Here is a 66144-nt window from a genome sequence, read left to right on the forward strand (position 1 = left end):
CGCAGAAAATGTGGTGCCAAGGTTGGTTGCGTTCCTTAGCAATACTACTATTGGCTGCATTAAGCCTAGAGCCTTCACAAGCTCTTATAGGGAAAGAAAAATCTGCTGTGTTTTTGTCACCTGAGTTTGTCCTAGGACCAGGATCGGTAGTGGACAGTTACTACCAAGATATAGACTTTCCAAGGGGTCACATTGCTCTCAAGAGTTTCAATGCTGAAGTGGTTGATGAGACAGGGTTGCCTGTTCCCCTTCAGGAAATTTATCTCCACCACTGGGTTATTGAAAGGTACTATCAGCGTAAAGGTGTGGAGGCTCCTGGATCCAGTTCCATAAAGGAGACCCACAATCCAGATTTCATAACTGTAAGGAACAGTGGAATATGTCAAGATAATGTTCTTGCACAGTATTTTGGCCTTGGATCTGAAACGCGAAAAACAGCCACACATGTGCCAGACCCTTATGGAATAGAAATTGGTAATCCAGTGGAAATTCCTGATGGGTACGAGGAGAAATGGTTGCTTAATGTTCATGCAATTGACACTCGGGGTGTGGAAGACAGGTTGGGATGCGCTGAATGTAGGTGTGATCTTTATAATGTTACAGAGGATGGACACGGTTATCCTTTGAGTTCAGACTATAAGGGAGGCTTGAGATGCTGCTATGATAAGACACAATGCAGAGTAAAAGAAGGTTTTGAAGGCATCAGGAGAAGCCTCTATATGAAATATACAGTGAAGTGGGTAGATTGGGACAGCTCTGTTGTGCCAGTTAAAATTTATATATTTGATGTCACTGATAATTGGAAAAGTTCGAATGCTTCAACAGTTCATAGAGCAAGGCATAATTGCCGGGTAAGCTCAACTTCTCTCTGCATTTAAATGCATCAATTTATTTGTCTTATTTCAGAGACATAGTCATACCAAGCTAAGATAGAAATAAGCAATGAGTTTGTGTGTGTGCATTTGAGTGTGTGTTTGTGTGTATGTGCCTTCCACAAAAACAGAAGGAACCATTTCAATTTCCATAGGACTTTCAGATGCCCTGGTAGTGCAGTACTGGATTTGTCTTCATAAGATATATTAAAACCACAACTTTGGTGCTAATCTTTGACAGATGCCAAGGACTTTAGTATAAGCATATGTACCAATGGGGATGTGCTACTGGTATTATTTGTACTTGCAGCCCTGGAAATTTGACCCTAAAAAGATCCTCCTGGGTAGTAGGATCTGAAGACTCTGCATAACTTTTGTCCATGGATGTGGGTACTATCTGTGAGATGGTCTGTCCCATTCCATATACCACAAAAGGGAAATGCAACTTTGGTGTGTATTAGTATACTTAAAATAAATCTTTCAACATAAAGTGTTGTTTCATTTATGAGTAATATATCAGAGAAACAGGTGGTTACAACTAACAACGTATTGTTGTTAGACTAGTTTCATGAAAGGGCTGGGTGGAACTCAAACAAGAATGTTAAGTTTCCAAGTTCATAAGTTTCAGAAAGTAAAAGGTGGAAATTTATATAGTTTGTGTTGCACACCCTAAAATTCCATTAATCTATGTTTCTTTTTGGTTGTTGAGTTATTAGCACTTCTCTGGTTCAGGTGGAGTATGATGTAGGGTCTTGCAGCATCACTGGTGAAACTGAGGATGGTTGCGTTGATGTAAAAAGGACAAGTTTGACTATGCCAACTGGTGGTCATGTCATCTATGGTGTTTCCCATCAGCATTCAGGAGGGATTGGTTCTACTCTTTACGGAGAGGTGATTTTGAACATCTAATTTTTGTGTTTATCAGAACAAGTTACATGCTTTCTTCTTCTGTTCATTGTATGTTCTATTGTCTTTATCTGATTGGTCAGTAAGAAATTGATTTCTTGTGCCATTTTATATTATACCCTCCTATCTTCCCCTCTGGTGACCTTCTCAAGGTTTCTTAGTTTCGATAAGATGTACCACGAATTGACAACTCTTCTCAAGCTAATTTGGATTACATTTCTTCATGTTCTCATTGTAATAACATTCTTCTCGGTCCCTGAATAAGCCTGTGGCTTTTATCTCAAGTACTTCAAGTAAACCTGGGAAGGACCTTTGGAGGGTTACCTCTATTAAGCTTGCAGGTTTTCATGAAGTGGTGCTTGCTTTATGTATTGTCCAAAAGGTCCCCTTTTGCACCAGGATTTAGAAGAGGATTTTGTGCCAGTAACTAATGGTTCATAACTTTTACATGCACGTTCATATATTTATTTATTTTGAGAAAATTGGGCGCAGGGCTGCAACTTCTCTCCTTCCTCTTTCCACTGCTTTCATATAGTGTTTATGCTTCGTGGGTACTTGGTCCAAAGTATGGCATCATGGTCTTGTTCAAAGCTCCATTATTTCTTTCAAAATTCATTGTTCCTCAGGCTTTGTTTGGACTGGCTATCTTCATGTTCTCTTAACTGCTGCACTGATACTGTAATAATGTTAATAATCTTTATTTGATTAATGTACTGTGTGGAGTTGATGAACTTACTCTCTTATTTCAATGATCTGTTTGTTTGTGGTGAGTTCAGGATGGAAGAATTATTTGCTCTTCAATACCAACTTATGGGGAAGGGAAGGAAGCAGGAAATGAAGCTGGTTACATTGTTGGAATGTCTACCTGTTATCCTCAACCAGGCTCTGTCAAGATATCTGATGGAGAGACATTGATTCTGGAATCTAATTACAGTAGCACCCAGAAGCACACAGGAGTTATGGGGCTCTTCTACATTTTGGTTGCAGAGCCATCACCAAATCCATCGCTTCTCTTACATTCTCCATTTGATGTATGAGTTTTATTTCCTGGTATTCTCAGACTTTTTCTTTTTTGGAATATTGTGTTTAAGTGATCTTAGGGATGAAGATATCTTCTCTGGAATTCTGATTGATGAACAAACCAATAAATAACATGGATTGATAAAGTGGCAGTCTGATAACTATTTTGACTAAAGATAAATTAGTGGTCATTTGGGCTTGAGAGAGGGGATCGTGAAGGGGAGAGCATTATGCAAATATGTTTATTAGTATCGTTTCTATAAATAGAATCTATGCCTGATTCTTAAGCAATTGATTCCTAACTGCTAATTGTTGTTGGTTTTTGCAGATGCATGCAAACAGCAAAGTATATAATTCTGTTTCGGCAGTAGCTTTGCTGGGGTTGGCAATAGCTGCTGCTATTGTTGTGGTTTATCGTCGAAGGAAGGAAACAGAATATGGCTATGAAGCTCTTGTCGTGTGAAGTTGTTTCTAAATTTCTCTCAGTTTTTGTTATGTAATGTAGCTAAAATTTAGTACTGCTTACATGCTTGGTCCTATACCAACATAAATAATGTAATCATCTCCAGCAATAAATTTAAACCATTTATACTTTCTTTTTCTAAAGTTGTGTACTTTGTATCAAACCCACCTAAACAGTTGTAGCTGTTGCCGAGGATCATGGTCAAGGGATCAGTATGAGAGTTTTTCTGTACACAAGGCTTCCATGGATCCTGAATGGAAGCTAAAGTTGGATTTGTTGAGTTCTGTGCGCTTTTGTGGGTTGGATTATGTAAAAGTGGTTAGATTTGTGCTTGTTCTATGGCTTTGTAAACCATGTTTATGCTGAATTCGATTTAACAGTCAAATGGATCATTCTGAATCACGGACCCCTGATGCCAAATTAATAGCCTGAGCTCGAGATCTCGTCTATTGCTTGGTTGGTGAAGGCCCAAGTTCAAGCTAGACATTGCTTGGCTCAGGGCTCCACATAGTAGTCATGGTTGTAAGAGGGCGGTGATAGAATGTACAAGAGAAGGCCAAATGGTGTCAAAAAAAAAGAGAGAAAAAAATAGGGGCACAAATATCAAGCATGGGTGCATTATTTAGTATTTGAAAATAATAAGGTAACAAAATGCGGTTGAGTATGGCTGCAGTTTTCCCCTTTACGGCCTGGCTCCACTTGGTAGTCATAGTTGTAACAGGGTGGTAACAGAATGTACAAGAGAAGACCAAATGGTGTCAAAAAAAAAAAGAGAGAAAAAGAAAAATAGGCGCAAAAATATCAAGTCACGGATGCATTATTTAGGTGGCGTTTATTTTTTTGGCTTTTTACTGAAAGCAATTTGTTTTCAGAATTTAAGTTGTTTGTTTTTCTACTTTTTCATAACTTATTATAAACTTTTCACTAAATAGAAAAAACTAAAATATGTAGCCTTTTCTAAATAGAAAAAATAACATATTGGTTTTTCTTTACTTTTTAATACTTAATAGAAATAAAATACTATAAAAACAAACAACTTAATATTTAACGCTATTAATCATTAAGGTTCTATTTAAAATTAAGTAAAAAAACAAAAACCACCTTAGTATTTGAAAACAATAATTGAATAAAGTAACAAAATGTAGTTATGACTATGGCTATAGTTTTCCCCTTTATGGCTAGGCTCCACATGGTAGTCATGGTTGTAAGAGGGTGGTAATAGAATGTACAAGAAAAGGCCAAATGGTGTCAAAAAAAGAGAAAAAAACAAAAAATAGGGGCAAAAATATCAAGTTAGGTGCATTATTTAGTATTTGAAAATGAGGTAACAAAATGCAGTTATGACTGGATTGCAATTTTTCCCTTTGCGGTTGATGGGTAAATTTGTGGGTTGCCTAACCTAGTATGATATGATAGCGCACATTTCCATAAATAATTTCCTTTACTAGTCACAATATTAGATGCTGACATTCGAGTTTGTACAAAATTTAAGTATCCACATTAAACTAAGTAAATACTTTGGAGGAGAGAAAAGAAGATTGGGAAGATGAAGTAAGCAATGGTGTCAGCAAATGACCAGACTGCCTCTGTCTCTACCTTAAGGTTTCAAAGCCTCAGAACCAAGTAGCAAGTAGCAATAAAGGAGACTAGTTTCCATTTGTAGACTTTCAGAACCCCAAACCCCACATAACTCTTCTCTTCCTGTCTTTCCTCTTTCCTCTTTCCTCTTTCTTTTGCTCTTTTCATATATGTTGGCACTCCTTGATTCAACAAGAAGCAAGAACACGTTAATCTTATTACTAGTTATGTTTAGTATGTTTCATCCATCCTCCCTTTACTTGTTAACTGGCAGTAGACATGGTATTGATACCTGGTCAACTGAGAATGGATTCCTCTCCTAGACGTGGCAGAGAAAGCTCCCGCTCCGATACCAAAATCTGGGTTTTATGCTTCCTTGCACAAAGGTGTCCGGATGGGTTGTCCGAACACACCCTATAAAGCTCAAGTCAAACGTTATGAGGAATGTAAACCTTTAGAGAGAAAGAAAAAGAATGGGTAAGAGAATTCTCTGTCTCCCCTTTCTTGTGCTCTTCCAGTAGGGTATTTATAACTTCCCAAACACAGTGATGAGCTGACCTTTGTAGTGATGATTACGCAGGAGTAACATGACAATCATCACGTCTGCAGGTGGTTGAGGCGACGTTAGACGGTGCATCATGGTACATCTTGCCATCTCTTCAACCTTCATGATAACCTGAGACCGATCATGCCTATCTACTGAAGTAGACGTGAGGATGAGAAGAGTCTCATTAGCCGATCTGGAGTTAGCTAGCCATGATCCTGTATATCAGAGAAGATTTGAGGCTATCAAGGAGGTGTGGGTCGCTTCAGCAGCACAGATAGTTCGGGCAGGATATCTTCAGATGCCTTAAAGGTTATCTGGGTAACGATGAAGATCTGACATGTGGCTTGGTTGGGGTAATGCCATGTGGACAGGCACGTGGAGGTACTTGTGGGTGCACACGTGGAATAAGGCCCCCACAATGCCCCCTTCAGCATCTGCACTTGTGTTTGGGCAGGGGTGGACGGGCTAAAATTATCCCTTGGAGTCCCCTAGTGTAGGTGAGACACGTGTCAAATGTTTATAGGAAGGCTACTTCCACCAAGGTGTTTTGTTAGGCGGCGTGTCGTTTTAGGGTGTGTCCCCTGACGGCTGGCTTTTGGGATTCCTAGGGTTTTGGTCCCCTCTAAATATGGGATCCCAAACCTTTTGGGATTCATTTGGACGTTTCTTATCTCCATGGTTTTTATTCTCTCGCTATTATCTGCTTGCATTATGCAATTTCCAGTCACCGCCGTCGTGTTGCCTTATCGCTCATTTTCTCCAATGGTTCTTGCATTCTGCACCATTGTAACTTCGATGGTTGTCCATTTTTCTAGTGACCCTGCCAGTTTTCTCAGTTTTGGGCTTAGGAGGCCTTAGCTTCTACCAGTAGTGTTCCTTCTGAACTTTAGTAAGCCTTCATTCCCCATACCGGTTATGTACTTTTATTGCTTAATTGTTATTGGGGATTTATTGGAGTTTGGACTTGTTGCCTACTTGTGGTGTACAGAATGTAGGACACTTTAAGTTGTTTTCTGGGTAGGGCAATCATTGTCGGGGATAGGTCTGGTGAGGTCTTAACAGGACTAGGGCTTTTGTAGTTGGGTCAAGACCTTTGTAGGGTATGGTTAAAAGGGGGAGACCCTTGGATGGGGTTTGCCCTGTAGGTTGAGCTAGGGTTCTGTCTAGATATGGGCTTTGAGCCTCTATAGATTGGCTTTTGCACAGTTGAAGTATTGCTTACAAGCAGAAGGGTCGGGTGATTGCTTTCTAATATTCGGTCATCGTGTCATGCAGGTCTTACTCGACCCATCGCTTCAGTATGTCATCACAAGGGGGCGCTGATTCTACCAGTGAGGTTAGTAAAGACAAGAAAAACGTTTGACCAAGAAAAGGCTCCAAACAGATGAATGAGGAGAAGTCCATCGAACTCCTTACTGCATAGGATTTTAGGGAGTGTTTCCGCGTTCCGCTCAGGATTGCTATCCATTTGATGGAAGACAGTCCCGTGTCAATTAATGAGGAGTCTTTTAATGTTATTGTGTTCACCAAGGAGTGGTTTCATGCTGGGCTCCGCTTTCCTCTCCTTTTTCTCTTCAAGCAATTTTTCCATTTTACAAAGATTCCCTCAAGCTTCATTCATCCGAACGCGGTGAGGATACTGATGGGGTGTAGCATCTTGAATATGCTATACCACTTGGATCTCTCTTTGTTGGAGGTTCTATTTGTCTACACAATCAAAATGAATCAAAAAAAAATTTCAACTTGTTTGGTCATATTCCGTCACTACAGTTGGTGACCGAATTTCCAGACTCCACCAAGGGCGCGACAAAAGGACACGTTGTCATTTCGGGCACTTGGGTTGGTTCATATGAGCACCCGACTCATGCTTTTGAACCATGTCGCTCGTTGGGGATATCGAGTAGAGAACATTGTTGTCCTCTTGTCATTCCCTTTATAATTATTGAATTATTGATGATGTGCATCACTTGATGTATTTACAGGAAAGAGGATGAGAGGTCGGCTGGTGGAGTGGGTGGACAAAACCTCTTTTAACCAGCTGAACAAACTATTTGTGATCTCTGTTGCTGAGCGGGATCATGAGACACTACTAACTGATCAAAATTTGTTAACACTGTGCCGGGACTCAGAGCTGTACGCCGTCCCCACTGTTCCTCGTTTTGCACCTAGAGTACTGGTGACCGACAAACACTTCGTGTTGAAGGACCTCCCATTCTATGAGGAAGCTCGGGCAGTAGACGCGAAGGCAAGACAAGACCGTCTTGATAAAAGAGAGAAAAAACACCAAGAGAGAACGTTGAGGCAGGCTCCAGGTGTAGGTCATCCGGTCGCCAGCTCCACTGCCCATCCCCTATCAAAAAGAAGCATGTTCCCCCACTCGTTGAAAAGGCCTTGGACCTATCTTCGTCTCCTTCACTTTCTTCAGAGGTTGGCACCGGCTCGCCTTCCGTTGGGGATAACTCGGACTAGAAGCATGAGCCTGTTGTGCCTTACATTAATCTTGAGCCCGAAGGGGAAGAAGAAGAAGATATGGCCTCGAGACTGAAGGTTGGCTTCAAGGAGAGACATCGCAAGTGTTTATCTGAAGCACTTCCTACTACCCCCCTTCCTGCTAAGAAGAGTCATCCAAAGGCTCCTCGTGAGGAACTAGCTTTGGAAGCCCCTATTGTGGAGGTGCCCCACACTAATGCTGTTGGGTCTGGGCAAGAACTAGTTGTGATTTCCTCTGTTGAGGATGCTTGCCCGACAGAAGATGGGATTTCTACAGGCATTCTGTGTGGCAATGCCAACGAGGGGGACGCTCTGGACAATCCTTCGAGCTGGAAGGACATAGCGGCGCTGTTGAAGAGAGTGCCTTACTTTACTGCGCCCAAGCCTTCAACATCAGGTGTGCAGGCCTTCTTCCCTTACTTCCGTCGTCAAATTGTTAAGCTGCCTGGCGGCGTTTTCGACGTGGTTCGCCCCTCCTATGGTACTCGGGAGTTTGTACTTCAGTGTACTTATTCGATGTAGAAGTATACTTCTGAGGAGAAGACGGAAATGGTAAGGTTTTCACCTTATTTGCTTGAGCTTACCTAACGTCTGACTTTAACACATGTATTGATGTTATTTTAAGGGGTGACAGCTATCCACAACCTCATGCGACAACAAAGTTTGCTTCTCAAATGGTTGGAGGTCGCGGAGAGCATGCGGGTATTTCTTACCCAGCAAATAGACAATAGTGAAGAACTCTGTGCCCAACTCGTAGGGGTGGAGAATGAATTGACCACTGTCTGGAAAGCCATCGCGGACACGGAAAAGCTGCTAAAGGAGTTGAAGAAGGGGATGCAGGTGGCCAATGCTGAGGCTTGCCGGATGGGAGAAGAAAATGAGGCTGCAAAGGCCAAGTGCAAGGATGCTGAACAAGAAAGGGACCAACTGAAGAAGGAGCTTGAGGAACTTCGAGCAGCATTCGAGGCTAAAAAAAAAGAGCTTGAGGAGCTTCGAACTGGAATTGATGTTGGGAAGAAGGAATTGGAGGAAGATTACCAAAAGCAAGTTGATGAGATGTTCTTCTTTGGCTACCAATGTTGCATGAGGAAGAACGACATCACACATGATATTCCCTACTACCCTTCTGATGAAGAAGAAGACGCAATAGTTAGCGGCCCCGTTCAAGAAGACAAAGATCCAAACTTTCCTGGTCTCTCTAACGCGCAGTGACTTGTGTTTTTGTACTTTCCTCTTCTTCCATTCGACTTTGTTCGGATTTGTAATGAACTTTTACATATTAATGCATACACTTTTTATTATACTTGTGCTTTCTGATTGGGGTTTTTTTTTTATTTGCTCATTTTATTGATAGTACTGCTTCAAGTTAGATACATTCCATGGGCGGAGCATGGGTGTTCCGTCTAGGGTTTGTAGATGGTAAGCCCCTGATTTTCCAGCCTTAGATACAATATAGGGTCTTTACCAGTTTGCTTGGAGTTTTTCCGTTCTATTTTCTGTTGTATTTTCAAAGACTTTTTTGATGACTAGAGTCCCAATATTAAAGACACATGGCCAGACTTTCCCATTGTCGTGGGCAATAGCTCTTTGCTGATAGGAAGCCACTCAGATGGCTACACTTCCCCTTGCCTTGTTTGTCCAATCTAGGTGTCTTTCAAGTTCTAGATTCTCGTCCATCTGGCCTTGGACGGTAGTTCGGGCTGTGGGCATGTTTATTTTTGTTGGGATAATTGCATGCATCCCATAGGCGAGAGCAAAGAGAGTGTTTCATGTTGGTCGTTCGATAGGCCCACAGAATGCGGGGTAGTTCATCCACCCATCTTCCTTTGGCTTTTTCTAGCATTTTCTTCAGTGCAGAGAGCAGGATTTTGTTTGTTGCTTCCACCTGCCCATTGCTATGAGGGTATTGTGATGTGGAGAATAGATTTTTGATCGTTAGCTCCGAACAGAAGGTTTTGAACGCGATGCTATCAAATTGTGGTCCGTTATCAACCACAATTGCTTGTGGGATTCTGAATCGACAGACGATATTTTTCCAAACAAACGTGGAAACGTCTTTGTCTTTGATGTTGACATAAGCTTATGCCTCTACCCATTTGCTGAAGAAGTCTGTGGTTATGAGCATGAATTTTTTATGAGCGGCAACGATGGGCAGGGGGCCAACAATGTCCATCCCCCATTGCGCGAATGACCAAGGGCTCATAACCGGATTGAGGACTTCAGATGGCATGCGAGGAATGGGTGTGTGCCTTTGGCACTGGTCACACCTCTTGATGTAGTCTTCAACGTCTTGTTTCATGGTGGGCCAATAGTACTCTTGCGAATGAGCACGATGTGCTAGGATTCGTCCTCTTGTGTGATTTCCACATACACCCTCATGTAGTTTTGCCAATACATACTAAGCCTCTGTGTTGTCTAAGCACTTGAGGTATGGACTTCCAAATGATCGCCTATAGAGGCAGTCCCTGATCAGAGTGAAGCGGACAGCTTGTACCCAGATCTTATGCACTCGTTTGCTTTCTTCCGGTAGATTACCTATCAGAAGGTAGTTTTCGATCTCATGCACCCAACCAACACTTGTTTCATTGGTGTTGCATACATGTGTGACTGCAATTGATGAAGTAGTTTGAAGGTGGACAAGCAGTAATACTGCTTCCTTTATAGGGAGCGTAACATCTATTCCAGCTAAGGAGTCGACTTGTACGTTTTTTGTTCAAGGGATTCTTTTGATGACCCACTTGTTTAATCTATCCAGGATATTTCGTACCTTAGAAAGGTATTGAGCCATGCATCCGTCTTTGGCTTCGTACTCCTCTTGAATCTGCCCAACAACTAGTTGGGAGTCACTGCATATTTCAAGCTTAGGAATAACTCAACAGGGTGGACAGATGACTGTGAGCTAGCATTCGAGGAGATTAAACACTACCTCACACAACCACCCATTTTGAGCAATCCTCAACCTAGTAAGCAATTGTACATGTACCTAATAATATCTTATTGTGCTGTCAACATCGTTCTGTTTCGCTGCATGAAAGACAAAGAGCAAAGACTCGTTTACTATGTAAGTAAGTGATGGTTGACGCGGAAACCAGGTACTCAAAGATGGAGCAAACAACTTTGGCCTTAAGAAGTGTCGTGCGAAAGCTCCGCCCTTATTTTCAAGCCCATTAAGTGATTGTACTCACAAATCAACCACTCAGAAGCATTCTGCACAAACCTGACCTATCAGGGAGAATGATAAGATGGGTCATTAAACTTAGTGAGTATGGGATTAAATTTTAACCTAGATTGGCAATGAAGGAGCAGGTCATGGCTGACTTCATAGCTGAAACCCCTCAGAAACTTCAGCAGTCTATAGGCTCTCTCAAAAAGGGGTGGTGGATACTGCATGTCGATGAGGCCTCCCGGGTCTCGGGATCCGGAATGGGTCTAATTTTACAATCACCAACCCGAGAACAATTGGAACAGGTTATCCGGCTCGAGTTCCCAACCTCCAATAATGAAGTCGAGTATGAGGCAATCCTAACCGAACGAAACCTTGCTTTCACTTTGTTAGCTTCTAAGCTCGAAATATGTAGTGATTCCTAACTAGTTGTTGGTTAGATTCAAGGAGAATACGAAGCCAAGGACAAGCTGAAATTTTTTTTTCTGCTCATCTTAACAGTATAAATAAACACGACTTCTAGTAAAGAAAGATCCAAGTGGTATAGCATATTTAAAATGATACACCATATGAGTACCCTAATCGTGTTCGGATGGAGGAAGGCTAGGAGAATCTTTGTAAAGTGAAGAAACTGCTTGAAGAGGGAAGGAAGAGAAAAGCAGAGCCCAACATTGAATTGCTCATTGCTAAAAACAGTGGAATCGAAGGGCTCATTTTCGGTTGACATTGGGCCACCAACCATCAAGCAAATAGCAACCCCATATGGAACACGAAAGCGCTCCCTAAACTCCCATTCAGTAAGAAGTTCAATGGACTTCTCTGCATCCGTGCGTCCGACACCTTCTCTTGATCGGACACCTTTCTTGCCCTTATGAGTCGCGCTGGTAGAAACAACACCCCCTTGTGCTGATATACTAAAATGGTGGGCCGAGTAAGATCTGCATGACACAACGACCAAACATTAGAAATCAGTGACCCGACCTTCTTGCTCATGAACACACCTTAGTTGTGTAAAGACTAGCCTACATGGGCTTAAGGACCATAGCTAGGTGGAGCACTTGACCTAGCTTGTAGGGCGAACCCCATTCAAGGTACCTCCTATCCATGCCCTGCAAAGACCTAGAATCAAAAAGCCTAAACATTAGTCCTAAAAAGCCAACCCAAAGGGAAAGAGGCCCTAGTTCTAGCAAACATCATCGACGATGACTTTTTTTCACAAAAAGACACAGATTCTGCATCCTACTCTTAGCGATTCCCCCGTTGTAGCCTAGAAAGGCCACAAACAATCCCAAATAGCAATTAAGCGCAACATTGAAAGAAGAAAAACAAGGGATTAATGGCTTACCTAAAACCAAGGAAGCACCACTGCCAGAAACCAAGTTTCACCCCAAAGTAGAACTGTAATCGTCGAAGGGACCACTAGGAAGATGGACGACCACCGAAGTTGCAATAGAACTGATTGCAAGTGCCGCCAGAGAAGGTAGACGGTGAGGGGCAACGAGAGGACAATGGTTGGATATGCAAAATGCAAAGGGGATAATGGAAGGAGGAAAGAAAACTCTGAGGGTAGGAAACGTCCAAATGAATCCCAAATGACAGGCCGTCTAAAAACGCACCTCGAAGCAACATGCCACCTGACAAAACACCTTGATGGAAGTATCCGTCTTGTAAACAACTGAAACGTGTCTCACCCACACTGGGGGACTCCAAGAGACATTTTCAGCCCATCAACCTCTGCCCAGACACAACTATACGTGTTGAAGGGGGCATTGTGTGGGTCTAATCCCATGTGTCCACCCACGAGTACTTTCACATGTCTGTCTACATGGCATCGTCCTAGGTCACTTCTTTCATTACTGCTCGGACAACCTTCAAGGCATCCAAAAACATCCTATCCGGACCATTTGTGCCACTGAGTAGACCATATATCCCTAATAGTCCCAAATCCTCTTTGATATGCGAGACAATGGCTATCTGACACTGGAATGACTAATGGGATTCTTTCCATCCTTATGTCCACATCAGTGGACTGGCATGTCTAGTCCCAAACCGTCAACAGGATTAAAGGGACGACAAGCTGCATCATGACGTGTTGTCTGACGCAACCACCAGCTGCCTTTTAGTTGTAATGATTGCCCTATCACTATTGCGTAATCATCATTACGACATTGAGTCAAGGGTCGGGTCATCACTACTATGCCCTCCACCTTTGAACACTATAAAAACCTTATTCAAACATAGCACAGGGAGAGGCCAACATTGTGAGTTCTCTCACTTACTTTCTCTCTCTCTCTCTCTCAAGGGTTTCTATTCATTCCCAAAGTGTGACTTGAAAAAGCGAAAACCTAGATTCTGGCATTAGAACGAGAGCTTTCGCTGCCACGTCTAAAGGAGGAATCCATCCTCAATCGACCTGGTATCAACAATGACTACTTTCTATTGCTTCAACATATCCTGTGATGTGGAGCGAGCTATTCTCCCACCTTCCCAATCCTTCTCAATTTGCTACAAAATCCAAATAGTTGTTGGGGATTGAATCTTTCATGAACTCGTGAATTAACTAAGCAAGCTTATGGGAAAAAGTAAATAGAAAAATAGATAGAATTACAATTCTGGTAGGTTGGCACATGGTATGGGATTTGACACGTTGCTAGAATAGAAAGAGGAAAATGATTGAGGGGTGAATTGCAGAGGCACACATGGCTTTCGTATTCATGGTTGCCATTTCTCAATCTGTGGCTGTTGCCTCCACTTGCACGTGAATATCAAATGCACTGTACATAGCCCGTAAAAATATATGATACTATGTTGCTGTTTATATACCATGGCCCCTTCTCTGCTCTCTATCTCTCAATCTCTCCTCTATCCTGGAATCGCTCCACAACCGCGCTCTGGCAACCTTGATCGTCCACAGTTTCCTACTTGGGTGCTGCGATTTTTGGCTTTGCTGTTGGAAAGGGAACCGTGTCAAAAGTCTGCTATGAGAAGATGTGCGTGTTTGAACGTTCATAAAGATGAAAAGAGAAGAGTATGAATTGGGTTGATTTTGGTGTTGTTGATGGGTAAGTCTTATAATTAGATTTGAAATTGGACTCACTTTATTGACCTGTAAACTTGTATATGTATATATATTACGTGTGTATAGAGAGAGGGAAATGTGTATTTGGGTCAAAAATTCAATTTTTGTATTGATTTAGTCAGTTCAAATTTAGGGAAATTTATAAGCTGCAGGGTCTCTGTTTCCTTTGTTAATTACATTACTATTTCTTACCGTATCATAGCGAAGATTTTGGGGTGGGGAGGATGTCAGGGGCGGGGCAAGCCGTGGAGCGGGTGGGGTTTGGGAAGATGGAGAAGAGGCGTGCATCTTCAGACTCAGAGTCAGAAACAGGGTGCTGCAACCCAGTGAGAAAGGGAGGGCCTGTGGGTATGGACCATGTTCTTTTGGCACTGCAAGAATCCAAGGAAGAGAGGGATGTTCGAATTCGAAGCCTTTTCAATTTTTTTGACTCGGCCAATCTCGGATATTTGGACTATGCCCAGATCGAGGGTGGCCTCTCTGCCCTTCAAATTCCTCCTGAGTACAAGTACGCCAAGGATCTTTTAAAGGTATGCGATTCCAATAGCGATGGGCGTGTTGATTATCAAGAGTTCCGCCGCTATATGGATGATAAAGAACTCGAGCTTTACCGCATCTTCCAAGCTATTGATGTCAAACACAATGGCTGCATTTTGCCTGAAGAGCTGTGGGATGCCCTTCTCAAGGCTGGTACTTTCTTTTCTATAATGCCCTTTCTTTCGTCATCCAGTTATACTCCATAAGAGTTATTCCTAGTTTTGTGGTCAAAAGATGTTTCTTTTTTCATTTGAACCACTTGTACATGCTCCAAAAACTTGCTACAACAAAGTGTAAAAGCCATACATCTTTACTGGGTTGATTTTTCCTTTTTTTTTTATAATTTAATTGAGATTCAACTTTTTCATATTTGGTATGATAATTAGCATCAAAGGTTTTCTGCCACTTGGCCAAACAGTCCACCTTTTGGAATTTTATACTGTTGATGATCTAAACTATGTGGTAGTTGCTTAGACATATCTGGTCACCCTCATTTTGCCAATCTGAAATACCTAGGAGTGGGATTTCAGAACCATTAGATTGGAAGAATGTCAATCTAACAAAGCCCTCAACCTGATTAGTTATAGTCCATTCCACCATATCTAAAACCATTTTCAAATTGCAGCAACGTTTCAGCTTTGAAAATAATAACCATGTTTATCCCTTTCCTATGGAATTTATCTCAAGACTACAATATGCTTGATTCTGTTAGGTTAAACTAGGCTGTGGTCTATACTAATGTCTGTCATGTTGTCTTGGCATGCCTTCCTAGGAAAAGGTACTTCAAGCCTAATTCTTTTGGAAGGGATTTGATCCACATGAGTTCATTGTCTCCATGTGTTCCTGTCAAATGCATAATCTGCTCCATCAGCATTGGCTCATATTTTCCCTTTCATAAAATCATATGCTCATGTAGGATTCTTTTTTCTCTCAAGCAGATTTTGGATATCCTAAAACCATTTAAGCTGTCTCTGGGTCTTTCTCTCTGGGTTACTGCAGGAACAACTTGATTACGTCAGCTCCTATGTTAACTGCAGTAAGGATAAATATATCAACTATCTAGCAAGTGCTAATGTTCCCTTGGATGCTAGAGAGTTGCTCCACCATGGATTTTTCCGGGCACAGGCAATTATACTAGTCTCAAGTTCAAGAATATACTTCCATTGAGAAATAATTATTTCCCACTCCGACATTCCAGCTCCTTTACTGATTGCTTAGTTGATTTAAATCTTTAATCCAAAACTCATTACTTTCAGATCTACTCATATTCGTTTCCTATTGTTACCACCATGTCATCAATATCAATGTATTTAATAAGACTTCTAGTTTTACTTTTGGCTCCCTCTATATAGGTCATGTGTACTTTGGTGTATGGCTTCCTTCTTTATTTAGAATATTTTCTTGCTTGCTAATAAAAAAAAATACGACTTCTAGTTTTATCATCCCAGTTTGATGAAGAGTATATGATCAGTTATGCTGCATATGTCAGAACTTGATTAATCCCCACTGAACTTTTCAAACCTCTAGGAACTACTCTGAAAGTAATTTCTTTGCCTGCTCAATTTCCTTCCCTTTCCGTATCTTGAATTTAGGTGGTGATATCATATAAATTAACTGGAGACATTGATTGATCTTAGCAACAGGACCAATCACCTCTTGGTATTCCACCTCATATGGCTATATGAGGCAATGTGAATCTTGCTTTGTTCATCCATGAACCATTTTATATATGGTTTACAGTAGAAGCTTATTCACACGCTACTGGTTCTTTTCCTTACAGAATATAAAAAAGAAGTCTAAAGTTTTACTTTTGTTTCCAAGGCTTGAATCACCTCGAGTTCATTCAACTCATGCTAGGATAAGGCTTCAATACATGCATGGAGCACTAAAAATAGATAGCAAAGATGAAAATAAGAACCACTTTGATAGGAAGAAATAGCGGGCACAAAATTAGATACACGGTATTTCTAGATACTTGTATCCCTTCATGAATAACAATTGGAAAGTTATGATTGATACTAGCTGGGCCAAAAGCACTAAGATCTATATGACTAGAAGGGCAGTTATTTGAGTCATTGTCTGAAGTAGGATAAGTTTGGGTAGTGATCTCATTTTAGGGTGATTTTGACTATTAGTCCATGAATGGCTCTGTTTCTAAAATAGGCATCACTATAGTAGTAGGATTAGAGCTGGTACTGGTAGTGTTAGAAGGGAGTGGAACCAAGGGAAAAGGTATCTAGAAGCATCTCTTGTACTCAAAATGTTCTTCCCATGAGAAAAAGTATCTATTGGATGGACAAACTTGCTCAAAGAATGTGACACCATGGTGGTGAAGTAATTTTTTTCTGAAAGGATGAACCACTTGTAATCCATCTAAGTAGGTGAGTAACCAACAAAAGTATATCTAAGTGTTGTGAAGTTCAGCCAAACTGGATTCCATTGATGATACCAAGTTGGCTGCTTTGCCTTTTTTACCTCTAACAGAAAAAGAAGAGAAGAAATAGGACAGAGAAAGGGAGGGGGTGGGGTATGGTTTGTTGAAGGATAGAATGAACATCTGGCTTCTTAACATTACTAGCATTATTTCTATTGAACAAGAAATACCCAGACTAATGTCACTAATCTCAACTTTAATATGTTATGAATGGAATGATCAAAACTTCTGATTTTTCTTCCTGTGCAACCTTGTTTAGGATGATATATCTGTATCATATTGTAATGTACGTAGGGACTGCACTGGTTTTAAAAGATCCATATGGCACATATTCAATGAAGAGGGAACTTCTAGTGCTTTAAAGAATTTGTGTCTCTCCCCGTTTGTCGGGTATCCTTGGAGGCGCAGGTCCGGCAACAGTCATACCAGACAATACATCTCATATATATTCTTAAAATATGGGAAAACCATTGGCATTGTTTGATCATCTGCAATAGGGATAAGTAAAATAACTGCACCACTTAGGCCACATTAAGTTGAAGGTGCTTCAAAGATGTGGGAAAGCTAAAAGACAATATGGTTGAGATGTTGAGAATTGATAAAATACAATCCAACAGAGGTTATGGTTGTAGGTAGTCTATGTATCATTTCCTTTGATCTTTTTAGGTCCTGACTTCGCCTCGATGGTTATGCCATGATGCTTGAAAAACCTATATATGATGGATAGACTCCTGTTTATTTGTTACAGAATTGATCATAGATAAATTACTCTTTTATTTGGTTGTGTTCAATAGACCCATAATTCTAACCTTCATGTTACTCATCTCAAGAGAAATGTCAGAGCCAAGGCATAGCTAAAGTGAAAAAGAGGAATTTGTGTAACCAAACTCAAGTAGTCGGGGCTTGAGGCTCTGTTAGGTTGATTTTTGAGATGAGAAATCCTTTCTGGTGGTTGTCTGACTGCATTACAAAACATTTTATCTGAGCTGATAATCAATGAAGGTCCTAATAGTGAGATTTTTTCCTGGCCCTTCACCTTCTTTGTCTTCATTTTCTTTATCTGTTATATTTTTTTTATTTTTTTTATTTGAGATTTATTAGTGGATTGGCAACATGCTAAAGCAGTCCAGATATAATATTCTGTTATCCTAGTGTGCTTTGTGTGTGCGTAGCCTACAGATGATATCTTTGGAACCATTTTCTTCTTTTAGCGCTCTTTGTTTTTTTTTTTTTTTTTTTGGATTTCCATAGAGCTTTAGATACTACACCTGACTTATGGTATATGAAGTCTGGACTTTTTTTTTTTTTATGTGCTTTCACTTGCCCTTTGAAATTATTTTCTTTTGCATGTATTTACATTATATGTAGAAAGTAAACAAGATTTATATATGTAATACAGCCCATCAGGGTGCCCAACTGGTTGGGGCAAATGCCCAGATGTGTGGGCAAGGCGCACAATCTTGGGTTCGATTCCTGCCGTGCCGATTGAATGCCCTGGATTACCTAGTGCTGATTGTGGTGGGTGCAATCAACACCCCCCCCCGAGGTTTGGAATTCCCATGGAGAGTCCAAAGGGCTTAGCCATGGAAGGTTTTCTCAGTTATAAAAAAAAAAAACAAAAAAAATCTGTAATACGGGTTTTGAGACATGTTTATTTTTTTAGTATGTGTAGGAGGGATTTCCCAGTCAATGGTTTCCATTTTACAAGTTTTTTTCATCCTATAAGCAACAGCGGTGTCTCTTTTTTCAGGGATTGAAATTGACGATGAGGAGCTTGCCCGTTTTGTGGAAAATGTTGATAAGGATAACAATGGAATTATAACTTTTGAAGAATGGAGAGATTTTCTTCTGCTCTATCCCCATGAGGCAACCATAGAAAATATCTATCAGTACTGGGGAAGGGTATGCCTTGTAGATATTGGTGAACAGGCTGTTATTCCGGAAGGCATAAGCAAGCACGTACATGCAAGCAAATATTTGCTTGCTGGGGGAGTAGCAGGAGCTGCTTCTCGTACTGCAACTGCTCCTCTTGATCGCCTAAAGGTGGTTTTGCAAGTACAGACTACACATGCTCGCATTGTTCCAGCCATAAAGAACATATGGAAGGAAGGTGGTTTATTGGGGTTTTTCCGAGGTAATGGATTAAATGTTGTGAAAGTTGCACCAGAAAGTGCCATCAAGTTTTACACATATGAAATGTTTAAAAATGTCGTTAGAGATGCTAAAGGGGAAGCGAAGGATGATATAGGTGCTGCTGGCAGACTTTTTGCTGGTGGTATGGCAGGTGCTGTGGCACAAACTGCTATTTATCCATTAGATCTTGTGAAGACTCGGTTACAGACGTATACTTGTGAAGGTGGAAAGGTTCCTTATTTGAAAACACTGGCAAGGAATATATGGTTTCAGGAGGGACCTCAAGGCTTTTATAGAGGTCTTGTACCATCTGTTCTTGGGATCATACCTTATGCTGGAATTGACCTTGCTGCATATGAGACCTTGAAAGATATGTCAAAGACATATCTGCTTCATGATAGTGGTATGATCTTCTTTATGTTTGGCCTTAGCTTTTCGTTTTCTTCTCTTCCGGTTTTGTTTTTGCTTAATTATACACAAATATTTCATGAAAATGGCTTTCTGAAAATTTGCTTTTGCTCTAGAACCTGGACCTCTTGTACAACTGGGTTCTGGGACAATTTCAGGGGCTCTTGGAGCAACATGTGTTTATCCATTGCAGGTTATTAGAACAAGGTAAAATCTGGTGTTTGCATGACCTTGGCTACTTGTTTTCCAGTCTATCTGGAGTGGTTTTCTTCTGGTTTACCTGAACTAGTTTTGCATCATCTTTACATGTGCTTCTGTTGAGGATGACCCTATTGTTGCTTTTCAGAATGCAAGCTCAACGTACTAATACGGATGCTTCTTACAATGGAATGTCTGATGTATTTCGGAGAACCCTTCAACATGAAGGTTTTAGAGGTTTCTACAAGGGACTCTTTCCAAATCTTCTCAAAGTTGTGCCATCTGCAAGCATTACATATCTGGTTTATGAAACAATGAAAAAAAGTCTAGATCTTGATTAGGGAATGTAGTAAACGTGCCCAATGGCCACTAAGATGATTAAGCATTGGTATTACTGACGATGAAGATAACAAGGCATGAAGATATGAAGATACTAAAAATAAGATTACTAATCCAGTAGCTGATACACTGTTCAAATTACATGATAGGTGGTAATTACATGTGGGAGCACATGATTTTGTAGTGAAGAATGTTCTGGTTCCACATTTGGCTGAACTAATTGTTGAGAAACAAGATTACACTGTGAACTTCTGACTGCCAGGTCCTAGATGGTCCTTTCCCTTTTCATTGTCATTTACACTTTACCTCCAATGTCCAAATGAAACAAAAGATACTTGTTTGCCTCTTTACTTTAAAGCATGGTGAGGTTATATGAAAATCTTTAACTTATGTTCCTCATCTCCATTCTGGTAGAGGTACAGGAGGCAACACAAGTCTTTTATCTTTTGGATTTGTTATTAATGTGTGGATTTCATATCATTATTGAGGACAGCGAAATGACCTAACCTAAAAGGTCTGTAAAACTTTATATTATGTCCATGTACGTTAGATTTGTGTCAAAAAGATTGGTGTAGCTAACCCCAGGTATGGTTGGGATGAGGTTTTTGGGTTTTAACTTTTAACTTATCACATCCAAACACGAAGGAACCTCCTTTGAAGGACATGGAATGTATTTGATTAATGTTTTCATTGACCCTAGAACTTCATTTTTGATCTACGCACCAGTGCTCTTGCATTTTCATTCAACATTCTTTTGACTACCTTCCTTTTAGGACATGGATTTTCTTTACCTAATGCCTGCAAATGTCCCAGGACATACAGTTCCTTTTAAGCTGTGAAATATTTTAGAAATACCTTTGGTTAATGCTCTCTGATTACTTATTTTTATTTTTATTTTTAAGATTTGTGTTTCCTAAATTGTACTGATGCACATTGCAGCTGATGTATTGGAATGCTTTAGCCTTAAGAGTGATGGAAGGATCATTGTGGTGGTTCCATAATAACTGGGATTAAAATTCTTTCTAGGTTGAGCTCTATAAGATGCTCGGTTCTCGGCACTATCTTGTGATTCTTCCCTTTCAATTGAAGGGTTTTTCATTGATCTTTTCTGCTTAGTCTCTGCTCGTGCTTGCTGATTTTCCACATGCATCCAGTCTTACTTTTATTACTCATGGATTCCCTCTTGATGGGATGGAAAGGATTAGACTATACTTCTTAGCAGAAAACCTTGTGCCTTATTCCTTTTATGGGACTGGTAAAATAGTAAGAGTTTGACCTTATTGGAGTCCCAGAAAATTTCAGGAACAAATAATCATCAGGATATCAGAATGCAATCCTAATTGGCACCTCAACAAACAATAGTTTATTCATTTCTTCAAAACCGTTCAGCTGCCCCCATATATACAAACCTGTCTTGGAGACCAATAATTGAGCGGTTGAGATTCATGCACGGATACAAATAAAAAGGGCTATGGAGGTTTCAGTCCTGCAGGTGCATCACTAGGACAGCAGTACGGTGGATCTACTCTTCCACTAGAGTGAGGGAAGGGGTTCTAATCGACCATGATACAAACATGAAAACTGAGTAGGAAGAAAGACAACATACATGAAAAAGGAGTCAAAGAAAGCAAACACTGAAAATGGCTTGGCATAGACTAGTTAATATGGAGACAACCCAGTACATGAATTGCCTTTTTCTTCCCTTTGTCTGTTTTAGATTTTGTCTTTGAATCGACAGCCAGTTTAAGCCAAGGAAGGAACGCTAGAAGTAAGAAAACCGGAAGAAAGGCTTGGCCTCCCCTTAGCCTCGATGACTTGCCTGTTTCCCCTTCACACCCCTATCAGAAGAGGTAGAAGGCACCCGCATCCCCATGTGGAGAAATTGCCAGCATTATCACCATCTTCTTCTTCTTTTTCCTCCACATCTCTCCGGATGTCACAATGCTTCAGAACTTCAAGTAGAAACCGGTGAGGAGGACAGTGACAGTGTTGTTTGTTTCCTCCTATTTTCTCAAGTATATAAGGGCCTTCCAGCTTCCCCAACACATAGTTTTCAAAGAAAAAGAAAAACAGATCAACAGAGAGGATCACATTTGGAATGGTCCCCATATTCCATTATTCTCATATTGGGTCGTGTTTATCTCCACTAAGAATATTTTTATTCGTCTGCTTTACATAAATTACTCTGATCTCTACATCATTGCTATTTTTTTAAACTTGCGTTTTTTCCTTCTTTTGGAAGAGTGGAGGAGGGCCTAGTCATTCCCTGTGAAAAAAACAAAGCTAAAGAAAAAACGAATGAAAAAAAGTGATAACAGGTGGAGGGTGCCTTGTCTAAAGAAGTAAATGGAAGGATAAAGAATGGAAAGGCAGTTAAAAAGGCAGTTATACAACAAAATAGGGGCATTTTTAAGTGAGAATATTTAAGCAGATAAGCCTTTCTTTTTAAGGAGTAGAATCACTTTGCACCGTCCATTCTCAGTCTCTTACCCCTTTCAAATACTTGAGAGAATCCATGTATTTAAAGGCGCTGATCCACTTGAGGTGCTAAATGCAGAATGATGGCTCTTTCTATCAATAATATATGTGTATCGATAAGTGATAAAGAACAAACACTCTGGACATCCTTGGAATAACTTATCCCATATTTCCATTATAATAATTTTCTGCTCTTGGCAAATTCAGAGCCGAAGACCATCCGTCTTCCATCTAATGGTGGATTACCTGTGGGCTTGAAGATTTTTTCTGATCTATGAAGCTGCAGGCCCAGAAAATACAGAAATGTGGGAAAGTTAATTATAGATTCATGGGAACATAGATCTAATTGGTATGGAGTAGAGTGGAGATGATGGCAAATATGCAATGCCAATTGCCAAGAAGGTTAGCGATTTTTGTGTGTTTGGGCATGCAAAAGCATATATAGATGGAGGAGAAAGGAAGAAAGAGGAGATATTGGTATGACAGAAGATGAGAAAAGAGGATGGGAGTGATGGTAATACTATAGTCAACACAAGTGAGGCGATTACTGTGATAAGGCAATGCAAAAGCCTCAAACAACTCCACCAGGTTCATGCTCATACCATCACCACTGGCCTTTTATGGGGTTTACACCATTCTTCTCTGCTCCTAACCAACATCCTCACTGCCTTCACCGCTCTTCTCCCGACCACCAACGCCTCGCCAACTACTCCAGCAGCTCTTACAGGCTATGCCCTTTCAGTCTTCAATCGCATCCCAAACCCATCAACCTTTGGCTACAACACCATGATTCGAGCTCACACCCTCCTCTCCTCCCCTCTCGCTGCACTTGTCATCTTTGTCCGCATGCGCCGCCTCTCTGTCCCACCGGACACTCACACCTTTCCCTTCTGCCTCAAAGCTTGCTCCCTTCTCCCTGCGCTCTCCCTCGCGCAAACGCTTCATTCCCAAGCCTTCAAGTTTGGGTTTGGGGCCGATTTATTCGTCTGCAACACCCTTATTCATGTCTACTCTGTCAATAAGCATCTGCATCATGCATGCCAAGTGTTTAACGAGACTTCCCTGAAAGATGTCGTCTCATATAATGCATTGATTGGTGGCTTTATTAAGGTTGGCGACACTGACCGTGCACGTCGGCTCTTTGATAAAATGCCCATCCGAGATGCCGTGTCCTGGGGCACCCTCTTAGCTGGATATGCCCAGAGTGGGGACCTCTGCATGGACGCAATTCAACTCTTCAATAGAATGCTCATTTCTACCGTGCGTCCTGATAACATTGCACTGGTTTCTGCTCTCTCTGCTTGTGCACAGCTTGGGGAGTTAGAACAAGGCAAGTCTATACATGTCTACATTAAGCAGAATAGAATCCCAATCAATGCCTTCTTGTCCACGGGCTTGGTGGACTTGTATGCAAAGTGTGGATGTATTGAAACTGCTAGGGAGATATTCGAGTCAAGCCCGGACAAGAATTTGTTCACATGGAATGCCTTGCTGGTCGGGCTTGGCATGCATGGGCGTGGCCATCTATCACTGCATTACTTCTCCAGAATGATAGAGGCTGGAATCAAACCAGACGGTGTGAGCTTCTTGGGAATTCTTGTGGGGTGCGGCCATGCAGGTCTAGTCTGTGAAGCCCGAAATTTTTTTCAGGAGATGGAAGTTGTCTATAGAGTCCCTAGGGAGCTCAAGCATTATGGTTGCATGGCGGACTTGCTTGGGCGGGCTGGTTTGATCAGAGAGGCAATGGAGATGATTGAGCGCATGCCAATGGGGGGAGATGTGTTTGTGTGGGGTGGTGTGCTTGGCGGATGTAGGATACATGGGAATGTTGAGATTGCAGAGAAAGCGGCTGAGAATGTGATGGCTTTAAACCCTGAAGATGATGGAGTCTACTCGATCATGGCTGACATCTATGCCAACGCAGGGCGATGGGAGGATGTTGCAAGGATAAGGAGGTTGATGCATAGCAGACAGGTCAAGAAGAACCCCGGTTGTAGTTTGGTTCAATTGAACTAATGGCGTTTTCCATGGTTTTGTTGCAGGGAGCGCATCCTCTTCTTACATCCTTAATGGGATGGAGACGGAAAAAGGAATATCAATTTCAAGCATCATGGCATGTAACGCAAGTATATATGGTTCTGCACTTCTGTTGTTTTATCGTTTGGTATATGCTTTAACTTCATATATGTTTACTTTAAGAAAAACCATGTTTGGTGGGTAAAAAGAAATTGAGAAAAATAAAGAAATTAAAACGATTTTGCATTCTGCCGAACTTGAAACGTTAATAAATAGAGAACGGGATCCCACCCTAATGCAATTTGGCAACGACGGTCCCACTGAAATTTGATTGGATAAGATATACTCCCTATGGCTCCTTTCAGAATGTTCTAGCTGCTGGCGTCTGGAGCTCGCCCGATCCATTACCCGTAACCAGAGGCAGTTTTAATAATAATATTGTGAAGACATGACGTGCTGCTTCAAGAGGCTTCCACGAGGAGGTTATCTTATGAATCCATGACAAGTGTCCTTCAGCTGTTCCTGACGTGGCTCCAGAAGCCTCCTTTCCGGTTATATATATAGCAGGGAACCGAAAGGTTGCTTTAACATAGGCTTGGAATCGCTTCGCTTCAAAGTCTGATATTGATTTGCCGAATTGCCGTGCTAAGTTAGCACTCTCTCTGTATTGCAAGACGATGGGTTTCAGCGCTACTAGGGTGGGTTCCTTGTCTCTCTTCGTTGTCCTCCGTCTCTTGCTGTCTAGCAACAAAGTAGTTGTTATTATATATGTATGTATGTTGTAGGGTAACTTGAGATCCATGGTGAACCGCTTAAGAGGAAGCCATTACACGTTCGCCACATCAACCTCGCCAAAGATGCGGGCCTATGCTCCCACTGCCGACTTCAGCAACGTCCAACACAGTGAGCTAAGGTGATCAGCCTGCAATATTGACTGTTTAAGTGGGCATAGGATAGAGACAGCCTAGCTCTAAGTTGTTGAGGTGTTGATTAACTTTTAATTTGGGAATGGATTGAGCAGGGGAGTGAAAGGGGATTTTGTACCTGTATACGTGGCGATGGGGATGATAGCGATGTCAGTGACGCTTGGGCTTTGCACGGCGATGCACGAGCTGATGTATTCCCCGGCGGTGCACTTAAGGAAGAGCAGGAGGGAGACTCTGCCGGAGGTGGAGGACCCTGATACTGTAGTTGATGAGGGTGACAAGTTCGTCAAAAAATCCTTGCTTAGAAAGGTGGCCCACGTCCAGGAGCTTGAACTTGTCCCTCATCCCATCGAAGACCCTCTCACACGGTGACTACATTATCCATTTTCTTAATTAATTTCCTTGCTTTTTTTATTAGGCATTCTTTGTTTATTTATATTTACACAGAGGCAGGGTTAGCAAACAATATCTTGACCCTTCCTACTAATACTCTGAATTAATTGTGCAGGCCGCCACGCGCAGTGACACTCAAGTCAGTGGGCATAGATCCAAAAAGCCACTAAGTGCTCCTGGAGCAGGGGACTATTCATTTGGCTTGTAATACAATGTATGGCTCCTCATGACAACATATGACATGAGGATTCGTCTGCGTCTGTAAACTACTGTGATTATATCGGTAATAATAAGAGTGTTGCTTCTGTGCATACAACTATAGCATCGTCCTTGCAAAGAAAATCTTCTGGTTTGCATACATTTGTGTGCCCTGTAAGGTCTAGCCGCTTCACTGGATTAGTGTAACTCTCCAAAATCCTCCACACAACTACTCCCCTCAAGAGTCTGGGGCTGTGAAAGCATGTTTAGTACCAATCATACTTTCCAACTGTGGGAAGTGACAATAATATTTGTTGGGGGTTGAAATTTTGAGGGAGCGAAGATGAATCCCTTAAATGATATTGATATTCTTTGCAAATGAAGTGTATTCTTTCTTCGGCACTCCAGGGCAGAGCTGGATCTAAAGGCAACCTCAAAAAATGATATTAATCATAAAATATGACTTGAGAAAAGTAAATGAAAAAAGCAACCCTTGCAGTGCACAAGGTTTGTAAGGTTCAGTGTGCCCCCCATGGAGTTCTTGTCTTCTAGAATGGCAAGGTGCCACCTGGATTCACTACATTGACACATCAAACGAGGAAATGGAATTCATCCACCGTAGTTTTCAATTATAGTTGGCCATCTTTTTACTCCTTGGCATGATTCAATTCTGGTCACTGACTTGAGAAAATATATCCATAGCAATGCAACAGCAAATGGATCAGCATCAACAACTTCCATCCAGTAAGAACATCATAAGACCTGTCCGAATTAATTTTATTTTCATCACTGTTCTTGATGATCTAAGATACCTGGATCAAACCCTTTGGACTGAAGAGCCTTGTTGATGCTAATCATCGTCTCATATATGGCACCCATTTCAGGATGTGAACGATCTGCAACAAAAAGCTCATGAACAAGGCCATCTATTTCAACAAAAGAACAGCCCGGCTGCTTCTTGATTCTTTGAGTAGCCATATCTTTCCTCACCCTCTTCACATCACCCCACCTTGAGGCTGAAGCATAAACATTAGACAAAAGAACACGAGCACCGCACCTTCTTGGTTCCAATTCCTCAATTTGTTTGGCTGCAAACTCTGCCAGTTCTATATTCCCATGATTCCGACAGGCAAAAAGCAGGGATCGCCATATAACCACATCAGGTTGAATGGGTAGTGTCCGGATGAACTTCTCGGCCTCAACCAATAGGTTAGCGCGGCCAAGAAGGTCAACCATACAACCGTAGTGTTCAATACCGGGAGTGAGGTTGTAAATTTGAGTCATGGCATTAAAATAATAAAGGCCTTTATCCACAAATCCACCATGGTTACAAGCACACAACACGCCAAGGAAGGTGATCTCATTCGGCCTGATATCAGAAATCATTTCCATTTGTGAGAACAAGTGCAGTGCTTTATCAGATTCTCCATTCATGGCAAGGCCAGAAATCACTGCACTCCATGAAAATATATCTGGCTGAGTCAACCCATGAAAGATTTCAAGTGCTTTTTGGATATCTCCACACTTCGAATACATACCTATCAAAGCGTTCCTCGCGTTGAGGTCCATCTCAATGCTGTTTCTTTCACAGTATAAATGAATCCATCTCCCCTGAGCCAGAGCACCCCAATGACCGCATGCCGAAAGGACACAAGCAATTGTTGCTGCATCTGCTGCAAACCCACCAATCTGCATTTCCCTGAACAACTCAATTGCTTCCTTAAATAGATCCGATTGGGCATACCCAGCTATCATAGAAGTCCAACACACTGTATTTCTATGCGGAATTCTGTCGAAAACCTTTCGAGCGTCCTCTATCTGCCCACATTTAGAGTACATATCGATCAAAGAGGAGCCCACAAAAACGTCTAAAACGAATCCACTTCCCGTAAATAACCCATGAATTTTCTTACCCAAATCAAGTAATCCAAGCCTTCCACAAACAGAAAGAGCACTCACTAGAGTGACCTCGTCCGGACTTAGAGAACCATCGCCCAACAACTCCCAAAAAACCTTCAACGCTAGCTCGTAGCGATGGCTCTGCAGATATCCAGAGATCATACTATTCCAAGATACTACATCTCGAACTAAAGCCGGAAGCATATCAAACACGGCACGAGCTGCTTCAACCGCGCCACAAGAAGAAAACGCAGATATGAGCGCATTTTGCACGAAAACATCCAGATGGACCCCCAATTTAAGGGTGGAAGAATGAATTTCACGCCCTTTGTGGAGAAGGGAGAGTCGAGCGCAAGCTTTGAGGACGAAAGGGAAGGAATAGTTATCTGGTAGGGTGCCATTGCGCAGCATAAGATTGTAAAGAGCAATTGTTTCTGCGGGGAAGGAGCTGCGAGAGTAGGCTCTGAACATGAAATTCCAGGAGAAGACATTAGGCTTATGAATTTGAAAGAAGAGGGTGCGAGAGAAGGCGAAATCATGATCATGGGAGAGAGAGTAATAGAGGAGTTTACTGGACACCACGGGGTCTCTGAAGACGCCTGATGCTATGGCATGAGACAAAATTTGGTTGAAGGAGCGGGGATGTGACAAATTTTGCAAGAGAGATAGAGAAAAGTTGTGGTACGACTGTCTATAGCCCCATGCCCAGCCCCATGGTCTTCTCCTGGGAATGGAAATGGAAATGGACGGAAGGAGGAGCATTTACCCACTGCCTGAGGGCTGTGCTGAAGGCGTCGTCACCCTCCTCATTCACTCAAACCCTGCAAACCAAATGAACTTCAAACATGATTCTTATATGGGTTATAAATGGAGGCATGGTACCGAAGGAGGTATTGTAGACTTTTCCTTTAGAAAGAGATGGATTTCCATTAGTTTTTTTTCTCGAAAGCACTATTTTGCCCTTAAAACTTCCAAACATAAAGCACCAGTCCAACCCCAAAACCCGCCAGAGAGTAAGGCAAGTACAAAAAAAGACACATGGAATTCTGTTCACGGGATGGATCATGGATGATGATGGTCCCTTGCCTGGTGCCTAGTGGGTGTTGTGGGGTAGTTGGGTCATTTGGTGTTTCCATTGTACGTGGCCAACAATAGAGACGGGTGACACCTGCTGAATATTTGAAATTGGGAACCCTACCCTTTTTAATCAGGATTCTCTAGAGCCATTTGAGTCATAGTAAGGGTGGCCTCACATTGATTTTTCTTCTGGAATTGGACAGACAAGGATTCAACATCTACAATAGTTTGTAGATGGTTTTATCACAGAAGAACCACTGGGTTTGTGGTGGATGGTGTATCCGCAATTAAGGAAGAAAAAACGAAGGAGTGTTTGAAAGGGAGAGAGTGAGAGATGGGAACGGGGTCTGACTCAGAGTCGGAGGGTAACGGATGGGGCAGAGCAAGAGGAATTCTGGTGAAGGCGGCGGTGTTGATAGGAGGGGCTATTCTCCTTAAGAGACTCACCAAGTCTACCACTCGCTGGGATCATGCCCGCTTTGTTTCCCACTCCCTCTCCGGCGAAAAGGTTCCCCCACCCCCCACTTTTCTTTTCTTTTGTCGTTTTTCCCCGGTTCCATCATCTTCTTCTTCGTCTTATTGTTATTGTGGGTTCTCTTTTCTAGTTCTCAATGGAGCAGGCTTCCAGAGACCCTGACAACTACTTCAATTTCAGGTATTTCTTGGTGATTCTCCTTAGCTCCTTCGTTTCTGACGCCATTCAATTTATTTAGCCTCCATTTTTGCTTCAATCTTCTTCTGGGTTGAAAATTCAAAACTTTCTGTCCTTCCTTTATATGTGCAGAATGGTCACGTGCCCAGCAGCAGAGCTGGTGGATGGTTCCCGGGTCTTATATTTTGAGCAGGTTAGTTTAATTGCCTGCCTCTGCAATCTCAACTATTATTTTCAGTTGTTGCTTGCCATGAGGATGGATTGCTGATGACCCTCTTTCTTTTGGTAGGCATTTTGGAGAACTCCTTCCAAGCCCTTTCGGCAGGTATCCTAAGCACCTGGTCTTCTCTATAACCTGCTGCCTTTTGGTTACAATTTTGTCGATTAATGGCATTGTACACATGAACAAGATGGTGTTCTGTGCCAATGTATCCCCACTCTGATTGCTCTGTATTCTTTTTCTCTTATCTGTTTCCTTAATTCTATTCACTCTCCTTGTAGTCGACCTAGATGGATCTTCCATGGAAATCTTGTGCAATTTAGAGTAAACTTTCTTTTCAAAGTAGTACTAAAAAATGGGTGTGTCTGCTGTTATGATTTGCTAGTTTGTTAAAGTATTGTAGATCTCAGGTTTTGGTTTCTAAAAAATGGGTGTTTTGCTTGGATGCCAATTCTTTTTTTTCTTTTTCTTTTTTTCACAACATTAAATTAATTCTAATGGCTATCTGGTTGCACTTTTGCTTGGATGCCAATTTTTTTTTTCACAACATTAAATTAAATTCTAATGGCTATCTGGTTGCACTGCTGCAGAGATTTTATATGGTAAAGCCTTGTCCAAAAGAGATGAAATGTGATGTTGAGGTAGGATTCTAGTCTATCTTGGTTTTATGTTAAAGAGTGTGTGAATGTATTTCCCTTAATTTGAGCTTCCCTATTCTTGTGTTCCAGTTGGATTTTTCTTGTTCCCTTAGTTCCAGGGTAGATTATTGTTCATGCTAGGCAAATCCAACCTATTAGCCTTGCACAACCAAATTCCAAAATGTCACTTCTTGGTGGTGTTGTCACCAGCCTTGAAATATGATTGATTGATTGTTGGGCAATTATGGTCCATTTTTTACCATGAAAAATTAAGTTTTCCTTTTCCTGTAAATTTTGTTTTTTATTCCACTCTTTGGTTGAGCATAAGTGTTCACATTGTAATAAGTCGTTATCCTTCATGCAAGCATTTATTTTACTTTCTCCTTTTTCTTGTTCTTTGCCCAATTAGTTTGAGATTTCCTTTTTCTTTCCTTTTAATCAGCAATGATTCATATCTTGTCTTTGGAGCCAACTAATATCATAATAGTTCTAACTTGTTTTCAACTGGCAGCTAAGTTCATATGCCATTAGAGATGTGGAGGAGTACAAGAACTTCTGTGATCGCTCCAAGGCCCAGCGCCCACTTCCTGAGGAAGTTATAGGGGTAAACATCCATTCTAATAGAAGTTATGATTTTAGTTTATCAAAATGTTTATAATTGGATTCTTTGGATTTTATGTTGATCTTTGAACATATTGTGTATGATGAAATTTTCTGTATTTTCTGCTTGTGTGGGCAATTTTAACTATGGTCATAGATCTAACTTTCGAGGAAAAAGAAATTCAATTCTTTGATTGCTAATGAACACACTCACTTTGAAATGCCTGCTTATGATTAGATAGGCTATCACAAATTCAAGTCCTTAGATATCTAAAATCCACTGATTTGTGTACTTTGATTTTATTTTACTGATACTTGATCAACCTTCTTTCTTCTCAATTTATCAGCAGTAGATGAGTATCCTTTGTTCTTTTAAAATCCATCCCAGTGAGTATGAAGGAAAAGGATTAGGATTCACTTTGGAACTGTATGATGAATTCATGTTGTATATTGTGTTCTTTTTCATCTTCTTACCTTCCCATGGAGTTAGGATTTTCTTTTAAAGAAACATTGACACAAGGATTAATTATAGAGTGTAGAAAGGAGGTTATGTGGGTGGAAAAAGGGGGCAATTCTTAAAGGTAAATTCTTGACTTTGATCAAATGACCTATTCAGTCTTCTAATATACTGTTTGTCTCGTTTCAAGTTTTAGGTTTCTCTGAGCTTATTATCCTAGGTTGGAATAAGTTGATTCAAGGTGTCTTGGTGGACAAGTGAAAACTTGAAAATTTTCTATAGAATAACTTTGGGAGGAATTTTTTGGGGAAATGCAGTAGTAGCAGCCAGAAAATGATAGTGTTGGTATAATGAGGTGAGTGGAAGGTATGGTGTGGGGTTGTTGAAAGCTACAATGAGTATCGTTGATGAGTTTACAAAAAAGTATGAATTTTTCAAGGTGGTTTTAGGAAAGCGGTAGAGTTTTAGGACATAGGACATTATTTTTGGATGGGCAGAGTTGGAATAGGAATTCGACCTTTATGGGGGAATTTCACAACTGATTTGGCACTGCAATTAATAATGAGGTTTGGGTGAATGATTATGTTGTTTGGGTGAGGAGACTGTCAAAACCCTAGTTTTTCTAGGTATGGGATTTGGGGGAAGTTTTAGCTTTCTCTGAGAAGCTATAATCTGTATAGTAATCTAAATGCTAAGAATGTATTGTTGTGGAGAATTAACCCAAGTGGGATGTTTCTGGTTGAATCTTTTTTTGGCCTTTTAAGAAGGGATGGATAGGACTTCATTAAGGCTTGAACAGAGTCATGTTAAGTTTATCAAGAGTTCTACTTTTTTCCCCCTTTTTTTTTTCTTTTTATGTGGGCGTATGCATCTGTGCATGATCAGATGTGAGAAAGAAGTGCCTTTTCATTTGAGAAGCATGAAGAGGGTTGTCCCCAATAGGCTTTATTATGTAAGATGTATGTTACATCCAGATTTTGGTGATCTTCTTTTTCGTTGTTTCAGAATGGTTGGAAAGCTAGAATGCTTGGGAAGTGGCACCTCACTGTCTACTTTCATGTGTCTGGAAAGGGGGGAAAATCCCAGAATGCAGAGCTTTTCACATTTCACACATAATTCTCAAAAGTTATTCAAATGTCTAAAGCATCAAATTATCAGCTGATTTATTATCATTTTAGGAGTAAAATGAATAAAATCCAATAAAATCTATAAATTTAGGTCAACCACCATACCCAAAGTTGGGAACCACAAAAACATAGAGATTTTTTTTTTTTTTTTTTTTAAATGGAACTCTAATTAGATCTTTACTAATCAGAACGAGTGAGATTTTGTTATCTATGATATATAAAATGGGACTTATCACATGGGGGTTTCTCATCTCTTTCGTTTTCATGTTATCATGGCAAGATTTTATTTGGAACCTGACAAACTGCTGAGGACTGATTATATGCAAGTCATGCCCGGTAAATTTGGTACCCAACCAACTACTTAGGAAATGTTTCATTAAGGGAACCAATGGCCTCTTGTCTGGTTGGAAGATTTGACTACATAGTATTGAATTAATTATGGCAAATTGCTATTGATTTTGACCTGTATCTTGTAGTGATGTTGCTGCCCATATGATCAGACGCACAAGTTGCCAACTAAAATTGACTTATTTTTTTAAAATCATCCATCTAATTGGCTTTAAAGGATTATCTACATGCTGCAATTTTTTCTTCTGCTGCACTTGCATGCTATTTCATATTGCCGCATTTTTTCAATGTATTTTGTGCAGGACATTGCAGAGCATTTGACGACCATATATCTCAAACGCTGTGAACGTGGCAAACGCTGTTTATATGAAGGTTCAACTCCATCAGGGGGATTCCCTAATTCATGGGTATTTATAATTTTTTTCTTTTTTTTGTTTACTCTTCCTTTATTATTTCATATGTGCCATCCAAAACTGGTGTGGGCTGTTGAAACAATATGGTTTTTATATGCAGTTATAAATTCTATTGAATTACAATCATGTTATGCCTAGTCAAAAAATTTTATTTGCATCGTGATACATGATTTTTTTGTGACAGAGTGGTGCAACCTACTGTACTTCAGAACTTGCAGTCTTGAAGAATAATGAGATTCATATCTGGGATAGGGGCTATGATGATGAAGGAAATCAAGTAAGTTTGAAAGCCTTACTTGATTTCACTTAGCTAGATATTTTATTTAATTATCATGTTCTGTTTCAGCATAAATCAAGAGCCTCCTGTAAGTGTTTTATTTCATTCATCACAGGTTTGGGGAGTGAAGGAGGGTCCTTACGAGTTCAAGCCGGCACCTGCCTCAAGTTCCAATGACATGTTTTCTCCTTTAAATTTTGCCCCCCCTCTGCCCATGGAGAAAAGAATAGATGGTTCATTTGTTTTACAAGAATGATCACTACTTTATAACCATGACATGTAAATTTTCAACTTTCATGATTCTTAGATCTTACATATTGTGTTTTTGTCTATTCTATTTCCTCCGAATGAACTTGATGCATTGAACAATTAGCAATGTAAAATTGCACTCAATAGCTGAAGTGCAATAAAATGTATAGTGATGGTTGGGAGCTTGTGAATTTCCAGTTCATCATATATCCATATGTGATTCCTAGAACCTGTATACTAAGACAAGGCTTTAGTTTACACATTGATTCATGGAGATGGAGGAAATTCTTCTTTCTCTTTTTGTGATCAAATGAATCATTAATGAGTTCTCCCAAAAATAATTGCTGTCATGGTTATATGAATATCTGCATTCCCTCAGTTTTCATCATGGAAAGCTTAAATTTCAGCTTTGAGATCTTGTTGTAAATGGGAAAAAAAGAGATTTCTGCTCAGGAAATGGAGGCAATAGTATGATTGAAGTGGATAAAAGTTATACAAATAAAATGAAATCACATGAATGGGCTGTTAAGTACTCCGGATAAGCACAGGATAAGAGTTGCCTGTATGCGACCTAGACAGTGCTGTTGAGGTAAAAGTATAAACCAGCAAGTGCTGCAATTCCAACCACAATAGCAATAGGTAATGCTCGCCTGTTCCAGATTAAACACCATGTGAGAAGTTTGAATTCATGAAACAAAACGTTCGACAGAAGAAACCATTGCATGCTACATTCCTTTGATGACAAGAGTTAGGCTTACCCAATTGCTTCATCTTTCTGGATCTGTGTTTTCCGTGCCTTCCGAACATCCATGTCATTAGCATTTTTTGCCACAGCAGGCTGATATGGCCTAAATCTTCGCTTTGGAGCACCACAAACTGCAAAGCAATTTACACAATGGTCATCTACTGCATTATCCTTCTCCGCAACTCAAACTAGGTTGAGGAGATCCTTTACTCTCTCTTCACATTTTCCAGCAAACAGTTCATGAAAATTGCTAATTGCCCAAAACTCTACTTGATAAAACCATGAGGAACAACTGGAACTCACCAAGAGATGGTTCCTATGGAAGACAGCACTGATATTATGTGGAACACGAGAACAATCTGGACCTATCCCAATAAACTTCCCTCGTATGCCTAATTATTCAGTTGCTTGCTTGTCTCTCTTGGGCTGTGCTTGTTTCAAAACTTGCCCACTACTGTATGTTGCCTATTTGTCTTGGTTCAAGGTGCATGGTGCATTTGTTGCAAGGGAAATGAGCTGAGTTTGCCTATAAATTGAGGTATTAACAAACACGGTTGTGAGTTAGAAAAGGTTGGAGCATGTTGCCAGTCAGCATCACCTCGGTTTGTTTATGTATATGACAAGAACCCTCTCATATCTAAGCTGGAGTACTAGCATTGCACAGCCTAGACGACAATAATTCAATTGGGAATTTGGCCTTCAAGCAAACTGCTAGGCACAAAACATAGAGCAAGCCTTGATGAATTAGGAAGTCTTGGCGGCTAGAGAGGAGACCCCCTGAGAGGAGAGAACATGGCCCTGACAAACGAAATCTCTCTCTCTCTCTGTCTCATCATTTTTTTCTGGGTCCACTAGAACTAGCTCAAAGAATCAACAAGGGAAGTTACAAATATAGAAGAGTTGAAACAATGATAGATTCCCTGACATAAATTCCATAAAATTCTAAATATAAGAGGAACGAAAATCAAAAGAAAAGGATGGATACGAAAAGAATCAGTTTTGACTCCCATGGAATAACAGCAGTGTCAGATTCAGGTTCAAATGGATGTCATATGTCAATACCATACATGTACATATCTGAAAAATAGCATCCGGGAAAAAGGGGGAAAAAGGGGTCGAATTCATGGAATGATGGCGATTACCTGGACAGAAGTATCCATCAGGTAGTTTCTCAAATGGAGTTCTGTCGTTGTAAATATATCTGCATCCATAGAATTGCATTAATATTCAGCAGAAGAGTTGTTTAAACTTCTGGGTCTTGAACAACCAAGAGGGAAGAAGAAACAGACCCGCAGTCACGGCAGATATAGGCTTGCTTGGAGGCCACACGCATGGAGATTTTAGGCGCAGTAGAAGGGAGAGCACGGTGTTGATTAGGGGGCAACAAGAGGTGAATAGAGGGAGAAAAGAAGGAGGATCTCAAAGCAAAACGGTCCATAGGACGTCGCAGGCCAACATTGCCTGTGGGGGCTAATGGACAGGACTTGGTAGCCTCAAGCCTTGTGGGTGAAGGCAGGGCCATTCTCTCTCCTTTTTCTCTTCCTACTTCTCCGTACTGTGTCTGTGAGAAGGGGAAGAAGAGATGAGTAGATAAGAAAGTGGATGTAGAATATGGATACAGTGAAATTGTATTAGTATTAGAAATGTGTGGAAGCGTGGCTTTCATACTCCCCACACAAGCCCTGTCCATGTACCCACTTTTTATGTCTTCTCTTATCTTCTTACACAATTTCGCTCCTGTGTTTCTCAAAACCCCATCTTTGTTTTTACAAAGCTTCTAGATTGGTCTTTGTACAGTTGGACCATTTCTGGGATTTGAGTCTTTTTCTGAATTTTGACCCATGTCTAAATATGCCAGTAGAGGGTTAAAGTTGGTCATTATACTAATCCACCTCCTTAGTCGTACGTACTCTGTTTTGAGTTCTATTATTTAAACTAGATTATAGCTTTATCGTACCCTGCAGGTCCACCCAAATTGTTCGATACAATTGGATAATTTGGGAAATATTTGCTTTGTGTAAGTATCCATAAATTCCCTACCATATGGTCTATCTTTACAATCCTGCAGCCAAAGTGCCGGTCCTGACAAGCAATTGCTGGTCATCTTTAAGCATGAGTAACATTAGTATCATTCATTTGTTTGTATTATTGAGTGAAGTTGGGTGGGCACTAACCATTTGTTATATAAGCTGGGCTAACACAATCCTTTATCACACCCACCCTGCAGAAGCGTGTTTTGATGGGTGCAGGGGTTCATAAACCGGGTGGGTTATTGCCTGTCATCACAATGGGATCACTGTTGGAACAAAACAGCCTTTTTTATACGAATCAAAATACCAGCTTTCCAGCAGAGCCAGGACCATGTTAAGTCCAGTATTAGCAGAAGCTACTGATCTTATCGCAGCACATGAGATGCAAGTTGAAACACTATAATTACAGTGATGCAGTAAGAAGTGCTTTTGTTTAAAAAATTGGTTTCTACTCCTATGGTCTGGTAATACCTGAGAAGCAATGGAACAATCATCATTGTAGCTTTTCAGAATCATGGCCAACTATGGCAGACTACAACAAAATAGCCCACAAATCTGGAACTGCAGAAAGGGGTGTATAATCTTAATAGAATTTGACAAAATGAAGATTTACACAGATGAAAATCGCCATCTAGATTACAGCAACAAACCATGGTAAGTTTGGAGGTAAGATTTATAAGGGTCAAAATGCAAAACATGTCATCACTTTTAACAATATGATGCTTCAGCTGCTACCAAGGTTTCAGGTCACCCACTGGGCCTGCAGTCCAGTTTAAGATCTTCTCACCTGGCTTCAGGTAAATGTTCCTGCCATGTGGCAACTTCCGTGCAAGTCCATTCAAAATTTGATGGAAAGCATCCCCTGGTTGAGCAGGTTGTGGGAACAACATTGCCTGCTTCATTGAAGGGTTGGCAAGTAATCTCTGCTTCCTCAATATTACCTCAGGTGGGATTGATGTGAGAATTGTGTCCAAGTTGGGAACATCTTCCTCAGCTACAAACACCCCAATTTCTTCCCACGGAATTGCATCAGCAAAGGGTAAAACAATGTCATCTGCGATGATGACAGGGATGCACCCAAATATCACTCCTTCAACTAATCTTGGACTCCATGGGGCCCATCCTAGGGGGCACAAACAAAACACAGCCCGTTGCATGTCCTCATAATAAGTCATTGGGTGCTCTGTTGAGATGTCAAAAAGTGGATTGTCTTTAAAATTCTCCCACACAGCTGCCCGTGCGCCTCTGCAAAAATGTCCAAAAAAAAAAAAAGTTGGATTAAAAAACATCTTGGCATAAATTTCATATTAAAGATCATTGGACAAATTAAGGAACAAAAAACAATTTATCCTACTTTCCATATTACTTGAAGAAAATTGCATTTGTTTCTCATGGCATTTGAGGAGGACCAAATTTAATTTTTATGAGGGGCTAATTTTTAGAAATTTGAGAACTGACATAACATCTCTTATCAGCATGCTTGGTTGGGTCCAAATTTTTTCACAACAGGACTAGTTTTCTTCTCTCCCATTGAAAGGATTTATACATGCATTAAAAATATTTCATATCACTTCGATGTCTAAACACCCCAATGTCAACATATAAAAATTGTGAGGAATACCTTGCATAATAACCACCTTCTGGGTCATTTCCTACATCATAGAACAATCCTCGGAAGTAGACAAAGATAGACCTAGGAGTGTCTGGCGGGATCAAGTGGGACTGCATTTTCTGTGGAGGAGCATATGGAGGGATTGTGATTGAGCCTTCTTTCAAGCAAACATGATTCCGTTGTCCAAAAGTTTGAACCAAGGTGGCACGCTGGAGCAAGTGAAGAATTCCTCTTTCAATAGCTTTCTCTTCCTGTTATAATGGACATGAACAGAGGCCCAGTGAAAGTGAATAATGAGTTTAGGAAGAAAAGACACTAGCCAGAGGCCTCTCTGAAAAACTAAATCTGGGCCAGTTGGTTCAAGAGCACATTCAAGCAGACTATCCAAACGAATGAATGTGGGGGAGTACTGGGTGACAAAAGAAATTGAAGTTTCTTACTTGGTAATGGAAGCACGCCCCAAAGTCATGGGGCACTACAAAAAAGTGATCAGCCCCTTCTGTCCGATTCCAATAAGGCCAGTTTGAAGAGATAAGCTGTATTGCACTTCTCATCATCCGCGGTGATTTGAAAGGCAAAGGGAGGCCATTTGGAGTCAGATCACATGTGGTGTAAACAGGGGTATAAAACCAATCTGCTTCCTCAGGATTGAGGGTTCTAACAGGACTAGATAAGAGGAATCGATGCATAAAAATCTCAGCTGCAAACATATGTGTGAGGCATCTGGGGTCCTTTTGCAGAATCTTCTTGTTGTATTTACTTGGAAGTTCATAAACAAAAACTTTCAACCTTCCCACTGGATTGTCTTCCAAGACGTCACCAGCGCTACCTACATGAGGTGCAACCCAAGGCGTGGTTAGAGATCCTAATTTTTTAAGTTCAGTTGACAGGTTAGGAAAATTTTGCTGCTAGCAGATTTTTAAAGGACATGAAGGATTTCTAGTAGCAACATTCTAGAGAAAATAAAACCAAAATTAATGAGACCTTCCCCAGTAACTTAACTTTCATAGGATCATGGGTGGAAATTCTTAATATCACATCCTGATATACAGAATATAATACAGTAAGAAACTAGGATTTAGCTCCCAAATATCTTATAAGTCTATACTTTAAGCAAGAAAAAATAAAAATAAAAAACTGGCTCTAACAACTCAAAACCTTAATTAATGAAACAGAAAAAACCTCTCTAAGTGGTCAACAGCAAGTACACAGTAAATTTTCACCCTAACAGGCCCATTATAAGGCTAATTATGTGCATACTAGAGGATAAAACCTTCAGAATCCTTCATCAGACTTTTAAATCTAATGTGTGAATTTTCCTAAAACTCTTTAAAGAACTTTTCGTCAACAGCAAGCACACAGTAAATTTGCACCCTTAACAGCCCCAGTACAAGGCTAATTGGATGCATGCTAGAGGATAAAACCTTCAGACTCCTTCATCAGACTTTTAAATCTAATGTGTGAATTTTCTTGACTCTCCTATGAGAGCATTCTGCTATTTGCTCAAACCAAGGCACCTCCTCCATCCCACTATTTTTCTCTGTACCCCTTGTTCCTCCTCCCTTCAAGCCTTGCTCAAATTTCTCAAACATTTAACATTACGATAATTATTATTATTATTATTATTTTTATCTATTTTGGGAAAACTGATGTATATCAAACCTTCATTAGCCCCATGCCAACAACTGAGCTTAGGTAGATGTATGGGGAGTTATCAAATCAAAACTGGCCTATCAAAAGCACAAGAAAATTCAAGTCAAAACTCAGGTAAATATTGATCCCAATGTTGATACTACAAGTCCAATCAATTTAATTTTGATGTCAAACCAGCCTAATGGGAAGTGGGAACCAAGTTGCATTACCATCATTCATCAGGATGTGAGGTATTATTGCCTATCCAATTTTTAGCTCCTGCATTGCAGCCCCAACTGTATAGCTTAGTTGAATCACAATAATTGAGAAGTTTTCCCAATGGAAAATGACAAGGCCAATTGTCAAAATTAGCTTAATTCAACCCAAGTCTAGTGAACATTGGTCATGACATGATCATCTAGACTCAGACAGAATTTTCATTGAGTCAATTCAATAAAAGCTCTAACCTAATGAAAAATCTAAAAATATGATCACTCTCCTGGGCAGAACATCCACAAAATCAATCAAACAGTCATACAGTCATACAGTCAAGTAGAAAATACACACGAATCAATTTTAAGCACTATAACCCTGAGAATAGTTTAAGATATGATCTATTTCTTAATGAGTTACAACAAATATAGTGATAGTTTTTATCCAATTCCATTATTTAAGGGTGTCAGCCCAAGGAGCTGTAGGACCAGTGTTGTTAAAAGACACAAGACTTCAATTTAAGAAGAAACGTCAAAAAGAAAGAAATTGGAATTGTCAATGAATCAGAGAGGTATATGGTCGGGTCTTTTTTATCCTATTGACAATTGGGTAAATTTTCAAATGTTAGTGTTGTATTGCAGAGGACTGAGCAACATCAAATGTATGATACAATTGCTCAAATATAAGATATTAGAACCAGTCTTGCAACACCTGGTAATGGGTACAATTTGGAAAGAAACCAGGATCTAGAAAGCAGGTTTCATAAAATGCAAGCTTCAGAAAAAGGCTTCGAGATTCACTTCAAATTACATTTGTGGAAAACAATGCTAATTTTCATGAGCAAAAATTCGCTGGCTTTCTTGAAAAGAACAACTCCCACGAACCTGATAAAGTCGAAATTCACCAAACAAACATCCAATTGATGTCCCAAACCCCAGGCTCTGTATCAGAAATCAGAAGAAAAGGAAAACCTCAAATGCGTCACTCAACTAAAGAAAAACCCTAGCTTTGAATGATTAAACCCATATGATGAAGTAATGAATTCAAAGAGGAAAGAAAACCCATTAAGGAGGAAGGAGGAGGAGAAGAAAAAAGCCAACCGGAGATTCGCTCAGTACGTTGACCCCGACGGAGCTGCTCAGCACCAACCCTCAAAGAAGAGGCAATCAATAAAAGCACACAAAACACCCACCTACAAAGCTCCATATTTGGACTTGATTCGCCAGTCGGATTTTCCTCCTCTTTTAGATTGTTGAGTCTTGGGTTGAGATAGATATGGATGAACAATTTAAAAACTTGACTTGGGTTTTGCTTTTTTGTGTCTGTATTCTCTTTTTCTTCTCTTCTACGAGTCCATCCTATGGTTTTGTCTCAACATTCCAACTAATACCATGCTGTATGCTCAGCCCACCACGCACTTTCCACTTCCTTGTTTTTTTTTCTTTTTTCTTCCCCTCAATTTCAAGCCAGGCTACGAAAATTGGTCAAACTATTTGTGGCTCTGACAAGGGGTCCATATAGCCACCACTTTCTTATCATACAAACTTACACTTCACCATTCACATCATCAACATGGAAGAGAGGATCCAGATTCAGCCTCTAAATTTACTTGTTTGATTGACCATCTCATATTATCATCTTCTACACAACTACACCCCCATTTTCAATTATGATAAATCAATTTTCAAACAATGAATAAAAGTAATCCATACTCTAGAATCATATGAGAGTTGGTGACGCTATGATCAGGACATTAATTTATGTTGGTCTCTATGGGTTGGTTGCCAGTATTGAATGACTATGGGACGCCACCGTGGCTTCTTTTTTAAAGTTGATAACCATTCCCTGTTCTGTTGCTAGTTAATGCGAGTGGTTGGGTTTCCATTAAAATTGTTTGTCCTATATTCAATGATCCTCAACTGCCTACTTCCTACATATTTTGCATACGCTTTTGGCTCTTATGTCCTTTCGTTGCAGTCTCCTTTATTCACTGAGAAAATGAGACGGGGAGTCGAAAGTTATTTTGTTGAACTGTTCTTTCCTGCTATTTATTTCATAGAAGATCATAAAAGATTAGATGTAAGTATGAGATCAGGTCAAGTAAAGCTTCAATAATGTATTGATGGTGCTGCTGTAGGGGAGAGGCATTTAATTTGGAGGTGATGGCTAGGTGCTGTTTCTGTCCTCTCTCCGACCAACCATGTCCCCATGTAGTTAAACTCCTCACCACCCCACATCAATTCATAGATTCATATAGTTGGTAGCCGGTGCTGTTTTTTCCATGGCACTTCAATACTGGGCTCTGTTTCTTGTATATATTTCTTACTACATAGTATATTTTGCAGATGCTGCTACACAGAAAAAGGGACAAGAGCCATGAGCTTTGATGAGAAGTTAGAAGAAGCGAGAGATGGGGAAGGTAGCATGAAAATCAATGAGATGGAACAGACTAAAGTCAGTCTCATGAGGACCTATGTTGAATCCCAGGATCCTTCTTCCCGGGACCCTTCTTCCCAGGTACCATGACTTCTACTGCCTTCTTAATTTCATCCCTCTTCATCGTCTCATCATTATACATGCTGATTTTCTTCTCTCCTTCTGAGACTATTTAATGAAGTTCCTTCATTAAAGTTTACATTTCAAAACAAGGAGGAAGCATCCCCAAAGTGGGCTGGAGATAGGAGACTCTATACATACTTCTATTAAGCATGCTGCCTAATTTTGGTGTGCAGAAAGCGGATGATCTGATGATTAGAAGGTTCCTTCGTGCTCGTGATTTAGATGTAGAGAAGGCTTCTGCCCTCTTCCTCAGGTACCTGAAATGGAGACAAACATTTGTTCCAAATGGTTCCATTTCTTTGTCGCAGGTCCGAAATGAAGTGGCTCAGAACAAGATGTTTCTGCAAGGATTGGATAAACAAGGCCGACCCATAAGCGTTGTCCTTGGTGCTAAACATTTCCAATACCAAGGGAGTTTAGATGAGTTCAAACGTATGTTCTCACCATCCTAGTCTTTATATAACTGCAAAATCTTTTATAGCTCAAGCTAAAACCAGAATATAAAGCCTATCAGTTTGGGGTTCAATTCTTCTCAGAAATGAATTGAGCTCTGTCCAGACTAGAGATGTATACTCAGATCAGTACTCAAAGCTCTGCATCAGCTTTCTTAATTAGCCTTGCAGACGAAAATTCAATTAAATGGTATGCAAGTAGATATTGAAATTGAAATCAGCTTAGACAAGTAATTAACTCGTTGTATTTACAGGTTTTTTAGTGTATGCTTTCGACAAAATATGCACAAGGTGGTTGTCTCTTTCTTTACATTGGATTTTTTTCCTATTTCCTTCTAGTTTATTATATCAGTACTGAGGCTACAATCAGAAACTGAGAAAACAGTAGGTTATAGCAGTTGACTAATTAATATTTGATATAACCATAATGCATCAGGATGCCACCAGGACAGGAGAAGTTTGTTGTTATTGGAGATCTTGAAGGATGGGGATATTCAAATAGTGATATGCGCGCATACCTTGGAGCTCTATCCATTTTGCAGGTCTATTTCTGCTCCATTCTTTTGAAATTGTGATTCTTTAATTTCCTTTTTCTGTTTAAGAAGCAGACAAAAAAACTCTCAATCAGGATCTGTCAGCCATGTTAGTTCAGTCAAGAGAACATGGAAACTACTACATCTTCTACCACAGCCCAACATGATCATTTATATTAACCGTTTGGACTGTGTCACTACATTTTCCATTGCCACCTTAGTAACCAAATTAGTTGCTGTTGAATGGCAGGACTACTACCCTGAAAGACTTGGGAAGCTGTTTATTATTCATGCACCTTACATATTTATGGCAATATGGAAAATTGTTTACCCATTTATCGACAAAAATACCAAGAAGAAGGTAAGATTTTAAACTTATTCTCTGGCTTGTTTGCTGTGGAAGCATCATGTACATCGGTCCCTGTCCGGCCATGTGCACAGTTGAAGCATCACCATTTTATGGTTGATTAAATTTGCATGCCCTTGCAGATCGTGCTTGTGGAGAAGACAAAGCTGAGATCAACTCTACTTGAAGAAATTGATGAGAGCCAACTACCACAGATCTATGGAGGCAAACTGCCATTGGTTCCAATCCAAGACAGCTAATCAACCAACCAATGTGCAGTGTGGAGGGTGGGCAAGTGTAACAATCCTTATCTAAATAAGGAATAAGAATATCTTCTTTATTTTCTTAGATTCCCTAGCCGCATTTTTGGGTATTTCTTTTCCTAAATTTTAGGATGTTATTGCTCAAGTTTAGGAAGTTATTGTCTGGGACTTATCTGGAAAACTAGAATGGTTTGGATTCAATTAATCTTTAATAAAATTTCTCTATTTTCTGCTTTGGAAAAGTGTTTCTTCTTCCTGGCCATTACATTTGGCATCAGAGCAATGATTTAGCTTTGTGACCAATAGAGATGGCGGATGGAAAATGAGTTGTACAAGTCATTAGCTTACTAAAAAGTAAAAAGACAACTATTATTGGACTGAAGAGGCAGAGAAGGAATTTAATGTTCTCAAGAAGACTACTGGTGATGCCCAGATGGTAGCTATGCGAGATTTTAGTAAGCAAGTTATGGTGAAATATAGGCTTGGATGGTTGTATAGGAGCAGTATTAATGTAGGAAGGTCGACCAATTGCCTTTTTCAGTAAAGCTCTTTCAACGGATTGGATTGTCATTCCTATGCAGTCCAAGTGGTTAACAAAGCTGATGGGCTATGATTACCAAATTTTTCACCAGAAAGGATAAGAAAATAAAGTTGGTGATGCATTGTCAAGACAATGCAAGAGTTATGGCCATGTCCATGCCCATTTGGGATCGGTTGCAGATCCAAATACTTAGGAGCTAATAGAATCATTATAAACCGATCCTGCAAGGAATTTTAGATACAGTTGGCAACATGGAGAGGTGAGATACAGAGATCGTATTTGGCCTAATGACAACTCAGCTCTCAAGCAGTTAATTATTCATGAAGCTCGTGATGGACCTGACCTGACCTGACCTACTAGGGAACATTGTGGAGTAAAATTGAACGGAGAGAGAGAGAGAGAGAGACTTGGACCAGATTTGCTGGCCACCACATATAGGGGGAGTCCAGTAGTATTTTCTGAACAGGCCCGCCCATCCATAGCCAAGCAACTGAATTCAATAGAAGAAGAGAAACTATCATGGTCAACAAGAGAAATTAATTGATAGATGAGGAGTCTAAGTAAACAATATATGTAAAACATAAACATTATAGAATTAATTAATTGAACAATGTCCACCTAAGAAAGAATACAAAAATGATGGTCAATGTGATATCAAGTTGGGTTAGCAGTATGGAAAACAAAAATTCTCAATGATGAAAGAAAGCCCTCTGGGTTTCAAACCAGGGCCATCAATTATCAGACTAGACAGGTTTTTTGTTTTTTTTTGGATTTTTGTGATATATTTCAACGGTAGAAATATAATTGTTATTATCAACTATCATTGGAATAAACCAAATAATCATTTCAATCTTATATTTCTAAGTTCGTCCAAACACTGCAAATAAGATCATCAAATTCATTTTCATTTCACAAAAAAATTTTACATACCAAACATGCATTTACTTCTATTTGTTTGTCTTTGAGAATGAAAAATTCCAAGGGAAAATAAGATTCCTCGAAGAATGTCACCTCAATTCCTCAAAGTATAAAGTGAGATCCATATTTATTACATATTTAAATATTTAAAATAAATAAATAATTGTAACTAGATTTAAATATAAATATTTGAATATTTAGATATAAAGTCATCAAATCATTTAATATTTTTAAATCATTAAAACTATTTAATAATTTAATATATATTTAAATGTTTTTAAAGTTATTAAAATGATGTAATAAAGAGAAATGAATTATCTAAAAAAAACCCTAAGAATAGTAGCAAGAAGGTAGGATTTTAAACATATTATCAATATTTTCTCATCAAAAATCGTCATAATTTGTTTTTTTTTTCCAGAAATTCCATAATTTAAAACTTGCTCTTTATTTCATAATTTTTAATTTCTTTTATTTCCTTAATTAATCGCTCTTGTTATACCATCGGTTATATTCTTTTCATTTTTATATGGTTTTTTTTTTTGGTAAATGTGTGTAATACTAATATTAAATATAATATAAACCTCTTATTTTCAAAAAATTTTAACAAAGACTTTTTTTTATTAAAAACTACAAAGCAGCTCAATGAAATTCCGAGAAGTTCCGTTTTTATGTATTTCAGTATTTTGTATTAGAGCCCATCCTACCAGTCGACCCGGCCCAGTCAAAGCCACATAGGCTACGCGATGGCTTTTCTAGTCGCATGATTATCACATGCTAATCCACACCGTATGAAAGGGTAGTACCTTTTACAGAGGAACCGGACCCTCCATTTTCATACCAACGAGAACATCTTTGAGGAGGCCGCCGTCCTCCATACTCCTCACTTCACCGTCGCCGGAGCCCAAGCCACCTCCACCTTCAAGCTCCGTCGCCGCCCTTTTTCACAGCCCACCCTCAGGTAGACTCCTTCTTCTCCTTCCCTCTGGTTTCCACACGACCACACCCTTATCTGAATCTTCAATCTACTTGTTTCGTTGACCCTTTCGAACCATTTTAAGAGGCCAGTCCTCGATGACCCAGATGGGGGTATCAAGTGTTGAATGCATAAATTGAATGATTTAACTTTTCTTTGAAGTTGAAACTGGTTGTTGATATTAGATGAAAGCACAGCTTGAAAAGTAGATAGCTTTAATCTGAAAAGTATTTGCATGTGCAAAAATTCTAGTTCTTTTTGTTAAGCACATGTATGGAGTTGATGGGTTCGGACTAGGCTTGCCCAGATTCTAGAATTCCCAAACATACCCCCGAATAATTAAATTAATCGAAATTTTGGGAGGTGTATCAGATATGATTGAGATTAATTGAAGCAATTATGAAAGCATAAGTTCTGTATAATTTTTCTTTGATACTTTACAGTCTGAAACTTGTTTGATGTATGCAAGTCTTGATCTGAAGTGAATGTGTAGAGTTGGGGTGGTCTTAGGCTAACCCAGATTCTAGAATCCTCGAGGAGGCCCTGAGATTGTTAACTTGGTCAAATGAATACAAGATTGAGTGTGTAAGTTAAATGAATTGGCTTCTTTGAAATTGAAATTAATGGTTGAGTTTACATGAAAGCAGAATTTGGGAAATTGATAAGATTTAGTCTGAAAAGCTTTCAAGCTTTGCAATATTCCAAGCCTTGATTTGAAGTGCATGCGCAGAGTTAACCCAGATTATAGACTTCTAAAAAGAACCTAGAATTGTTGACTTCGTTGAATTTTGTATTTTTATTTGGAGGTTGCATAGAATTTTTATCATTGTATTCTGTGTGATTCATGTATACATTTCATTTAGAACAATAGTAGCTTTTTTCATTAGCTAGAATGATCGAGGAAGATTAAAGAGGTTTATAGAACAACTCCTTAAGAGGGAACAGAGTTAGAAGGCATGAATCTGGTTTTGAACTAGGTTAATCCAAATTCCAGAATTTCCAAACAGATCCTAGTATTATTAACTTTTCCTTAAATTTTAGTCTAGATGGTTTGAATTAGTGGCAAATTATTGGAGTATGTGTCCATGCGGTAATTTTTATCATGATTTCTGTTTCTTTATATTTATTTGAAAATAAAAAATGGTAACTCTTTTTGTTAGCTAGTGTGGCTGAGAAATGACAAGAGGTTAATAGGACAACTCATTTAGAGGGGGACGAGTTAAATGCCGATGAAGAAAAGGAGAAACTTGGAAAACTAAAAATAAGACAAAATTGTTTGAAAATGTATGGAGTTGTTTTGGCTCTCAAATAGCACAAATTCTACAATTCCCAAGTAGACACTAGAATTGTGAAGTTCCTTGAATTTTAATTCGGAAAACATATAGTCTGAATAGATATCTTGGAAAAATTATGGGTGAAGTGTATGGTTGTTTTTATATTTACTTGTACTTTTTAGTTTGTTTTACATTTTTCCAAGGAGAATCATAATTGTTTTTCTTAGGTAGAATGGCTGAGGAAGAACAAGAAATTAAAAGGACATCTCATTCAGAGGAAGGAGAGTCTGAAGGCAATGATGAAAAGGGGAGAATTCGGAAAAATAAACTAAAGAAGCGGCTGTTGAAGGAAGCTTCTAAGGCTGATAAGCGTGGGGTTTGCTACTTGAGTCGGATTCCCCCTCACATGGATCATGTGAAGCTTCGTCATATACTTTCCCAGTATGGAGAAATCCAAAGGATTTATCTTGCTCCAGAAGGTAAACAATTAGTAGTTTCAGTTGGTTTCTATCTTTTTTGTTTTAAACTTTTTATACTTTTGATATGACTTGTTTGGCTTTCTTATTTTTTGCTTCCTTATAAGATTTTTAGTGGTTTTACCCCTAGGATAATACAATGATAGCACTGACCTTTTTAGGATATTGTAAGTATTAAGTTGTTTAGTGTGCTAATTAAGCAATTTGTTTTTTATAATTTACAGACCCTGCAACTCAAGTACATCGCAAACGGGCTGGTGGGTTTCGAGGACAAGTATTTTCAGAAGGGTATGACTGATTCAACATGTTATTTTATTGCATGTTCAATTGAATGCTACTACCTATTTTTCTTATTTTGAAGGACATTAGCAGAGGCTACATCATATTTGATCCTTTGTTTTGTCTTTTAAAAGATGTTTTTTTCAGTAATTGCCAATATATAATCATGAGATAGTCTTTGAGGTATGCAGGTGGGTTGAATTTACCAAGAAAACTGTTGCTAAGAGGGTGGCCAAGATGTTAAATGGTGAACAAATAGGTATGAATTTTAATTGAAACATTTTCTTTCTTTCATCTCTCGTTCAGTTAAAGAGTCTATATCTATGAACTATATTTAAGATTGTCGATGCTCCAAACTCTATGCTAATGCAGAATGGATTTAATATTCAATTATTATATGAGGAAAACAGAAAATTGTTGATCGTACTCAACAACCAAAATTGATTCTTTGTATTTATTATCTATCAAAATGTCATGTTGTTCTGATGTGTGCTTCTTAACATGCATTTTGAAATGGTTGAACATTTAGTTTGCTTATCAAGTACTTTTAGTTTTTGGCAAACAGCATGCCTCCTTGAACACCTTTGACTTATTTATATCTTAGCAGATTGTTGAGTTTTCATGCTTCATGTGATTTGTTCATGTCTAGGTGGGAGGAAGAGATCATCATTCTATTATGACCTTTGGAATATCAAGTACTTGAGCAAATTCAAGTGGGACGATCTTACAGAAGAGATTGGTATATAACTCCTCAATTGCACTTGCATTATGTGTCATGGTACTTCAAATAATCAATTCCATTTCTAAGTTGAAGTTTTCCTTTTGCAGCTTACAAGAATGCCATTCGAGAGCAGAAACTAGCTTTGGAACTTTCTGCTGCTAAGCGGGAGCGTGACTTCTACCTCTCTAAAGTTGACAAGTCTCGTGCCTTGAGTTCTATAGAAGAACGACTAAAGAAGGTAAATATGCACTTATTATTTGGAAAAATGGGTTCATTTTTCATTGGATTACCATTTGACTATTAGAAAAAAAATGGTCATTGGATTACCATTCATATGTTCCTCTTGCAATTCTTTGATTCTTTCTAAATGTATTTAGTTCATCTTTCAATGCTTTGATAAGATTTAGTGTACATTGATTTAGATCAACATAATTTCAAAAGAGCACAATGTTTTAGGATTAGCCTGACTTAATGTAGCAATTTCAAAAGAAGCGACTTTTGAGGATTAATCTGCACACAACTTTTCAGGATTAATCTGACTTCATGTAGCAATTTCTTTGGGTATATAGCTTATGTTCAAGTCTCAAGTAACTAAATGCCAGAGAGAAAGTAATTTTATTGTTTCAACTAACTAAAATGTAAGAGAGGAAGTAATCTTATTGTAAAGTGAAATTTATGAGTTGTAATAAAGCTTTGTAGTCTTAAACTGTCATGATAGAATGTTAGGGCCTGGCACCAATCAAGAGTGAGAGTGATATATTAGGTAAAGGCTATCCAATCCCCTATTGCTCTCATCTTGACCGCTTCTTCTTTGAGCATGCCAGTGCGCCAATGTCCTCATCATATTAAATTGTCATTATTGAGTTCACATCTTATTTATGTATTCTCTTTAGTTGATTTTATTTCTTTTCACTATGAGGTATCTCAATTGTCCTTGTGTTCAAGGGTTTGCTCATTTTTCTTTTTCTTTTTCCTTTTTTCTGACTTATCAGTTATTTGTTGCCTCATGGGGTATGTGGCTCAATGCTGGTGGCTTCTGTCAATGAACAAGGTTCCGAATTTGAGCCTTCCTTGTTTATAAGTAGTGTAGGGTAGAGGTCTGAGCCCATATCACCAAGGTTTGCTTTTTCAGTAGTTGGGATAAGTGTCTCACTACCAAGGTGGATTCCCCATTATTTATTTATTTGTTTATTTTTTTTATAGGTAAATTTTTGTACCCATTGGGACTTAGAACCTTGAACCTCCACAAATCCTCCCAAGCTTTACCACTTGAGCCAGGCCTCAATTGCAAAAAAATTAATAATATTTGTTTTAAAAAAAGAACACCTTATTTATCCCTTGCTCTTTTGAGGATATAATGTAGAATTTGGAAGGATGAATCCTTTTGCACATTTATTTGGCATAGTTTCATGAAGATATTAATCTTTTGTAAAAAATGCTGCTTGCTATAATCTTGATATTCGAATTTGGTTGAACAATACTCCACATTTTCAAGAACAAAATCTGTCATTTTCTCTCATTCAATGTGACTTTACTTCCACTTATTTGACAGAATGACCTGCTCCTCCAAATCTAACTGAAAACTTGATTTCTGATTCACTTGATTCAGTTCAAACGACTTACATTCAGTTTAAACTGCATTTCCCTTTTTCTTCCTAGTGTCTACAAAGCATCACTGACCATGATCCGGGTTTGCCCTGAATTTTCAGAAGCAAAAGGTCCAACAAGATGCAGGAACAAACACTGAGGCCCCTGCTAATGATCAAGGACCAAAGGTGATCCGCCAATTCCCCCAGAAACCACCACTTGCAGATAAAGCAGCAGAAAGCAAGCCGAGACTCTCCAAAGACATCCTAGCAGGGGTGAGTAAGATCTCGCTTATGCACATATCCATATGTCATAATTCATCATTATCCTTTTCCTTACATGGTAGCATCCTTCCCAGGTGTTTGGGGGTTCGTCATGATACAGTTTTAAAGCGGCTAGTGGACTTGGACCTCATTTACCAGCTTCTAAGGCAAGTCATGAGTACAAAAATGTAGGGTTCATGTGCTGCTTGTTTGAAGGCAAGAGTTGCCAATGTCCCGATCCTTCTCAATTTTGTCAATCTTCTACAATAGAAACCATGTGAATGATACTACTTTCCATTGTACCCTTCCAAAGTTTATTTAGGCGTTTTTTTATTATTATTTCTTTTTTTTAGTGTAGGGTGGACCCCACTGTTCCATTTGGTAGAGTCAGGCAAAAAGGTGCCTGAATGGGATATAGTATGAAGGCCAAGAATCTACTGAAATCTTGTTAGATGAAAATTTTTTGGCCAACGAATTTTTTAACATCACAAGCTGCCGACAAACAAATGGTGCACATCATTGTTCTGGCTGATAGGATCGATTTTAATATGGCTTGATAATTTAATTTTAACTATTAAACATGTTAAATACGTTTTGTTAAGTAATTTAAAATTAAAAATTATTTTGATAAATCGACCAAATGAATTAATAATTTAATTTAAAGTTATTTTAAGTCTGGTTTGATAATTTAATTTAAGTTATTGGACATGTCAAATATATTTAATATTACAATTTAAAATTTAAAATAATTTTGGTAAATTTGTCTAATGATTTAATAACTTAAATAATTAAATATTAATGCATTTCTTAGTAAGAAATGGGGAATCGGCAAACTAGTTGCGATTTCCACGACAAACCTTATGAAGGTACCAATTTTTACTTTTTACTCAATTCCAGGGTTTCAATTTCCAACAACCCTGATGGAACAAAATGTCAAGTCAGAAGTGGACAAATTTTGTTCCCCCACCCAAACCAAAGGGAACAAAGTTTTCCTTGACTTCAAAACCATTTACTTTAGTCAAAAATTGGCCAATCGGGCAAACTAGTTGTCATTTCCACCTCGGTACCGAAGTTTTCCCTCATAGTTTTTACTCAATTCCAGAGTTTCAATTTCCAACAACCCTGATGGAACAAAATGTCAAGTCGGAAGGGGACACATTTTTGTTCCCCCATACTTCCTATGAAACCCTAACGAGGGAACAAAGTTTTCTCTAGTTTCTATGATCTAAACCTAGCCTCAGGGTTTTGATTTCCGAAAACTCCAACTGCAGGACAAAGTGTCAAGTTCGAAGGCAAGAAGCTTTGTTTCCTTGTCATTACTAGTTACTATAACCCAAACCAAACCTCGGCCTTTTGATTTCCAGAAACCTTAATGGGGGAACAAATTTTTCCCTTTTCCCTTGTGGTTTCTATTATCCAAACCGAGTGTCATGGTTTCCATTTTCTAAAACCCTAACGAGGGAACAAAGTGATCAAGTTGGAAGGGGCTCTAATCTAACAATTCACTATCATTTATTGAGAAGAAATAAGAAGGGGGCGAAGAGAACATACACAGTTCAAGCAAAGCCTTCGTTAATTGCCATCTCTAGCTCTTTAGGTCATGCCCTAATATGTGCTTTACCAACCAAATCCTATTGAGTTAGAAGAGTAATAGATCCTTTAAAACAACCCAAAAACTCAGAGTAACTACACACGGTATCAGAAAATCAAGCAAAACTGTAGAACTCATCCAAAAAAACCCCTTTGAATGGTAAACTAAGCAAAATAGTCTATATCCTATGTTACATTACATATCGATTGCTTCCATAACAAAGGGTACAGAAGTTTAATAGAAATATAAAATTCCTCACAAGCCCACATTGAGTGGAACTTAGCCACCATTATTCCCTCATAGAAGGAGCTGCATCTAGTAGGCCCTCCATCGATTCTCAAAAGCTGCAGTATTGAATTCATCAGCTAATCAGAGCCTGAAAATTTAGAAAAGGGTTCTGCCAAATTTTTTCTAAAAGGAAAAGGATCTTAATTGCTAGCAAACTGTTTCTGTTGCCCATCTAATCCTCCAGTTCTTTCCATTGTCATGCCAGGTCACAATTCTTATAAGGCAGGCTTCTCTGTTGAAAACCCACTCATCTAACGAAATGACTGAAGAGTGAGAGAAAAAAAGGATACAAAATCAGAGTGGCTTGGCAAGGAAGAAGCTTTGCACCATATTGTGTCTAAATTGACACCGGTATTAACCTGTGAATACCCAGAATCAGCAGTCAGCAGAGGGCAACAGGTATAGCAAGAACAAAAGAAAGAAGAAAAAAGAAAAAAGGAAAAATTAATAAACAAACAAACAAACAAACAAAAAATTTCGTACTGAGAATTGCTATTTTAATATCAGAAATTATGTTAAGCAGATCAGCATATGAGGTTAAATAAAACACATCTCCACAAGCACCGGCATCTCTCTCTCTCTCTTCCATTTCCAAATAAAAAACAAAGAAACATTAAAATGACAAGTATTTCAAAATTAATATTATGAAAGCACAGGCTCACTACTAAATGTTGCACTGACAAAGACAACTCAAATGGTTCTTAGTTGCTAAAAGAAGGTAACAAGGCCTTTGCTGCCGTGAACAATGAGCAGCCCCCTCTGAGTGCAATTGGTATATGATTGTGACCCATCAACAGCCACATCATAGGTGGATATATTACTTATTAAATTCATCATATCAAAACAAACAGCATAGTCTTCACTGACAACAACAGAAAGTAATCAATGCAACAATTGATAATTAGGATTTATATTTTCTCAGCTTTCATGAATGGTAACCTGAAGTAAATATAACAAAAATGGAATCAGACAGCCTGAAGTAAAGACTAGAGAGTTGCATTTTTTATTTCCGGAGTTTTAGCTCCGATTAGTAAAGGACCAGAGAAACTTTTTAGTTATGAATCGGGTATAGAACCAATGGGTGACAAAATGCTTTTCCTCAGGATTCTCTCAAATAGAAATAGAGAACGAAGTAACTAGAAAGATTCTTATAATCACCCTGTTCTAGAGGGATCATCTAGAAAGCCAATCATTTTGAATGCATTTAGGCAGAAAAGCTGACATAGATGTTATGGATCGAATTTAAAGTGTGTCGTTTATGGTACACAAAATATTCAGCCAGAGCTGCTCCTGTATAAGGGGCAAGGTATTGTAATGTAGCAGGCGAGTCCGCCGTTTCAGCTACCACAATAGTGTATTCCATCGCTCCCCTTTCCTGGAAAGTAGTCACTACCTGAGCTACAGAGGATGCTTTTTGACCAATAGCTACATAAACACATATTACATTTTGCCCTTGTTGATTGAGAATAGTATCTGGCGACGGGTTCTCTGCCCCTACGGGGATGGAGCGACAAAAGTTTTGAGAATTCAAGAGAAGGTCACAGCGAGACGAGCCGTTTATCATTACGATAGGTGTCAAGTGGAAGTACGACGTATGCAGCTGAGGCATCCTAACAGACCGGTAGACTTGAACCTTGTTCCTACATGACCCTATCAATTCGATCAGGCACTTGCCATCTATTTTCATTGTTCAACTCTTTGACAACATGAAAAAACCAAAAGCTCTGCCCCCCCTCTCTATCGGATGGAAGGGTAGAGGCCTTTGGTGTCCCTTCCAGTCAAGAATTGGGGCCTCACAATCACTAGCCAATATGCTTTTCTCTCATGCCTTTCTTCGTTCATGGTTCGATATTCTTGAGGAGTATGCTTACATCCTTAGTCCAACATATCCTGAGTTGCAGCATGATTTGCAGAGGAGAAGCTTGGAGAACAGGGAAGATCGGAAGAGAGATGTCTACAATCTCCAATCTGGATGCAGAGATCCTGAAAATAATAATCCAGTCTCTACAAAGTGCCAATTTCATTACCAAAACACCAGTGACCCTATACGCTACTTGGAAATTGAAGAAAATAATGGGATTATAATGCGCACTCACATTAGGAAGTATTCACTGATGTATTTTTCCAGAATACACGTGATATAAATGAAAACAGTTGAACAAACAGACTACAAAAGACTGACTACGGTCAAGCCTCATCAAAGGCTTACACAGTTCCCAAGCCAGATAAAACAAAAGTCTTCGCTTATATGGCTAAGCCTTCAGCACTGGAAGAAGTTTTGCGCGAGTGTTGGATCTTTATTCCAAAGAGGAAAAGTTTTTAGATCCAACAAGCCCCAATTTTCTACCAGCCAATGAGGTGCTTTCATCCAAGAATCTGAGAGAACCTCCAAGTTGTACGTGGGTGGGCCTTCACAAATCCAGGAAAAAAGTCAAAGTACAAACTGTGCAAGGATAGAAACAACCCACCAAAGTCGCTAGAATTCAGCAAGGGAATTAAAACAAATTCACCATTTGTACATCAAATTGGATTGTCCTGCAGGTCGCAAAGGGACGTATGGTCAACACTGTTGGAAAACTTGATGTCCTTTTCAGTCCCATTTTGGATAGAACCAGTTCCCCCAATGTCTTAACTGACATAGTTGTTCTGGGCTCACTGCTGGACAGGTCCACCTCAGGGGAGGCCAGTGGCTTCTCATCCTCGCTGGCAGACATGCTTAGCACAAGTTATCAATGAGCATAGATCATGAAGCCATGAATAAACTAGACACCCATCAACACAATGCAGGGTTAAGATTACTGGGTGGGAAACTCTCATGGTTGTGTCCACCATACAGGATCTTTCAAGTTGGATACTTCAGAGCTGCCATGATTGCTGGGAGGTTAAAATATATCCATGTCATTTATCGAGGAGTGATTCAAAAGTAAAACCTTAGACTATTACCAAGAAAATAAATGTCAAGATAATAAATGTCAAGAACCCTCAGGAACAATACATAAAACAAAAACTGTTCTCCTATCACCAGGTTTGAGAAGTAGAAAGAAGTAACAAGTGGAAGGGAATGGTAATGTATATACTCGCATGAGGGATTGAACTTGAACCCAACAAGACAACCACTTGTAGTTGTAGCTTAATATATTGAGGCTTGCTGGTCAAGATTTCAGTTTGATGGATGCTAATACATAAATAAGCATTCATGATTCCCAGCTCAAAATCAGAACTCAATAAACAAAAATTATAGCATATAGGAACTTAGTTTCTCATCACTAAAATGACAACAAATTCATTCTTCAAACCCCAAATTGTCTTGGAAAAGACATGGAAGAATAAATAAGTTCCAAATTTAATGCAGTATTTGAACATTCAGAAACCATAAATGTTCGATTATACAAAATTCAGAGTGCTTTGCAGTAATTCCAATGGTGATTCCAACCAGAAAAAAATTAGAAGTTTGAACAAGCAAATCAGAGAGACCCATGTACCTTGTGGGTTCTTTGGTTGCAGGGATAGTGATAATAAGTTTTCATCCAGCACCAACAGCATTGCCATTTACATGAGCTTTGTACAGAGGTGCTATTCCAGACACAAACTTCTTAGAAGTGTGAATATGCAAATGACAGAAACCAATGCATCTTATTGGTTGTTTGGGTATTAGTACCATCATAAGTGGCTTCCATCCAGCATGGCAATGCCTTTCACATGACCATCTTACCAAGGCCAATTCAGCTCATTCTTCCATTATTGTCATGTGTTTGCTTCCAAAAGTGTTGACCCTTATCAAATTGTTAACTGTACAACATTACAAATGGCGCTTCAAAAAGCATAGCAATCATTTAGTTGCTTCTAACCCAGAGCAAAAGCAAACTTGAATTGAACCTTACAAAGTCTAAGTTTGATTCCACACCAAGCAACAAGCTACTCAGTCGGACATTCAAATTTATATATGAGTTAACCATCTGAGCAAGGAACATAATTGCCTAATGCATGGGTATTCCTAATGCACATTCACATTCCCAACTTCCAAGAAACCACATCTTTACATAGCATTCCCGGGACCAACTACCAATAGTCTCTGCAGGAACATAAACCCCCTTCAAACTGATGAAAACGGATCCGATCCCTCACTATTATCACCCTGCTTAGCAGTCTAGAGAGTATTTTCATCCAACAATGACAGTCATGACAAGTGCGGAGATTTTTTGAAACCCTAATTTCTGTTCCAGGACTGGTTTTGAGGATCACATAAGCCAATGCCAACTTCTCACTGTGGGAATTCAAGTTCTCCTCTCTTTCCTCATCAGACACATCCATTAAAACCAAGTCAGTAGCTGGCATAAATCCTTCCAACTTGGTGCGTCGGATCAATCCTTCCAGCACTTTGTAGATTGCTCCTGTTTCAGGATGTGATCGATCACCAGCCTTGAATTGGTGAATGACACCACCCAACTCAACCCAACTTCTACCACGATTCTTACGAACTCCATCTCTTTTCATCATTTCTCTCACTCTTTCTGCGGAATCCCATTTCTCTAGTGAGCAATACATATTCGACAACAAGATGTAATCTCCACTATTGAGATGTGATATTTTTGCAATTGCAACTTCCCCCAATTCTGGATTCTTGAAATTTCTGCAAGCACTAAGAAGCGCCCTCCATATGACAATATCTGGCTCCATTGGCATTGCCTTAATCATTGCATAAGCTTCTTCGACCAACCCAGCTCGACCCAGAAGGTCAACCATGGCTCCATAATGCTCAAGCTGTGGCTGAATTGAGTAATGCCTTCTCATTAGATCAAAATACCTGCGACCTTGTTCAACCAAACCACAATGGCTACATGCTGTTAAAATTCCAATGAAGGTTATAGAATCAGGTGAAACACTTTCCATCTCCATTTGTGAGAATACTCCAATTGCATCCAAAGCAAGCCCATGAATTGCTAGGCCATTAATCATTGAATTCCAGACAGACACATCATCATGCTGAATGCTATTAAAAACTTTTTTTGCAGTATTGATTCTTCCACATTTTGAGTACAGATCTATTAATGCCGAACTCAATATAAAGTTCAGTTGAATCTTCTTCTCAATCATTAAACCATGCACCAACTCAGCATGATGAGAAGATCCAAGTCGTGCACAGCCATTAATAACGGATGCAAACGTAAACCCATCCGGTTCAACATTCGAGTTCAGCATTTCTCGAAAGAATCTAAGAGCCTCCTCAAACCGTTCATTTCTAACACAGCCTCCAATCATTGAGTTCCATGTAACCACATCTCGACGGAGCATTTTACGGAATACCCTCTTGGCAAAGTCAAACTCTCCAACTTTCATCAAGCTTGCTATTATTAAATTTGCAGTGATCAAATCAAAACCCCAATAGGGCATTTCATCAAGAAGTTGATGAGCAAGATCCAGGCAATCACAATGCGCATATGTTGATACGAGAGAGGTTATAAGGGATGGGTACGTACCATATCCAAATTTTATGATTTTAGCGTGGCTCTGAAATGCAGTTCTGAAATCTGAGGAGAATTTGCAGGCTTCAAGAATACAGTTCAGCTTTTGATGATCTGAAAGAATTCCAAGGAAAGGGGAATAATTTTGTGGTCGAGAGGAGCCTTTCATAGAAAGGCCTTTTTTAATATGATTTTACAAAAACAAAAAATGCATCAAAATCAAACCTATGTATAGGAAATCGATATTTCACACATAGCATAATGAAGAAGAAGAGTATAAGAAGACACCGGTCTGGGACACCCAGTGTGGTTGTGAACAACCTAATGTTCATCCTCAATAAAATCACATATGCCATGATTACGTTTATAGCATGAAGAGCTTCGAAATTTAGATTGAGAATTACAATGTGTAAAGTTGTGAATGAGATGAACCCAAAATTCAAAGAGAGAAAAGAGAGGCTAGGCGAAAGGAAGAAGTAATGACCTGGGATTGTAGAGGAGGGTGAAGAATTGAGTGAATTTGTGGGGTGGACCAAGTAGGAATTAGCAGATAAGATGGGTGCGGCGGGGTGCATCTGACGCCACCGCCCTGCTTGAGAGCACAGCCTTTTGGCCTCCATAATCTTCCACTCTTCACTTTGCCCCTATGCCCAAGTGTCAACCTTTAAACTTGAGTCGCCGCATGACGATGGTAAATAAGTTCTTATTAATATTATTGTATTCCATATGTTCGATAAAACTCCAAATTTTAACATTCATTTCTTTTATAATAAAAAGTAAAAAAGACAAAACCCAATTACAATATCTTCGTTCACCGGAATTGGGAGAGCGTTCCAAATGCCTTGTGGCTCGGCCAGGCCTCAGCGGATGAAATGCAAGTTCTCATGACCAAAATGCCATGAATGTCCGTACAATAGGAGGACGTTGGATGACGTGTCATGTGGCGATTGGGAGGCCTGGATGCTACCCACGGGTTGACCTAACACGTGGCATTAAAATTATAAAATATGAGTCTCAAAGGGGCTGGAGAGTGGAGAGTGGAGGTTGGAGATTTTTTGAAGACGCCATCATTCACTCATTCATTAAGGGAGTATCAACTCAAACCTCTCTCTTGGATCACCATGTCAGTAGTCCCACTGAAATCATGACATGTGGGAGAGGAATACGGGCCTGCAACGCCCAACAAGCATTGATTAGAATGACAAGAGAAAGGGGCTGGTAGGCCCAGAAGCACCTGATTGTGGCACCACAATCAAAGAAATCTAGCATGTAATTAATTAATTAACGAGTAGGAGGAGGTGATGGTGATCAGTGATGGTGACGGTGGTGATGGTGGTGAAGGGGAGAAAGGAGTTTTCATTGAAAGTACAGAAACCAGCCTTTCAGAAAGAGGGAGAGCTCTTAGGCAACTGACTCAGCTGAAACACCTGACGGTCTCTGTACTTCCTTTGTATTCACATTGCCAAGGAATACTATTACTTAATTCTCTCTCTTTCCCCATCTTCAATTTACCCCCCTACCCCCTCCCCATCGTCCTCTTTCCATTAATCTTGCTTTTATTAAAGCCTTACACATTCAACCCTTTTCAGTCTCTCACTCTACCTCTACATCACTCTTATGTGTCTCTCAGTCTCTCTCCACCCACCTCCTTCACCACAGCTCTTTGAAAGTGAATCAAACCAAATCTCAGATGAGACTTTTGTTATGGACTTGCGTCCCGTGGGGAACAATAGCAATAGCAAAAGAAATAGTGACTGTCGTGTGAAAACTCATCTTCCAAAAGTGTCGTGTAAAGATGGCACACAACAAACACCCTAGGCGTTAAAGCTGCACTGAGATTTAGTCCTTAAAATTAAGCACCAAAGGCTGATGAAAAGCTGATTATGTTTCAACATTCCAACTCTCAACTCTCCATCAATCAAGATACATGTCTGCATTGCTATTAGCAGCCCAACCCCCAAGAGCTAATTACTATAACTAATCCAGTCACATCCAATCACAAGGACCTGGTAGATTCACTCTTACAGCCCATTGGGTAATTAGATAAGTTAGAATATTTTTGAGAAAAGAACACCAGGGAAAGCAACTGGTGGAAGACGAGGGCATTTTGGTACTTGAAGGCTCAGGAACACTGAACCGCCTAAAGAAAGCAGACCGGGCAACGCCAACCAAGTTAGGAGTTAGAACCGAACGTGGGAAACCAGAAAGTAGATGGGACATGATCTGCCACTCGCAGTTGCATCAAACTTGGAATGAAGTGGCTCGGAATCTTCCATCAGAGGGTCAAATCCGGTTATTCTTGAGTAGAGAAAGGAGAATGGGAGGTGAGATGGCAAGATGTGAGTGGAGGAGTGGAAGTGAGAGGAGTGGGTAGAGGGGAGGAGATGGGAGCGAAAAGGGGTTGGGATTCAAGTGGGGGAGTTGGAACAGAAGAAGAAAGACAAAGAATTAGTTTCCCGATAAACCCAATGAATTACACGGTCAAGATGGATACAAGAGCAGGGATCGTACTGGTGATCAGAGTGGAAAAGCAATAGTACGTGATTTTATGAGGGATAGCAAGGGGCAATTTCGGAATCCATCACCCACACATACTCTTATAGGGTGCAACAGCCCGCCAGCTCCAATTACAGTGGTGTCATCATCTCTGTATCACTCCTCACTCCTCTGTGTGTATCTTGTTAGAGAAAGAGAGAGATAGAGAGGCAATCAGCAGGATGGATCCCGACGCTTTCACGGCCAGTTTATTCAAGTGGGACCCAAGAGGGGCGGTGGCACCGCCGAACCGGCTGCTGGAAGCGGTAGCACCACCCCCACCAGGAGCAGCAGCACCAGCACCAGTGGCTGCGGCGTACGCAATCCGGCCGAGGGAGCTGGGAGGTCTGGAGGATTTGTTTCAAGAGTACGGTGTCAGATACTACACAGCGGCCAAGATAGCTGAGCTGGGGTTCACGGTGAGTACGCTTCTGGACATGAAGGACGAGGAGCTGGACGACATGATGAACAGCCTTTGTCAGATTTTCCGGTGGGACCTCCTCGTCGGTGAGAGATACGGTATTAAAGCCGCCGTTAGAGCCGAGAGGCGACGCCTGGATGAAGAAGAGTCACGCCGGCGCCACCTCCTCTCTGCCGACACAGCCAACGCTATCGACGCACTATCCCAAGAAGGTGCGTTACCATCTTATTCTTAGTTGAACCTCTCAATGTTATCATCAATAATCAATTATTGTGCACGGACAGTTTCACGTGTGATTGGTGTGATGATGATGAGCAGTTTCATTTGTGAGTGGTGTGATAATGATGATGAACATACATAAGCAGGACTGTCGGAGGAGCCAGTACAGCAAGAGAAGGAAGCAGGGGGAAGCGGGGGAGTGGGAACGTGGGAGGTGGTGGTGGCCGGAGAGAGGAAGAAGCAGCAGCGGAGAAAGAAGGGGAAGACCAGAATGGGGTCGGCGGATGATAACATGAACGAAGATGACAACGAAGGTGGGGATGAAGACGATGACAAGGGTAGCGGTGAGCGTGGAAGCGAGAGGCAGAGGGAGCATCCATTCATAGTGACGGAGCCAGGAGAGGTTGCTCGTGGTAAGAAGAATGGGCTAGATTACCTCTTCCATCTCTACGAGCAATGCCGTGATTTCTTGATCCAGGTTCAGAACATTGCCAAAGAGCGCGGTGAGAAGTGCCCTACTAAGGTATTAAGAGATTTTTTTTTCTTCTAACTCTCATTTTCTAGGCTATGGCGATGCTTAATTACAGAGATATGTGCAATCAGAAAGGAACTCACATGATAATTTCTTCTTTAATGGATTGTTTTGATAACTAATCTTCTCTTCTTTCCCATGCCTTTTGCAAGTACAAAAATGTCATGTAACCCTTCGCTTTTAACACTACGTTATTGTCAGAAAATACACAAAGAATGTGGTTGATGTGAATTGATGTCCTCTTCTCTTCATTTTTTGTTGTTGTTTTCACTTAGGAAAAAAACAAGGAGAGATAAAACCAAAGCCCAAGTGTTGCATGAGTGGTAACTCGTGACTCAGCTTATGATGACCCCACCCCCATTTCCATAGATTTTAGGTACGGTTTGAACCAGCTGTCTCCACAGACAACGCAGGCTAACGTTATGATTCGCGTCCTTCCCTATCTCCTCTCTGCTTGTACGGTGGGGGAGTCGCATGAGTCTTGTAACTCCTCCTTTGCATTCACCCCAACCAAACCAAACCGAAACCAATCCAATACAAAACACCCCTCAAAAAACAAACAACGAAAAAAGAAAAGAAAAAAACAGGGGGGGGGGGGGGGGGGTAAGAAAGAAAGAAGGCTGTTGATGAATCACATTCCATCATGGACAGGTGACGAACCAGGTGTTTAGATACGCAAAGAAGGCGGGAGCAAGCTACATCAACAAACCCAAGATGCGACACTACGTACATTGCTATGCTCTGCATTGTCTTGATGAGGAGGCTTCCAATGCCTTAAGGAGAGCTTTCAAGGAGAGAGGAGAGAACGTTGGGGCTTGGAGGCAGGCCTGTTACAAGCCTCTTGTCGCCCTTGCTGCTCGCCAAGGTTGGGACATCGATGCCATCTTCAATGCCCATCCCCGACTTGCTATCTGGTACGTACCCACCAGGCTTCGCCAACTCTGCCACTCCGAGCGCAGCAACGCAGCAGCAGCCGCAGCAGCAGCTGCATCTAGCTGTATCTCCGGTGGAGCTGATCACTTGCCATTCTGAACTTAACGTATTCCCCATTGGTAAACAATCCATGTCCGCGCTCCAGAGGAGAGAAGCGTTTCAGTGTTTTAATAGGTAGGCTTTTTTATTATTTACTTTCGGAGACTCTTATATTATTGGTGTTCAAAGTGTTAAATGGCACGTAGTATTCCCAATATGGATGTCCTGTACAAGTTCTATCTTCATCATGTGGAATTTAGGTTGGGTACTTGCAAGCAACCAAACCCAAACAGCATCAGAACATTACATCAATTTATCTACTAGACATGGGAACAAGAAATTAAATGGAACACTAGTTATACAGTAGAGCATTTTCCAATGAACCTACAAGTGGCAAGCATGTAAGGCACACAATCCAGCAACCCTGAGGAAAGATCGATTATCTCAAGCACAAATTGCAACCCATTGAATCAATGTGGAGACAAGATTAGGACCCAACTTGAAATTTCAAAATTATAGGATAGCTGACGTATGGCGTGAGAGTAATATAAGGTTTTCAACACAACGAAAATCACAACTTTTTGCTCATGCCCGCTTGCTTGCGAAGGCTGAGATAACAGTGTAACATCATAAATGTATAGAAAAATTCTGTTATCACAATGCAACTTTACCCAAAGTACTCATGAGGACTAGAACCTTCTCTTCACTCATCCACAGACGCAGATGAATGAGTAGGGTATCTCCATAGTACATCAGCCCATGTGCTCTGACCATCAGTCACCTCCTTGACTACAGATGCCACCTCCTCCACACTAACACGAATTTGATCCTTGCTATCTCTCTCCCTGATTGTCACCGAGGATGTAGAATCCACTGTGATGGCAAGGGGTACCCCAAGTTCATCTGTTCTTGCATACCTCTTCCCTATTGATGTACCTGAAAAAAAACGAAAAAAAAAAGTCCACAGTTAAGCAATGGGTCGATACTGTGGGGTGCCCACTTCATCATCACCAATCACATTTCAACAGATCACAGCCTGAACAGGTACAGATCTAGAAACCTAAACTGTGAAATAATATGCCATCCAGGTTAATTAGTCCATCAAGTGTATGTCATGAATGCCTCTGTGTGCGCATGTGTGATCTCAAGCACAAATCACCCAAGGCTTCTCGACAGTGAATCCAAACCCAGCAAACCTCAGCTTGGATTATACCCTATATTCTAATCCTATCCAACCTTGATCATTCCAATGATCAGGTTATGCAGTGGCAAACAAACCGCTTAAGCTGTCCCTCAAGTATGTCCATAATTGCTTGGACCATGATACATGCAGAAAAAACACAACCACAGATGATGCGCATTCATGATTCTTAACTGAGTACCTGTTATATCAATCTTGTATGAGATCCCTGCAGCAGTCAAAGACTTAGCAATGCTTTTGGCAACTTCCTCGTATTGCTGATTTTGCACCAGCGGGAATACAGTGCATTTGATAGGTGCAACAAGGGGAGGGAAGCGGAATACATTCAACTGTTCATCCCCAGCTTTACTAGGCCTCGTGTAGAAGGAATGCTCATAAAGACAGTAGATTATTCGCCCAATTCCAAACGATGGTTCAATAACTGAAGGTGTGAAAACCCTTTGATGTTCCTTCTTTTTCTCCTTGGAGATCGACAGCATTTTCTTCGTTATAGTGACATCTTTCCCAAGAGTGCAGACATGGAACCCTACCTCTCCCGTGGATTCCAATGTGGCTTTCATTTCCATTGCTTCTTTTTCACTCATAGCCTGCACATAAACAGGAATTTTGATAGAGTTGATTGGCAAAGTACCTGCCTCTCAAAATCTCCACCCTCCCCTCCTCTCACATCACATACCCATCAATCTTATAACATATTTAGTGTAGAAAAATTATTGCTCTGGACATTAGAAGAAAACAAATCCATCCTTAAGCAGTAGATTGTCCAATCCTCAACAGTTAAAAAGACACCCCCTAATGACAAGCTGAATAACAAGGACGCATGCAAAACTCTAGGACCAAGATTTATTTACCACATAAAAATTAGTCAATACTTACCTCCAACGCTTCCACAACCATTTTTTGGTTTCCCTTGAATGCAAGCCCCAGCTCCTTTTTCACTGGGGCTATAATAAGTTTCTGAAATGATACAAGACAAATGAGACATAGAAACTATATAAAACCTTAACTGACTATGAGAGTGAAAGAAAGGCTAACCTCCACTTCTCTAGGTTCTGCAAATTTTTCATGTGCCACAAGGGGAACACCGCTTTTATCCTACACAAAGTGAAACTCTACATGAGTAATTCTGTACGCTTGTTTGCAACCCAGGACAACAAGGGATATGCCTGGTATCCCAATTTTTCCTGGCAACCTTTAAGCATAAAACACCAGAGACATTATTTTCTTTTGCTTCATCAGCTTTTCTTGTAACAAAGCAGAAATATGGTTTATTCGGAAAATGAAATGCTGCTGTCATATTCCAAAAATATGATTATTATGACAACAAAATTCCACCATATTGGTAGCACATTCTACCTCACATAAATAGAA

General features: G+C 40.0%; 14 protein-coding genes across 27 annotated transcripts in view; 8 read left to right on the forward strand and 6 right to left on the reverse strand.

Moving 5' to 3' along the window:
- The window catches only part of LOC100243857 (uncharacterized), a 4386-nt gene extending 982 nt beyond the window's left edge, over nt 1-3404 (forward strand). For both annotated transcript variants that reach the window (XM_002284703.5, XM_019226609.2), the window contains 4 exons: nt 6-851; nt 1605-1763; nt 2555-2809; nt 3127-3404. In XM_002284703.5, coding sequence (XP_002284739.2) covers nt 6-851; nt 1605-1763; nt 2555-2809; nt 3127-3261 — 1395 coding nt within the window. In that variant the 3' untranslated portion in view covers nt 3262-3404. The remainder of the gene's footprint in view (nt 1-5; nt 852-1604; nt 1764-2554; nt 2810-3126) is intronic.
- A 10235-nt stretch (nt 3405-13639) lies between these two features.
- Nucleotides 13640-20415, forward strand: LOC100249302 (calcium-dependent mitochondrial ATP-magnesium/phosphate carrier protein 2). The gene is made up of 5 exons (XM_010665514.3): nt 13640-14101; nt 14321-14808; nt 18840-19625; nt 19747-19837; nt 19977-20415. The coding sequence occupies exons 1-5, from the start codon at nt 14070-14072 to the stop codon at nt 20167-20169; spliced, it is 1590 nt and encodes a 529-aa protein (XP_010663816.1). The 5' UTR covers nt 13640-14069; the 3' UTR covers nt 20170-20415.
- Nucleotides 20416-20649: 234 nt separating this feature from the next.
- LOC100249219 (pentatricopeptide repeat-containing protein At5g61800) lies at nt 20650-25107 on the forward strand. Its single transcript, XM_010665517.3, is given in 3 exon segments — nt 20650-24655; nt 24657-24771; nt 25027-25107. Coding segments are annotated over 3 exon segments (1701 nt in total). The 5' UTR covers nt 20650-23134; the 3' UTR covers nt 25092-25107.
- Nucleotides 24444-26291, forward strand: LOC100254405 (uncharacterized). Its single transcript, XM_002284681.4, has 4 exons — nt 24444-25359; nt 25447-25574; nt 25683-25955; nt 26096-26291. The coding sequence occupies exons 1-4, from the start codon at nt 25339-25341 to the stop codon at nt 26148-26150; spliced, it is 477 nt and encodes a 158-aa protein (XP_002284717.1). The 5' UTR covers nt 24444-25338; the 3' UTR covers nt 26151-26291.
- Nucleotides 26292-26600: 309 nt separating this feature from the next.
- Nucleotides 26601-28839, reverse strand: LOC100254316 (pentatricopeptide repeat-containing protein At1g08070, chloroplastic). Its single transcript, XM_019226458.2, has 2 exons — nt 27717-28839; nt 26601-27629 (listed from the first exon to the last, which is right to left on the reverse strand). Exons 1-2 carry the CDS (start codon nt 28837-28839, stop codon nt 26965-26967), a joined length of 1788 nt encoding a protein of 595 aa, XP_019082003.1. The 3' UTR covers nt 26601-26964.
- Nucleotides 28840-29488: 649 nt separating this feature from the next.
- Nucleotides 29489-34364, forward strand: LOC100264699 (chromophore lyase CRL, chloroplastic). The gene is made up of 9 exons (XM_002284670.4): nt 29489-29662; nt 29760-29809; nt 29939-29999; nt 30096-30131; nt 30617-30667; nt 31176-31268; nt 33499-33603; nt 33794-33886; nt 34002-34364. Exons 1-9 carry the CDS (start codon nt 29489-29491, stop codon nt 34140-34142), a joined length of 804 nt encoding a protein of 267 aa, XP_002284706.1. The 3' UTR covers nt 34143-34364.
- A 213-nt stretch (nt 34365-34577) lies between these two features.
- LOC100259528 (uncharacterized) lies at nt 34578-36654 on the reverse strand. Its single transcript, XM_002284663.4, has 4 exons — nt 36170-36654; nt 36023-36081; nt 34894-35011; nt 34578-34785 (listed from the first exon to the last, which is right to left on the reverse strand). The coding sequence occupies exons 1-4, from the start codon at nt 36568-36570 to the stop codon at nt 34707-34709; spliced, it is 657 nt and encodes a 218-aa protein (XP_002284699.1). The 5' UTR covers nt 36571-36654; the 3' UTR covers nt 34578-34706.
- A 738-nt stretch (nt 36655-37392) lies between these two features.
- On the reverse strand, nt 37393-42016 carry LOC100242415 (probable beta-1,4-xylosyltransferase IRX10L). 2 transcript variants are annotated; one of them, XM_010665513.3, is made up of 5 exons: nt 41468-41534; nt 41252-41308; nt 38963-39351; nt 38532-38773; nt 37393-38155 (listed from the first exon to the last, which is right to left on the reverse strand). In XM_010665513.3, exons 3-5 carry the CDS (start codon nt 39230-39232, stop codon nt 37642-37644), a joined length of 1026 nt encoding a protein of 341 aa, XP_010663815.1. In that variant the 5' UTR covers nt 39233-39351; nt 41252-41308; nt 41468-41534; the 3' UTR covers nt 37393-37641. The 2 variants fall into 2 exon arrangements, with proteins under 2 accessions (XP_010663815.1, XP_002284685.1); XM_002284649.4 differs by lacking the exon at nt 41252-41308 and having other exon boundaries at nt 41468-42016.
- A 267-nt stretch (nt 42017-42283) lies between these two features.
- LOC100247551 (random slug protein 5-like) lies at nt 42284-44762 on the forward strand. 4 transcript variants are annotated; one of them, XM_002284660.5, is made up of 7 exons: nt 42333-42537; nt 42713-42884; nt 43100-43358; nt 43633-43669; nt 43815-43920; nt 44162-44272; nt 44401-44762. In XM_002284660.5, the coding sequence occupies exons 1-7, from the start codon at nt 42530-42532 to the stop codon at nt 44515-44517; spliced, it is 810 nt and encodes a 269-aa protein (XP_002284696.2). In that variant the 5' UTR covers nt 42333-42529; the 3' UTR covers nt 44518-44762. The 4 variants fall into 4 exon arrangements, with proteins under 4 accessions (XP_059590037.1, XP_002284696.2, XP_010663814.1 ...); XM_059734053.1 differs by having other exon boundaries at nt 42432-42446; XM_059734054.1 differs by lacking the exon at nt 43633-43669 and having other exon boundaries at nt 42284-42537.
- A 1936-nt stretch (nt 44763-46698) lies between these two features.
- Nucleotides 46699-51891, forward strand: LOC100259435 (pre-rRNA-processing protein ESF2). Of its 4 annotated transcripts, none has more exons than XM_010665510.3 (8): nt 46699-46937; nt 48454-48705; nt 48927-48990; nt 49173-49240; nt 49631-49720; nt 49810-49940; nt 51412-51564; nt 51648-51891. In XM_010665510.3, exons 2-8 carry the CDS (start codon nt 48459-48461, stop codon nt 51666-51668), a joined length of 774 nt encoding a protein of 257 aa, XP_010663812.1. In that variant the 5' UTR covers nt 46699-46937; nt 48454-48458; the 3' UTR covers nt 51669-51891. The 4 variants fall into 4 exon arrangements, with proteins under 4 accessions (XP_010663812.1, XP_059590100.1, XP_059590101.1 ...); XM_002284647.4 differs by having other exon boundaries at nt 46759-46937; nt 48458-48705; XM_059734117.1 differs by having other exon boundaries at nt 46756-46937; nt 51412-51891.
- A 1386-nt stretch (nt 51892-53277) lies between these two features.
- LOC100247459 (pentatricopeptide repeat-containing protein At5g50990) lies at nt 53278-59764 on the reverse strand. Of its 6 annotated transcripts, none has more exons than XR_009464604.1 (4): nt 59378-59764; nt 58909-59007; nt 56914-58776; nt 53278-53790 (listed from the first exon to the last, which is right to left on the reverse strand). XR_009464604.1 is itself a non-coding variant. In XM_010665509.3 (2 exons), exons 1-2 carry the CDS (start codon nt 59511-59513, stop codon nt 57491-57493), a joined length of 1653 nt encoding a protein of 550 aa, XP_010663811.1. In that variant the 5' UTR covers nt 59514-59753; the 3' UTR covers nt 56527-57490. The 6 variants fall into 6 exon arrangements, 1 of the variants encoding a protein (XP_010663811.1); XR_009464603.1 differs by lacking the exon at nt 53278-53790 and adding an exon at nt 55489-56305 and having other exon boundaries at nt 59378-59753; XR_009464601.1 differs by having other exon boundaries at nt 56914-59007; nt 59378-59753.
- Nucleotides 54636-55118, reverse strand: LOC109124299 (ATP synthase subunit alpha, chloroplastic-like). The gene has a single exon (XM_019226384.1). It carries the CDS (start codon nt 55116-55118, stop codon nt 54636-54638), a length of 483 nt encoding a protein of 160 aa, XP_019081929.1.
- Nucleotides 59765-61526: 1762 nt separating the features above from the next.
- Nucleotides 61527-63748, forward strand: LOC100252653 (floricaula/leafy-like protein). Its single transcript, XM_002284628.4, has 3 exons — nt 61527-62061; nt 62215-62591; nt 63252-63748. Exons 1-3 carry the CDS (start codon nt 61611-61613, stop codon nt 63630-63632), a joined length of 1209 nt encoding a protein of 402 aa, XP_002284664.1. The 5' UTR covers nt 61527-61610; the 3' UTR covers nt 63633-63748.
- Nucleotides 63749-64059: 311 nt separating this feature from the next.
- The window catches only part of LOC100257704 (glycine--tRNA ligase, mitochondrial 1), a 4988-nt gene continuing 2903 nt past the window's right edge, over nt 64060-66144 (reverse strand). The window contains exons 6-9 of the mRNA XM_010665508.3: nt 65809-65868; nt 65650-65730; nt 64955-65360; nt 64060-64508 (exon numbers count right to left, since the gene is read on the reverse strand). Coding sequence (XP_010663810.1) covers nt 64276-64508; nt 64955-65360; nt 65650-65730; nt 65809-65868 — 780 coding nt within the window. The 3' untranslated portion in view covers nt 64060-64275. The remainder of the gene's footprint in view (nt 64509-64954; nt 65361-65649; nt 65731-65808; nt 65869-66144) is intronic.

The sequence above is a fragment of the Vitis vinifera genome, chromosome 17 (assembly GCF_030704535.1).
Source record: "Vitis vinifera cultivar Pinot Noir 40024 chromosome 17, ASM3070453v1".
Classification (NCBI taxonomy): Eukaryota; Viridiplantae; Streptophyta; class Magnoliopsida; order Vitales; family Vitaceae; genus Vitis; species Vitis vinifera.

Coding starts and splice junctions, on each gene's coding strand:
- LOC100249302 (XM_010665514.3), top strand. CDS start 14,070: ATGAATTGGGTTGATTTTGGTGTTGTTGATGG. Junction 14,102..14,320: donor GATTTTGGTGTTGTTGATGG/GTAAGTCTTATA, acceptor ACCGTATCATAG/CGAAGATTTTGGGGTGGGGA. Junction 19,838..19,976: donor TTGCAGGTTATTAGAACAAG/GTAAAATCTGGT, acceptor GTTGCTTTTCAG/AATGCAAGCTCAACGTACTA.
- LOC100254405 (XM_002284681.4), top strand. CDS start 25,339: ATGGGTTTCAGCGCTACTAGG. Junction 25,360..25,446: donor TGGGTTTCAGCGCTACTAGG/GTGGGTTCCTTG, acceptor TGTATGTTGTAG/GGTAACTTGAGATCCATGGT. Junction 25,956..26,095: donor ATCGAAGACCCTCTCACACG/GTGACTACATTA, acceptor TTAATTGTGCAG/GCCGCCACGCGCAGTGACAC.
- LOC100254316 (XM_019226458.2), bottom strand. CDS start 28,839: ATGCTCCTCCTTCCGTCCATTTCCATTTCCATTCCCAGGAGAAGACCA. Junction 27,630..27,716: donor CGCGAGGAACGCTTTGATAG/GTATGTATTCGA, acceptor CATGGAGTGCAG/TGATTTCTGGCCTTGCCATG.
- LOC100264699 (XM_002284670.4), top strand. CDS start 29,489: ATGGGAACGGGGTCTGACTCAGAGTCGGAGGGTAACGGATGGGGCAGA. Junction 29,663..29,759: donor ACTCCCTCTCCGGCGAAAAG/GTTCCCCCACCC, acceptor TCTCTTTTCTAG/TTCTCAATGGAGCAGGCTTC. Junction 29,810..29,938: donor GACAACTACTTCAATTTCAG/GTATTTCTTGGT, acceptor TTATATGTGCAG/AATGGTCACGTGCCCAGCAG.
- LOC100259528 (XM_002284663.4), bottom strand. CDS start 36,570: ATGGACAGGGCTTGTGTGGGGAGTATGAAAGCCACGCTTCCACACATT. Junction 36,082..36,169: donor TATATCTGCCGTGACTGCGG/GTCTGTTTCTTC, acceptor CTATGGATGCAG/ATATATTTACAACGACAGAA. Junction 35,012..36,022: donor TGATGGATACTTCTGTCCAG/GTAATCGCCATC, acceptor ATTGCTTTGCAG/TTTGTGGTGCTCCAAAGCGA.
- LOC100242415 (XM_002284649.4), bottom strand. CDS start 41,573: ATGGAGCTTTGTAGGTGGGTGTTTTGTGTGCTTTTATTGATTGCCTCT. Junction 39,352..41,467: donor ACGTACTGAGCGAATCTCCG/GTTGGCTTTTTT, acceptor CACCTCATGTAG/GTAGCGCTGGTGACGTCTTG. Junction 38,774..38,962: donor GGGCGTGCTTCCATTACCAA/GTAAGAAACTTC, acceptor CCATTATAACAG/GAAGAGAAAGCTATTGAAAG.
- LOC100247551 (XM_002284660.5), top strand. Junction 43,921..44,161: donor GAGCTCTATCCATTTTGCAG/GTCTATTTCTGC, acceptor GTTGAATGGCAG/GACTACTACCCTGAAAGACT. Junction 44,273..44,400: donor ACAAAAATACCAAGAAGAAG/GTAAGATTTTAA, acceptor ATGCCCTTGCAG/ATCGTGCTTGTGGAGAAGAC.
- LOC100259435 (XM_059734117.1), top strand. CDS start 48,459: ATGGCTGAGGAAGAACAAGAAATTAAAAGGACATCTCATTCAGAGGAA. Junction 49,241..49,630: donor GTTAAATGGTGAACAAATAG/GTATGAATTTTA, acceptor GTTCATGTCTAG/GTGGGAGGAAGAGATCATCA. Junction 49,721..49,809: donor CGATCTTACAGAAGAGATTG/GTATATAACTCC, acceptor TTCCTTTTGCAG/CTTACAAGAATGCCATTCGA.
- LOC109124299 (XM_019226384.1), bottom strand. CDS start 55,118: ATGAAAATAGATGGCAAGTGCCTGATCGAATTGATAGGGTCATGTAGG.
- LOC100247459 (XM_010665509.3), bottom strand. CDS start 59,513: ATGGAGGCCAAAAGGCTGTGCTCTCAAGCAGGGCGGTGGCGTCAGATG. Junction 59,008..59,377: donor ACCCTCCTCTACAATCCCAG/GTCATTACTTCT, acceptor GAATTCTTTCAG/ATCATCAAAAGCTGAACTGT.
- LOC100252653 (XM_002284628.4), top strand. CDS start 61,611: ATGGATCCCGACGCTTTCACGGCCAGTTTATTCAAGTGGGACCCAAGA. Junction 62,062..62,214: donor CGACGCACTATCCCAAGAAG/GTGCGTTACCAT, acceptor ATACATAAGCAG/GACTGTCGGAGGAGCCAGTA. Junction 62,592..63,251: donor GTGAGAAGTGCCCTACTAAG/GTATTAAGAGAT, acceptor CATCATGGACAG/GTGACGAACCAGGTGTTTAG.